Here is a 60,948-nt window from a genome sequence, read left to right as displayed (position 1 = left end):
ATAAATCCCACTAATAAACAAAAGGTTATTGTAAGAAATATGAAAATAGTTGCTGGTATTTGGAATATAATTGCAGAGGAGTTAATAAGATTTAATGGCTGAAATTAATTCAATATAATCTTCTTTCAACGGATGGCTAATCTACTACGGGCCTTACATTTTTTTGTTGTCGTTGTCGTGAGTGCAGATGACGTTATGAATCATGGAGGAGCCAAATTTCAATAGAGAGCTACTGGCTAATCTTGAAGCTTTTCAGTCCCTGACAAGATTTTATGGCAAAATCAGAAAGGATGCTTCTTTATTATTGCCTAGCCTGTCTTCTTCCAACTACTCTCTCTCTCTCCCCCTTATCTTTTGCTAAAACAGTCTTGTCCAGCAGTGTCAGTCTCATGTGCACTATCCTTAAAACACAACCTTCATCAACCATTAACATTTTATTCTAATCCACTCTCTTACTTCCATTGACTCTTCTCTGTCTTTCTTTACCACACTTTTTCAGTCTTCTTCCCATGCAATGCCCTTCTCTCTGTAGCTTAACACTGTACCAAACCCCACAAATGTCTTTCATTGTCCTGTAGATTTTAGCCTCTATATGGTTCAGTCATCAATTTAGAGTCTATTCGGAATGGGTTGGCCCAAGCTTTCATGGTTGGTTGTGCTTTGTTGGGTTCTTTCATTTCCGTGCTTTAGAGCTCTCGGTGATGATGCAGAGGCGTCTGTGAACTTCTTGAAGGCTCCTCATGCATTTTCACACTTGAACATAGCCACATTTGAGTTTCAAGTTCTGGTGGGTGGCCATGTGAACTCCTGCACAAACTGTAGCGTCAGTTGCAAGGTTAGTTCATCTCTCAAGTTACACTTGTTGCTGCTTTTGCTGTACTTTATTTTGGGGGCTTCCTGTTTTTCTTTTTTGATTAATAGTTTTCGGTGCTTCTTTATTCTCCTTTTTTTTTTCTTCATATAGTTGAATTATTATTATATGCATTTTATTCTGTCAAAAATGGGGAAGTTATTGATTTTCTGTGGTTAATCTGCTTTGGGGGTTTGCTGGTATGCTGTTGGGTCTTCACGAGTGCTGAGAAAGCACCATACCTGTAAATGCACTTCTTATGACAGAAAAACTAAGACCTTCTTATCAATCATTTGAAGAAAACTCATCCAGAGAAGGAATCTGAAGAAAATATTAGAAAATTTGTTCTTAATTTTTTTAAAATTTTCTGGTTTAATGGCACTGCTAGTTCATTCAATTGGCCATTTCCTTTTCCTTTTAGCTGGTTGCTCATTCCTTCTAACTGAATAACATGCGTGCAGCTGGATAGTGGCCCTGAATCTGATTGTGGTGCTAGTAAGATTTCGTACCAGGGCTTGCAGGATGGAAATCATACATTTGAGGTTTGCATCAATGGGTCTCAAAGAGTTGGCTGTGCTACCTATAACTGGACTGTTGGTTAAGAAACCTTCCTTCATTCTTTTTGAGTAAATATTGTGAAATTCTTTTATTTTCTTCGTAATTGTATAAATGTTTTGGCTGATATGCGCTCTGGGAAAGCTTAATCACAGCTCAAATTCACAAAACACAAATACTGAATGAGTTCTAGCTTATAAAAAAATGCTGTCTATAAAGAAGGCTAGGTTCATGAAGTTGCAAAACTGAAACTGAGTATGCAATTCCTTGTAAATTTACAGTTGGGATTTTAGCACTTGGAAACAATTATAGAGACTTTGAGTTTTTTTCTAATATCAGTTATACTTTGTGCAGATACCATCCCCCCAACAGCATATATAACTGCATCAAAATTATTTACGAATGCTTTGAATGTCTCTGTAAATATTTCTTTCACTGAACCCTGCACTGGAGGAGGTTTTGGATGTTCGTCTGTGAATGCGTGCAACGTGAGTAGCTTCAATGAAATATATTAAACTCCTTTTTTTCTTTCATGTGCGCACTCAATGTTATCGGTATATATTAGCTATTGTCATTTATAATTGTGAAACATTATGATAGAAACTACCTTCGATCTTTCCCACTGTTGAAAAATGGTTCTGTTTGATTCACATGGGTGTCTTGAATATAGATTCCAGAAAATCCCAAATAATATTGATTGTGAGTCATCTCTTTCAAAGGATTGCAATTTCTCCAGTGACTACTCTACAGCAAGAAATAAACAAACATAAGTAGATAAGCACTGTTGAAAATGCTGCGTGCTCATTTGTTGATGCGTTTACACTGAAGTTTCTTATGATTTTCAGACTTAACATGAGTATTTTGGTTCTCCTAGATCAATAGAATTTAAAATATCTCAGTATTGAGGCGGATTTGGTATATGATTGCATGGAATGGTTCAAAGGGATACATATAGCGACCCCAACTAGTTTGGAACTGAGACGTGGTTGTTGTTGCTTAGATCAATTGACAGTTAATGTTGGGGATTCCGGCTACCCCATGCGCGGACCGGGGGTGTACTGATAGTTGCTCAAAGGAGGCTAAAGCACACTGACACAATATTTAACGTGGTTCGGCAAAACCGCCTACATCCACGGGAGAGGTTCATTTTATTAGATATAGAGATACATGGAGGAGGAGGATTACATCCACTCTAACTCAACTCTCAGCTCACTTTGGTGCTCTTGCAGCTGCTGCAATGGCAGCAAGGCTGCTGCCATTGCAGCTCACTCTTTCTCTCTATTCTCACGTTCACTTCACTCTCTCAATCCTCTCACTTTGCTCTCAAATAATTGCCTCTTTTATAGGCAAACATGGTGAGCCCCTCCAGCACATTTGTCAACATGGAGGGGTCAACAAAGCCTTAAACCAAGCCACCATTAGTGGCACTAATGGAGCAACCACTTGTTTAGTGGTGGGGTATTGCCACAAATGGCAATATCCTAACAATCACCCCCTTTGCCATTTGTGTGGGCAATTGTCCTCTTGCTTCTTCAGCACAGGCTTGCATCTTGCAGCTCTTCCAAGCTTATCATTCTGAGAGCATCTTCAATATAACATCCCCCTTCGAGCGTATTAATCATGCTCGGTCCGGAATGATTTTTCAAGCCTTACACTAAGGCTTACAACACCCCCTCAAACGGAAATTTCTATTTCCAAGTGCGACAGTCATTATCTGAGTATCTCAATATGATCACGAGCTCACCACTCTTCCAAGAGTCTACTCATCCAGGAGTTGCGCCTGCCCTCTGCTCCACCCTAGGAACCACGCCTTACTTCTCCGTGAGTCTCTCGCTCTTAGTCGTAAGATTCCAGGTAGCTCTCCACCTTTAACCATGGGGGCAGCCCATTAAAGGTTGATCCATATCTGTCTTCATACTCTGAGTATTACAATGTCATTACCGAGCTCACCACCTTGACAAGAGTCAACTCGTTCTCGGAACCTGCGCATGCCCTTCTGCTTCTTCATAGCAGCCGCGTCTTAATGCTCCACAAGTCACACACTTATTGTCCAAGGCAAATGTCTTCTAGCTCATTGATCTTTAGCATGGGGGCAATATCCATGAAAGTCAATCCTGCATTTGTCTCCATACTCATCATAACCACTTCATTGGCTATCCATACACCTGTCCACTTGTATCTAGCCATCACATCGGCTTTGGGGCGTTCTGACCTGGGCTCATATCATGGCCCACACACCTTTTCCTCAGGTGTCTCCGCTCGTCGTCATGCGGCGGTCTGAATTGGGGCTCCTCTAATGGCCCTCACACCTTCTCTAAGGTGTCTTCGCCCGTTGTCATAGGGCGGTCTGAACTGGGGCTCCTCTCATAGCCCTCACACCTTCTCTACGGTGTCTTCGCCCGTTGTCATGGGGCGGTCTGATCTTGGGCTCATATCAAGGCCCTCACACCTTCTCTCTAAGGTGTCTTCACCTTTCATAGGTGGTCGCATCCTCCTTCAACTGAGATGCTTCAAAGTGGCTCCAAAAGTCTCTACCATCATGTGCACTTATGGGAGAGATTACTGCCACTGACTACATAGAAAGAGAAAGTTGCGGTATACTCCTCGCAATCCTCCACCTCAATTTCTATGTTTGGAGCTTCTGTGCCTTTCTGCTTGACAGCTCCACCTACACCAACTCTCTTTGGTGTCTTCGCCTTTCATCATAGGCGGTCGCCTTTTATCACAGGCATTTGCACCCCCTCAATTAGGTGCCTCTGCAACAGCTCTCTTTCCATCCTTGTATGCATTGGAAAGGTCTTCGCCTGTTGTCTTCATTAAGAGCATAAAAGACTTCCTGTTGTACAAACTTTAACAGTCTCTGCTCTGAGCTTCATCTGGGAACACTTCTTCTCCTTGCACCTGTTGTCTCATTACAGTACCTCGTTGGATCTTACGGGTACTCATGCACAATCTCCGTGTGCCCTCGTGCAATTTCTGTTCTCCAGATTTTTCCCTTATTCCTTGCTTATGTTTGACAGCAGCTCATCCTGTCACCACATCTATCTAAGTCAAAATAGGGTGCCAATCTTTATCTCCTTGCCGTATTTCTCTACCATTATCAGGGTCTTCATCAATTCTCCCCTCGAGAAATCACAGTCACCGAATCTAACTTCTTTGGAGAAATCACCACTTCATCAGATCATTGATCATACGGAACCCAACTGTTCCCTTGTGCCGTCATCCTGCTAGTCTTCAATCGTTTCATTACAAACTGCTATATATACGAAAATAGTACCGTATGGATAATCCTTCCACTAAGCAAGTTCCCAGGAAAGATTGGAGGGGTCACACTGGTCCCGCTTAAAACCCAACCTCCTAGACAGAACTTCTTAGGCCATATCTATCCATCGTACTGTCTTTCCGTATATACAACCATTTGCTAGCTTTGTTGCGACTTTCCTTTACAAGTGATCTGGAATATACTGGTTTAAAACATCATTTCTCAACATCTGGCGAGACTACCAGTGCTTAGATTCGTCAAGATTGGTCTTCATCAATTTCCACTCTCCACCTCAAATCGTCCACATGATCGGGTGTCCAGAGTGTCCCAATTTTGCCTTCCTTCAAAGCAATTAAAATTCTCCCCACTTAGCATTTTAGCACATATAATTGGGTAAACATGTGCACCTTCTTCTTCTTCATCATCATCGACCACCAGAATGACCTTTAGATGCCTCCTAATCGGGCAATCTTTTTTTTTAATTCACCACCACCACTTTTGGTCTCAAATCTCAATAATCGGACCGTACCATTGCATCCGGAACGATCAAATTAGCTGGAAACAAGTCTGAAATCGTCAAATCGCATTTCAGACGGCTAAGATTTGATCCAAACAATTCTGGCCTGATGAACGGCCCAGATTCAATCTCAGATCCGGTTGCACGTAGACTCCGCTGCACAGAATCTTATCCCTTGGCTCTTAGCTCGGCTCGGCTCCTTTTTGGCTCGGCTCGGCTCAGTTCGGCTTGAGTCTGGTGACGTGGCAGGTGGGTCCCACTTTGGTGACGTGGCTGTTGGCTAGACGCTGACTGGTCTATGACGTGGCTGCTGCATGGCATGCCTACTGTGCATGATGACTTCACCATTACATCAGGCTGATGTCATCATAGGCCATGCTACTGTACATGATGATGTCACAATTACATCATGCTAATGTCATCCCTCACATGTCTACTGTTCATGATGACGTCACTGTTACGTCATGCTGACGTCATCCTTATCCGGGTCAGCCACATGGGTCGGGTCAACTGGTATTCGGGTCGGGTCAACTCATCCGGGTGAAGAAGACGCGTGGGGCGCGTCTGCGCGCGTGGGCAGACGCCTTGCCGGAGAGTGATGGAGAGTGTGGCCATGTCCGACGTCCGATTTTGACGCCGTTTTAACCGTTGGCTTCGTCTCTTCCTCCTCTACACAGTGGTATGGTCAAAACACAATTTTAACAACTTTCATTTTTGAGCAAAAATCAAACACCCCTTTAAACCATCAGCTCTGATACCAATTGTTGGGGATTCCGGCTACCCCATGCGCGGACCGGGGGTGTACTGATAGTTGCTCAAAGGAGGCTAAAGCACACTGACACAATATTTAACGTGGTTCGGCAAAACCGCCTACATCCACGGGAGAGGTTCATTTTATTAGATATAGAGATACATGGAGGAGGAGGATTACATCCACTCTAACTCAACTCTCAGCTCACTTTGGTGCTCTTGCAGCTGCTGCAATGGCAGCAAGGCTGCTGCCATTGCAGCTCACTCTTTCTCTCTATTCTCACGTTCACTTCACTCTCTCAATCCTCTCACTTTGCTCTCAAATAATTGCCTCTTTTATAGGCAAACATGGTGAGCCCCTCCAGCACATTTGTCAACATGGAGGGGTCAACAAAGCCTTAAACCAAGCCACCATTAGTGGCACTAATGGAGCAACCACTTGTTTAGTGGTGGGGTATTGCCACAAATGGCAATATCCTAACAGTTAATAGTATTCCTAGGTCTATGAAGAAGAGTAAATAAGCTGTTACATACTTTTTGTTCATGTGAAGTATTGACTGAAATTAGTTCTTATAGATTTCTATGCATCAATATACAGCTGTTAGTCTATGGTGCTGGCCAAGTAATACCATCCTCACTCACTGTTCTGGAACCAAATCTGAAATATACTCTTCTGGTGGGTTTGTCTCCTAGTGTTCTGTATGGACGTGTGATACTGGTAATGGATAAGAACTTCTGCACTGACACTGCTGGAAACAGATTTACAAGAGCTGCTAATTCAAGTTTCTTTGTGCATGTTGGTGAGTTTTGTTTTTCATTCCCCAATTTTTTTTATAGAACCATTGTGTGCAGCACTTTTCATTGAAGACTTTTTTGTATTTATTACTTCGAGCTCAATAAGAAGCTTAACAAATATTAAACTGTTAAAATTTTGCGTGCCTTTTATATTGTGTTCTTGCCTTATAAGACTTTATTCATAGCTATATAGAAGCAAGTTGTTTCTGTATTTCTCATTTAAGAATTGAACTTACTGGAAGACTTTAATTAAGCATCATCTTGCAGCTTTCTGTTTGATTTTTTTTTCCTGTTTCTATCGAAGTTTTCTTATCTTGCCCTGTTCATTTGGTTTATTCTACAGATAGAAGAAGTGTGTTTGTTGACCTGAGGATTCACATTCCAGAGAAGCTACTTCAACTTAATAATGAAATCAGAACGGTCAAGGCAACTAATAATGATGATAACTTGAAGTTTTACATGTACTTTTCAGAACCTATTTTGAATTCATCTGCAGAAATTCTAAATTCTCTCAACACAAGTCAGGGAGTTCTTCTTCCTATAAGTGGAGAAAACCTTGGGAACCGAAAATTTGGCTTTCAGGTCAGTTTGTGTGTGCAGTTAAATTTTTTGTCTGGATGCCATGTCTCGGTCTTTGAACCATTTTTTGCTCTTATGTTTTGATGCTTACTGCATTTGTGCTGTCTTCTTTCAGGTTGCAAATTTATCCAGCATTGCAGTTGTTACAATTGGCCTTCTTTCAAATTCAATAATAAGCAGGCCAGGGACTTCAGTTTCTCCGATTGCCCCAGTTACTTTCCTTTACGGTACAATCTACCACAGTTATAAGAGGTTATAAAAAAGGAAAAAAAATGCTAAAACATTTAGGTTTCATACTCTCCCTTGTTGAAATTGAATACTTTCAGATTGATAAGTTTCTGTTCCCTTTACAAGTAATTGGGCTAAATATGTTCATATGAGATATTTGAGATATCATTATACTCTTCCGACATGGCTATTAATGCAAGTTTCAGATTCTCAAAGGCCAGCTGTGAGACTGAGTACATCTTCTAATACAAGGACGAAGGAACATAGCATTCCAATATCAATTAAGTTCGTGAAGCCAGTATTTGGTTTCAACTCCTCTTTTCTATCAATCTCAGGGGGTCATTTGCAGGGGTAAGCCAACTTTCACCCACTTGTATGTTACAATTACCTACTTACACGAAAGTGATCGCAGGTACACACCCTCACTCACACCACAAAAACAGTAAAATAGTTGAACAAAATCTGCTGAATAATTTTGCAAAACAATTTACTCTTTTGTTTTAATGCAATCCAGCTTTCATGAAATAAGTAGGAGCAAATACATTGCAGAGATAAAAGCAGATGGTGATATCTTATCTGTCAGCATTCCTCAAAATGTAATTGGAGATGTTGCTGGAAATAAAAATCTAGCATCTAATATTTTACAAGTGAGACATTGTAAGAAATTCATTTTTCTTCAACTATTCGTTCTGTGTTCTATTGATGTATAGTGTCTAAGTCTTGCAGGTGATTTCCTTGGGTCTTTTTGGATGTTTCACTGATATATGTTCTGAAATATATTTTCAGATTCTGTGCCCACGATATCTTCTGTAATCTCTGCTTTTGCAACTGCTTGTTTCCTGGCTACATCTCTTGCAGCTGGGCTGCTCACTTTGTCAACTGCAAGCCTTCTGTCTGCTGGGGCATTTTCAAGACCTTCTTCTTTGCTGACTGCTGAGCCTACAAGGAATATTTTTGTATGATACTACCCTACAGAAACGTTATCTCCTTCATGTGGTTATTTTCATGACATTTTACAATTTCTAACAGTTCTACATTTGGGCTGGAAAGGTTTTGTGCTGTTCTAAAATTTATTTTCTGCACTTCCTGATGATTAAAATCCAAACAGTCTGCACCTCAAATTCAAATGATCTTAAGATACTGTAGACGTGTTTCAATAAACTCCCAATTGTCTTTCATATGCACAAGAGTACAGTTCTTAATTCTAACTTGCAAGAGATGAATTGGTGTTGAAATTAGTGGAATGAAAATTATGAAGTGTAATCGTAAACTTTATATTTCCATCATCATGAAAATTAAGAGAAATTTATATCTTTGTTTTATACACAGAGAACTGCATGCCATATTCAGGTTTTTGCAATGTCTAGATGGTTGGCTGTTACGCTGCCAGTCGAATATTATGAGTTTGCAAGAAATTTACAGTGGAGTATTCCTTACTTCAGTCTCCCATGGGAAACTGGGGATATTCAACCAATCATGGTGAAATCAAATTCCTCTTCTGGTGCACATTCCTATATATCTAAAACTCACGATATATCCTTGAGCATGCAACTAAAAGGGAAGAGCGTGAACAAGTCTTCACCGGTGTATGGATTGCCGCTTTCTCCAATGGAGTACTTATCATTTTTTGAGGTCAGGAACCATTTTCCAGATACTTGTTTTCAACTTCAAATACTTCTTTTATATGACAGGTTCCATTATTCATCTGCAGAGCCAAAGTTTTAAACCCGAAGCAGAACATGTTTTGGATCCACAACATTCGAATGGGTGAGGTTTTGCTTCTTTTTCCCCCCATCAATATGCCCTTCAGCCTTTTCATGCCAGAGACATGATGAAAGTTCATGTTTAACAAAAAAGAATCCTAGAACATATCATATTAAATGCTAATTTATTCAATCATTTTGCATTGGTGCTACCAAAGTTTTTTGTTAATTATCTTGCATTATTGCAAAATGGTGTTCATTATCAAAACATTTATGTGATTGCTTGATGCTTTTGTTTTTCATTCTCTTGTAGGTGGAGGGATTTTGACAGAAGCATGTTCTGGTTAGCTGTAATTGGTGGCAGTATGATACTGCTCCATGCCATACTCTTATTTATTCTAAAATTGAGGAAGGGAAACACAGAAAAGCAGAGGGACTATGGGGCACTGACCCTCCCAAGATTTGAGATATTTCTTACTTTTCTTGCTTTGCCTTGTATTTGTGTGGCCTCTGCTGCTCTAGTTAGAGGTACCCTTCATTTTTATTTTTCTTCCTTTAATATATCACCTTGTCTATGCATTCCACTTGAAGCAATATAAGCTTCCAGCTCCGCTCTTGTTATCTTTCCAAGCAAATCGTTTATATCATGATCATGCACTTATGCAACCATTGCTTTTAAGCGGGGGAAATGTAAAAAACTTCTTTCACTCTCGCTTGTTTGAGGTGCTGAATAAGAAATAGTTTATCATTGGAGTTGCAGAATCTCAGCATTGAGCACCCAATGCCTTTTGCAATCCCTATATGATTAAAGCCCCCTCTTGTTCAACTATTACATAATACCTCAGCATGGAAACCCTTAAAGGGAACTTCTTAGATCTACTGAGGATTCTAAATGAATATTTGGAATCCCACAAATCTATCTCAACAGGTCAGAGTAGTTTTCTTCACAAATGTCGAAACTGAAACCCTTTGATGCTATTTTCTCAGCTCCGTCTCTGATTTTTTTCTTCTAGTGTCTTTCTCCGATAGACTATTCCTTAGACTATACATAACCACTGCTGCATATACTGCTATATACTAGTTACGTACAAGGTTGAGAATCCGTGTTGTAAACTTCCATTCATTGTTGGAGATGGTGTTGATCCATCACATCGATTGATATGTGTATCTGTCACAGCATCTAACTGTGTTACACTCTTGTCATACCTGTTAACTCGAAAGTATACAACTCGTTACATTTAATTGATGTTTATTTTTATGGTTCAAGGAGGAACAACATCAGGGATTATAGTTGGCATTTTGCTGCTTGGTGTGGTGGGGTTCATACTGCTGGCCTTGTTCCTGATTCTGTCTATTGGAATCACATTCGGAAAGCTACTTCAGTACAAGGAAGTCCATCAAGAAGGACAGATTTTTCACTGGTATCAAGATATTATCCGAGTAACTTTAGGTCCTGGTAAGAGAGGCCAGTGGACGTGGAATAATCAACCGAAGTCTGTTTATCTAGTCAGGTTAGGTGCTTTATTTGAAGATCTACGAGGCCCCCCTAAATACATGCTCTCGCAAATTGCTGGGGTTCCCCGCAACCAAGGGGATCGTATCATTGCCTCTGATGACGAAACAGAAGATGCAGAAGCACCATTTATTCAGAAGCTGTTTGGAGTTCTTAGAATATACTACACACTGCTTGAGTCAGTCAAGAGAGTTTCTTTGGGCATTCTGGCTGGTGTCTACTTAGATAGCTGGTCCTCTAAAACTCCAACAGTCGTCTTATTGTCCATCACTTGCTTTCAGCTCTTCTTCCTTGTCCTCAAGAAGCCTTTTATTAAGAAAAAGGTCCAACTGGTAGAGATCATCTCTATTTCCTGCCAAGTATGTATTTTTGCTACTTGTTTCATTCTCTTGGAGAAGGAATTATCAACTGGAGTAGAAACCAAGGTTGGAATCTTCATGATTGCACTGTTCTTAATCGGATTCCTCGCGCAAATGGCCAACGAATGGTATGCATTGTATAGACAGATAATGCGGCTGGATCCCTCCGAGAAGTATTTCTTGACAGGTCTGAAAACCGCATCAATTGGATTTCTCTTGCTTTTCATTTCAAAAGGACTGAGCCAAGACCTGGAAAGCAAATTACCAGCTAAACGAAGAAGCGATGGAGGAACTGGGGGAGAGGCTGGTTCTTCTGTTGACAGGAACAAAAGCTCAGGGAGCCCTGGCACGCCAGATAAACCATGGCAGAAACAACTAAGAGAATTAGCAAGGGCTAGCTTTACCAAAGAAAGAAGTGGATCACGGAATGATCCTTCGACCAGTCGAACTAAATGGAGTGGAATTTGGACAAACAAAAGGAGCGGGAGCTCATCTCAAAAGACCTCTCCGGATTCCAAGTCCAAAACAAAGTGGTTGTACGAAGATTTAGAAGAAATTTTTGCATCAAAATGAGATTAAAGCATCGATGTATCCTTGACACTAGCTTTTGAGAATCTTCACATGGGTGATTGTGTATACCCTTAAAATTTATTGAATGTAAAGCTTAGAACTTGCAAAATTGGATTCCTCAAATATATATATATATATATATATATATATATATATATATATATTTTTTAATGAAGTCATTCTCTGCAAATGGGTGGACTCTAACACATTGATCTTTACTGTTTCTTTACCCCCTTTTTTTCATGCTAGAGGAGAATTCTTTATTTGATTTAGGTTAAAGAATGAGTTTGAGCAGGCAAACATTCCTCGATTTCTCAAAACGTATACACGTTCTAGTTTTTATTTTTTTTTAATGTTTTATTCTTTTGCTTCTTTTTTTTTTGAACTTATTTTTGCTTCTTTTTTTTCTTGTTTTATTTTTAAAAATAAACTTAGTTCTATTTTTCTATCTTTTATTTTTGTTCTAATTTCATTCTTTATTTTTAAATTTTTTTTTTATTATATAATTGAAAAATAATTTTAAATTTTTTATTAGACTCATATGGGTTATGGTTTGGTGATTTAAGCCATTAAACATGAATCAATCTAATATATTATTATTTTAATGTATTTTAAAAATTATTACAAAAATAACCTTTTGATTGGGTTTTCACTGCACTTTAAAAAAAATTAAATTTTATATCCTAAACTTTATACATGTGCTAACACTTAATACTTTTTTTAAAAAATCATCTACTAGGTGGCCTAGTAATAAGAGTTTGAGACTAACAGGTTTGCTATCCATGTGGTCTCGGATTTGAACCATGTGGTTGCTAATATAATAGCTATTGGAGACTTGCATAGTTATTAACTTCAGAGCCTGTGGTATTAGTCGAGGTACATGTAAGCTGACCCGATACCCACATCAATAATAATAAAAAAGTCTAATTATTTATAAAATTATTATTATTTTTTATTTAATAACTAAAAAGCCCTTGTAATACTAACATTACAGATTGTTATCAAACTAACATTACAAATTAGCAAGAAATTAAAAAAGAACTAAAAGTTGGTAATCGGTATTTCATGCAAGCTTTTTATCAAACACTTTGTTTGCATAATCCGAACGCCCACACTTGTAATAATAGACTTGAATAATTCAGATGATTCTTCTTCTTCTCCAAGCCAAAAAACACAAAACCAGAATTAAGATCAACATCAACCACATTTGAAGTATCCTTCCTTGTCCTTTCAATCACGAAGGAGTTTTTTTGCACATTTTCGAGATGAGCAGCACCAGGGAAAACCTTTAATTGAGAAATCAAATAATTTAAGTAGTAAATTGATACAAGAAATAATTTGAATATAAAATTAATAAATACCCTAATAGTTTGGTGGTATACTGAATGCTTGCCTGTTCTTTTCGTAGTATTTAAATTTGTTTTTTAAGTATATATTCAAAATACTATTAAAGATTGAGTGTCTTTCTCTTGTTGGTGGATTTTGGATTCTTTTTTAGATTTAGGTCTCTTTTTGGTGATCTTCTCCTTTGGCTTCCATTGTGAAATCCATCTAGAGTTCTTGTTCTTCCATTAAAAAATCAAGGGGGGCGCGGGGTCGAAGAAAGGAAGTGGTATGATTTGTTAGCAAAAGCTAACAATTTTTAGTACTACACATTACAACATCATTCTAACATGATGTTCCATGTTAAAAAAGAGGTAATAGTCCAAGGAAGGGGACTAATTGATGCTGTTCTGGGTTGATGTGCAAAAGCTATCAATTTTTAGTACTACAGATCTTGGTTTTGTTTGGATGGTGAGGGAGATGAGGTTGTGGGTCTCAGATAAAGCTCGATGGTTGTCAATTAAGAGAGAAAGACGAAGGGCTTGTTGTCGTGAGGAGAGCTGGGCCAGAGGGGCTGGCGACTGCGTACAAGAGAGCGGGGAAGAAGATGGAAAATAATGGGGGGTTTGAGGTTTTCTGATATTTTTCTTTTTTTAATATGGTATTTAGTTTTGAAAAGAAATGGCTCTTTAATAGTTATTTTAAATATAATGATAACTTTGTAAATAAATGTATATTTTTGTTTATTTTTTATCCCATGATGCTAACTGTTTTTTTTTTTTATATATATTTCAGGTTGCGAAAATTCAGTTGTAAAGTAAAAAATAATGCTCAACTTTTTTTTTTGTTATTATATTATTAAATAAAAAATAATTTTAAAAAATAAAGTTATTAAACTTAATAAAATATATCGTAAATTTAGGTTGATTTAATATTTTAATATTAAAAAAAATATTGTTTTAATTTTTTAAAATTTAATTATGTTTTTTATTATTTATATTGTTTTTAGACCCATCAAAGTAACTAAGTTATATTAAAATAATTTTTATGAAATTAAATTTTAAATCAAAATTAAATAAAAAGTAAGGTTGAAAAAATCTAAAATTAATTAGCTGGATCAGTTTAATAATAATATATTTTTTAATAGCTGGATATTTTTTAGGTTAAAATTTTTCATTTAATTCAATCCGTAGCATTGCACAGGATAGAAAACTAGCAATCACTACATAACTGTAGAAAAGGCATAACATTTTGTTGCTTTTTTTTTTTTTTTTCATTTTCTTATCATTATTCTGAAACTGCTTTTTTATAGGGGTGATCATTTTTTATTCGGTTTGGTTTTTATCAAAAAAAATAACCAAACCAAAATTTTTGAAAAAAAAAACCGAAACCGAACCGAAACCGGGTCAAACCGACCGGTTTCGGTTCGGTTCGGTTTTTTAGGGCAAAAACCGGTTTGGCTCGGTTTTCTCGGTTTTGGCTCGGTTTTTTCCGGTTTGGCTCGGTTTTTTTGGTTTGGCTCGGTTTTTTTTCTGATTTTTTGTCGGTTTCGGTTCGGTTTTTTCGGTTTTTTGTTTATAAAACCAAAACCGAACCGAACCGGCCGGTTTTTTTAAAAATTTAATCGGTTTAATCGGTTTTTTTTTTCGGTTCGGTTTTTTCGGTTATTTTTTTTCTGGTTTTCTCGATTTAATCGGTTTTCTGGTTTTTTTTGTTTATCCCTACTTTCTTGATTGACTTTTTTATTTATTTTTTCTAAAGAGAGGATCAATACAAGCAAAAGCAAAAGCTTGGTTGATCTCTCTTACACCTATCTCTCTACGTGCTTTGTGCTTTGATTGTAAGATATTATTTGTTTTTTTTTTTTTTTTTTTGTTGAAAAATCATGATTTTAAAATGTTTTAATTTATTTTTAATTTTTAATATATTTTAAATTATTTTAATGTGATGATATAAAAAAAATTTAAAAATATATTTTAATATGTTTTAAAGTAAAAATTACTTTAAAAAATAATTTTTATTACATTATTAAACCGTCATTATATTTTTGAAAAACATTAATATTTTTTAATTATTTTTTTATATTTTTTAATTATTTTAATATATTAATATCAAAATTAAATTTTTTAAAATAAAAAATATTTTAATATATTTTAAAATAAAAATACAATTTAAAAACAACCAATATCAATATGAATATACAATACGGGCTCTGAATATGACGATAAGCAAAGGTGTAGTTAAGACGAGCTCAAGCCACCTGTGAGTTGTGTTTATCGCTTGCCAATTCCACCTGTTCTCTTCTCGGTTGCTTTTTGGCGTTTTCTCTTTGCTTTCTCCTATATAACAAAACCAGATCACCAATACAGAAAATGGGTTCGCTGTTAAGTTCTTCAATCAAGATGAGCAAGCAAGAACTTGATGCTGCGCTTAAAAAGGCCATGGAACTCGCCTCCTCTGCTCCTGTCGTTGTTTTCAGGTTTTATTACCCTCAAAATTTACAATTACAGGGTTCTTTGTTTATATTTCTTTATGATTAGTATCCCAATTAAGCTGTAATTTATAAGATACTGCTGTTATTATTGTTTCAGTTATGTATTTTTCTTTCTGGGTTTATTTGTTTTTGTATTATGATTTGGGAGATTAGATTCAAGTCTTGAGTTTTATTTTTCTTCACGCAGCAAAACCTACTGTGGCTATTGCAATAGGGTGAAGCAGCTGCTGACACAGGTAGGAGCAACTTACAAAGTCGTTGAGCTGGATGAGATAAGTAAGATTACTATACCTTTCTTGGTTGATCCTTTGTTCCAGTTGGTATTTGTGTTTTGATGAAATTGTTAGTTTTCATAACGATTTACAGCATATAAAAAAATAGTCTTTCAATGTTTTGAAGGTGATGGATCTCAACTTCAATCAGCACTAGCACAGTGGACTGGGCGAGGGACAGTGCCTAATGTGTTCATCGGAGGGAAAAACATTGGTGGTTGCGACAGTAAGCTCCGTCATCTTCTTTTTATTGCTTGCTTCTCTAACTTTCATGGCCCCTGTTGATATGACATACAAATTTATCAACGATTACATCTTTTTCAATGTACGTCCACTTTTGTTGCTGCAGCCGTTGTGGAGAAGCACCAACGCAACGAACTCTTGCCTCTTCTCCAAGATGCTGCTGCCACAGCTAAAAACTCTGCCCAGCTTTGATTATACATCGAAGACTTGATGAATCTTGTACTAAAAGTTGAAAAAATGTTTCCCGTATTACCAATGTACCTGAATTCCAATCGTGCACCAAACTAAACGAGGTGTTAACATCAATAATGTTGGTATTTTTATCTGTTGTGATGCTTTTTTTTCTTTCTTGCTATATTTTGATTTCTCCAGCTCCTGAGTTTGTAGTTCCTCTTGGCCCGAAACCTACCTTTTGGATGTGTGCTATGGATGGTAGCATTAAACAAAAACCTACCAGTCAAAGAAATTTCGATGAAAATTCATGAGAACTTTGTCATGCAGCCAGACAACCTTGCCATTAATGTTCAGAAACAACTTGCCAAAATAAATCCACACATTGACCAACAAATGGATTCAGTTATCTGACTAATTCAAGTCATACAGGAACTCTTTGACAATTTCCAAAAGAATAAAAAAACAAAAGCTATCATTTAAATTGATGGAGTATAATCTCAGCATGTTTGAATTTTCCTTGTGCTATAATACAACACATAGTAACAAGCCATCTAAAATTTGGCTGTGTAAAAACTTTTGCACGGAGGGGAATCACAAAGATATTTCTTTTGTTCACTGTAGAATTGCCAGTGGGGTGCCTGTATCAAGGTTTTTTTTTCTGATCTTCAAAATGTTTAAGCTTCGGTAAAAATTTCAGGCGACCTTAGCAACAGAATCTTCTTTCAATTTCTGTAGTTGTCAACCAGAGTAGATATGAGAATTGGCAAAAGTTAAATTCTAAAATTCCCACCAATTTAAAACCAAGTCCCACTTACATTAGAAGTCTCTATCCATAAATTAAGCGTGACAAGAGCTTTTCCTGATAATTGCGTCTCTCGAGCCAAAACCACTCCCTCTGCTAAACTATTTGTACGGCCACTGACAAAGAGTGCAGCTGCTGCATTTAGGATCTGAAAGATTATTCTTGCACTGGAACTCTGTTCACAAGTACTGGTTCTTTCTACGCACAGGCACATATGCAAAGAACTAAAGAACTGTCACTTGAAATAAAACGCTCTGTCAAAGAAACTCACAATGGCATCAGCAATGGCACCTTTCTCACCTGACAATACACGTCTTAAACTTTCTGCATTATAATCAGGGCCTCCGCCTCGCAAGTCATGTAATGTACAGCGTGGAATGCCAAAGTCCACTATCAAATGCACTTCATATCAGCGATTTAAGTAATCATAGACATCTGAGGAAACTCATTAATATAAAGTAACAAACACGCAGTCACTTTCCTGTAAAAGAGAAAGAACAAAATACAAGTGTGTGATGAGCTCACGTGGATCAAATGAAAATTTTGATATCTTTCGGGGTTGACTTCATACACTACTCCAGGTCCTGTATTCCGATCATTGTCAGAAGATGAGATCTAAACATGCAAATGTAGGATAACCAAAAGATAACAGCTAAAGAAAGCTAAATCCAGCTATATCTTCCTCTCTGGCATAATGGTACTTACTTTTAAGGAAGAAATCTTACCAAGGGGACTCATTTCATCCAAGCCCTCTGAATGAACAACCAATGCTCTCTTCATGCCAAAGCTTTGCAATGCTTTAGCCATTTTCAGCACCTACCCAAGAAACATAAATAATGCATATCAGAGATGAATTTTATGTGAGAATTTAAGCTACAGCCCAAGCAAGCCCCCATTCCACAATTAAGATATCTCATGTGTTCATATGGATATCAATGTAGCATGAGAGAGAGAGCATTGCAGTTAATAAAGCAACATTAAGATATCTCAAATTTTATGCTTGATGAGTTACAGTTGACATAGTAATCCAACATGACTGGCATCACAGAAACTTTCCGGAATTTAAGAAAAATAAAACATTACACTATTAAGAAAAGATGCAATGTTTTCATGCCGATCCTTTTCCTTTTCTTTTTCTTTTTTTTTTCCTTATAAATGAATAACAAAAGAACAAAATCATCTTAATGATGCTATATGGTCCATGACATCTCTAATGAATGAGGTGGTGCAAAAGATGGACATGGCATACAAGAAAGAACAAAGAGAGTGAAGAAACGGTTGAAGCAGGTCAGGAAGTGTGTTAGCAGAGAGATAACACAACAGTCTACTAATCCCACTACACGCATAGCTGATAATATTACATGGATTTGGAATGGTTAATTTTTCAGGAAAGAGCTGATTGTTACTTCTGGAGCCGAATGAAGCCCAAATGAAGAAAACTCTTCCAAAATTCCAGAGTTCAACAAACCAATTGTACACAAATGAGTTTCTTCGGAAAAGAGCATGGATTATGCCCTCAAGTGAGTTAGACCTAGAATTCAAATATCAAAAGGAAACGAGTCAACCCCATTAAAGCTTTGATGTACTAAAGAATACACCTTGGATCAACGGGCAACTTATAGGTTTTGGTAGCCCTACTACCAAGTAAATGCTGCCTGGTTAACAACTTTACCAACGATCAAGTGGGGAATGGAGGAAAGGAGCAGCACGATTATAAAAATATGGCAACCACAAGCTTGATAGAGCTCTGTACAAGTTATATTATTTTTATAGCATTTGACCAGTGTTCTTTAAAGGCCACTTTTATGCCCACAGCCACATCAAAGACACATGAAAAACCATACTGGTAGAAAACAAACAGGCTATACTAGAACCAACTGCAGCCATTAATGACTTCTATTCATGATGAACCTACCTCTGGGTCCAAGTCCATTACTACCCCAAGTTCTTCCAATACATCAGCACTTCCACATGCTGAAGAACTTGATCAATTCCCTTGCTGCAAAGCAAACAATAACATTTAGCACATTACATGCAACCAACCATATGACATAATCCTCAAATTTTACGCATTATTTTGAGGAAAATAAATTCTGACCTTGGCTACTTTAGCACCGCAAGCAGCAGCAAGTATTGATGCTCCTGTAAAAATGTGAACGGTGTTTGCACCATCACCGCCCGTTCCAACAATATCCACGACATGAGCTAACCCTTCCACCTTCTAGCATTCTTAAACATTGCCCTTGCCAATCCAACAATCTAATAGCATAACAACACAATAATTACTTTCATTTCATCACAACAGCAAATTGTGTCAGAAGTAGCACTTTCCACAGCAATAGTTACTGTGTCACATTAAATCCCTACCTTTTAAAGGAGAGACGCTTGGAATATACTTGCCTACTTGTAAAAGCAATAAATGCACTAAACTTAACTCTTCAAAAGTCTCTCCCTTGGCTCTCAGCAGTACCAAGAAAGCAATGATCACGGCCTCACTAGCATCATCGAGTAAATAATCTAATGATGCTTCAGCCTCAGATTCTGACAAATCCACCTTAATAATCAAGGATTCAATCAACTGCCAAAAAAAAAAGAATCACAAAAATAAATTAAAAATAACTAAACAAAAAGTATAACACCCATATATTTAAAAAAATGAATGCGAGAGACAGACCTCATTGAATGCAGGTATTGTAGAAGCTGATGTCCTAGAAATAGTAGACAGTAAAGCAGAGACCAGAGTCGTACCTTTTCTGCTTGTACCTCCACTTACATTTCTGATTATGTTTCTTTGCTTCAGGTAGCAACTCGGTCGAGTCCAGAAGCAGCAATTTTTGTCTTCAAAATCACGAATTGGCGATTTGGGTCGCTGAGATATCATAGAAAGAGAAGTTGCAGATAGACTGGCTGCCATTGTTGCCACTAAAAACCAAAATAACAAACACCCAATTCGTCAAGAACAATAAAAACAAGAGCTCAAGGCTTAAAATCGAGAAAAGGTAAGGTAAGGTCTTTGGATTGGAATTTGGGGTTTTACCGTGGTTTTATAAAGGGAAAGGTCGTTCTTTTCCCAAGATTAAGCTTTGACTTGTGTGGAGAGATTGAATGAACTCTTCTTACCTTAGACCAGGAGAAATTGTTGAATAAAAAAGACTCTTTCTTTTTCTTTTTTATTATTGCAATAAGCAGATTGACAAACACTTGAACTGAATGCAGCACAAAGGGAGAGCAGAGGTTTCAGGCTTGGACAAGAACCGGATGTTTTTTTTAAAAAAAAAATTTGGCATGAGAAGGGATTTGTTTGAATTGGATTGAAGTAGAGATATATTAGGTGGTTGTTTTCTGGGTTTGATGACTGAAATATTGGTGGCCGCCAAACTCCAAACAGCATTCAGTTTCACCACCAGCACAACACATCCTATATTAGGCAATACATTCAGTTTCAAACCTCATAGAAAGATATGAACAAGGAGATTAATTAAAAAAAAACATTTTTGGCTAAATTAATGCTCGCCAGTTAATTAAATTAGGAAACCAAGCACATCAAAGGTAAGGGATTGCGGTGTTTCCATTTTTTATTTAATTGTTTTATATTTTTATATTTTAATTTTAAAAATAATTTTTTAAAAATAAAAAATATTATTTTAATATATGCTGTGTAGTGTTGACATCTCATAAATAATCCTAAAGGTTTGTGGAGTAAAGTGCCTAAGGGGTTTATTTCCACAGAAATTTTTAAAGCAATTCTTGAATTCCTGATATAGCTACTGAGCATAATTTTTTGCAGCCCCACCTCCACCAGCAGCCTCGATCAACACACAGCAGCCCCGACAACCACCCCATGATCTCCTTTTTTTTCTTTTGTCGATAACACAACCGCCCCAACAATCACAGATCTTGACCTTGTGATATGCACAAATTGGGTTATTTCTTTGTATATGATAAAGTGTAAGAGAAAAAGCTTTCAAAGAACGAGTTGTGCCTATTGCTTTTTATTTTACATGCAACTTTCTCTCGGGTTTGAACGAGCTAACATAAAGAAAACAGAGAAAGGAAATCCAGATTTAGCTGAAAGGAATAGTAGTGTGATTAAAAAAAACAGTTATTTTTCATATATATTATACATGATAGTAGTTTAATTTTTTTATCCGAAATAAAAATTTGCTTTAATCTAAGATATAAACTATAATTTAAAAAAATAAAGATAAAATAAAAAAATGACTAAAATCAGTATAATTTTCCAATATATGTTTATTATATGTTGGTGTGTGTATATCCATATCATATAAGTGTAAACATCCAAATGTGAATCACCAACGATTTACTATAAAACTATTAATTTCGAGCTGAATATTTTTGTATAGTTTTTCATATATTATTTGAATGAATATTTTCATGTAATCCCATGAAATTATTATAGGTTACTTCACCATATAATTTATCACACAATTTAATAAATATAATTCAAGTAATTTTATTGGATAATTTACACGGCAAATAAAGTTCCACCCTCTAAACCAGTAAAACTCATCTATTATTATTTCACAATAATCTTTCCCTAATCATGATGCTATGAATAGTTGTGCCACCCCACCCTTTCTCTGGCTTTTCTCATTGGAAAAATAAAAATAATCTATATAACTACTTTATATATATATATATATATATATATATATATATATATATATATATATAAAGTCAAGGACCAGTGAGGGGGTGGGACCAAAGAAGAAAACATAAATCATCTTTTTTTTCTTCACATAAAATCTTTTATTTGGAGTGATTATTTTTCATTCAGTTTAATTTTTATCATAAAAAAATAACCAGGTTGGTTTTAAAAAAAAACAAAATTGATTCAAACTAACAGGTTTTGATTCGATTACTTTAGAACAAAAACTAATTTACATCGGTAATTTTTGTTTGGCTTAGTTTTTTTTTATTTTTTCAGTTCGGGTTTGGTTCGGTTTTTTTTGTTTGGGTTCGGTTCGGTTCGGTTTTTTGATTTCAGGCTTATAAAACCAAACCGATTGGTTTTTTAAAAATTTTAATCGGTTTTTTTTACGGTTCGGCTTTTTCAGTTATTTTTTTCTAGTTTTCTCGGTTTAATCGGTTTTTCAATTTTTTTCCCACCCTTACTTACATCTTAACAAAAATAAAAAATCAAATTAATTAAAGCTTTGAGTTTTTGTTTAACAGATAACCCTAACCACAAAAATACAAGAGCAGTCCGATACCAGAAAAAACAAAAAAAAAAACCCAGATATTCGATGAGGTTTTTATAGAATTCATCGTAATGCATGTTAGCTAGGGGAAAATAGGAAATTGGATCATCAATCATGTTTCATGCTTTGCAGGTCCTTCTCTCTTCTTTCTTTTTCCCAGCCACTCATTAGAAGCACACAAGGTACAGGTTCAAGAATTACACATTAATCCATGCTAATAAATCTAAATTTTCTTTGAATAAAAAAAAAGTAAAATAAAATCTAGCATTCATGACAACGGCAAAGAAAAAAACCTCCAAAATGAAAGTACTGTTGGCAATGTAAGCACATAGACTTCTAGATTAATGCTTACATTTCCCTCTTTACAGCAAAACCAAAAAAAAATGAAGTGTTGGTAATGCAAAGATCAACCAATATTTGATAATAACATGGATATTTGAAAAATGAGCTAGCTAGCTCCATCTCTCTCCTTCTCTCAATGCATTCATATATAGTGATCACGTCATTTACAAACACTTCAGATATTGGTGTGGGATCGCACGTCCCTTCAACTGTGATTGTCAGTCATCATATCCATGCTAATATACTGAAAGAAATTGCTGCAGATGATTAAGAAACAACAGTAAAGTAAGTAAATTGGCATATACTCTCCTCAAAGAAAATGCATCATGGTCATTAATTCTTGTATGTTTTCTTGGGCCATGGAATGCTTTCGAATTGAATAAGAGATTAGGAGTGTTCTTAAACACCATTGTGCTGATGATGAAGAAATCAAATAAGCTTGCGGTACCCTTCACCAAATCGTCAATTGTCATGGCATGGATATTATACGGGAACTCATGGGAACTTTTCCTTGTTCTTGAGGTGAGCTAGTGGACAATAGACTCCTGGTTTGAGCTGTAGTCAAGAATTATTAATTCTGGGCAGTAAGCCACATGCCCAGTTAAGCAAATAGGCTTAAGAATGCATGAACTTCACTTTTTTTTCCTATGATTGAGAGAAATACTAGCTACCGCTCTATAGTAGTACTCTATACCAATACTCGAATATCTTTTCTGTTTTTCATCATTAATTTGGGGTGGAGGTAGGGACGAACGAGGCTTATGCTGGGAAGAGTAAGAACTTACTGGCATTTTTACTCTATATCAATAATTGAATATCTTTTCTATACTCGAGACTCGTGCTTAAAGCACAAGGACTCAGAAGTCAGAACCAGTGGCGGATAATAGTAAAATCTTTTAGGATGGCCGAGAGAGCCAAGTCTCATTCGCACAAAGAGATTCAAAAAGAACTTGAGGGGCTAGATATACATGAAACTCTAAAGAAGTATGGGGTGGCCAACTCCCCATGTAGGCTCGCCAGTGTCAAAACACTGAGTAGGTGAAAAAAGACATTAATAATGGAGTTGAAACGGGTACCTGTTAGTACTGTCACCAACCCGTGCCCTCTTCTTCTATCTGTTGCCGAGGTAACTGCACGTTTAAATGTCCATTACTTGCTTAGACAGAGAGTGCAGCATCACAAAGATAAAATGGTATCATCAACCATGAAATGCAAGCGATGAGTTCTAAAGATGGTGATGGAGGGGGGAAAGTGCCGATGAGGCGCATTAGAGGTTCCCATGTAGGGAGGACGTACGGGTAAAATGGTACCAGCTTGTACGCATAGCTTGAACTGAATGCTAAAGGAAAACTTGCAGAGTTATGTCCTTACCTGAGTCACAATTTGACGTGGAATTCATGTCTCCACACATGCACAGCTGCCTAATCCCATTAGAGCCATACCCGCATGTTCCACCAGTTGCCTCGCAGGCTCTACAGAACTCGTTCCCTTGAACAGAATATTTCACTCGGATCCCAAAAGACCATTCACTAGGCCCATCAACCCTTAATGGTGCAAGGCTATAAGCACTACTATAACCTTCACAATCAAGTTTACTGAGATTTATAGCCCTAATAGCCTCAAATGCCACCGCACAACATTCTGGGGGACCTGACCCGAACATCGAGCCCATTTGTCCACGGCCCGCTAGACTCCATGCTGGGCACCCATAGTACTCTTCGCAGCCCATACCCGAAACGTTTCGACAAGGCAGGTGCTTCCCGGGGAATCCTTGGAACAGTGATGATTGAGCGGAGCAACCTATTAGCATGAACACGTTATCAGCGGTCGGGTTGAAGTATGGAGACCGCCATTGCTCGACTGCGAAACCATTACCCTTGCCACCTAGCACAAGGGTGTCACAGGTTGACAAGTGAGGCTCGTGGATTGTGACAGATTGGTATGCATAGTCTATTTCTAGCACTCGGTATGATCCTGAGCTTATATGAAACATCAGTACATCATTCATGCAAAATAAGAGGTCCCTGAAACCTGGATGGCCACAGCCATATTGGAGTGCAAAAGGGTAATCAATAGTTATGTTACCGCAATAAGATCGGCAAGGGTTATTGACATGCACATTACTGGCAAAACTCAGAGGGACTAAAGATGAAAGAATTGAAAGGATGATTAAGAAGAGCGTGCTCATGTTTGTGATCGGTGATATTTCAAGAAGGGAAAGGTGGAGACGTGACAAAGAGAACAGAGGGTTAGTGTCTTGTGGGGGGGAGGAGGAGGATAGTGAAGGAGATCAAGTAATGATACTTCGCTTGGATAGCTGAGGAAATGTCTGGTGTTGTGGGGGTGATCTTGGTGGGTTGCTTTATTCACATGTAGTGTCCAGGAATCTTATGTGATGTATTGTTTAAGGGTTATTTGTTATCTTTTTGAAGGAATTGGTTCCAAGGCCCCGGCTGCCTTTTTCATGGTCTGCTAGCTTTAGTTTGCTTTATGGACTGCGGAGTGAATAAATACTGTCTGGACCGAATGATTTTGCTGGGTTTGCTTTATGATCATGTAGACATTGATATCAAGCTTGTCTATGACTATAATGGTGGGACTAGAAATGATTTATTTGCATGACATAAGGCATGGCAGGGTTTTTTCGGTTATGCTGATGATTCCTGGGAATCTGTAGTTTGTGATTTTATGTGAGTGAGGGTGATCTACGATACGATTTGACTTGGTCATCAATCTTTTCGCTCAATAAAATCACACATTGCACTTTAATAATATAAAGGGTAATAAAGATTTCCATTACTCTATTAGTATTAGTATTCTATCTTGCATATCAAGATATTCTATTCAAATAAATTCAAGATTCGAACTCATTATATCAATCAAATAAAAAATTACCAAATTAAATGCACACATATCTCATAACTAGAATTCATATTCAACAATAATTATGCTTTTATATATATATATATTAAGAAGCATGATCTATTTCATACTAATAATTTAAATATTTATACTATTTTTTATGTATATGAAATATTAATTCACTAACCTGATTTAAAAGTGAAAAGAACATAAAAGCATATATTAAAAGAAATCTTACTGATGTTCTACAGGTAAAATATCAGGATTATCTAAATACAAAATAATATACTTAACTTAGAATGTAACTCATAACCTTATACGTTTAGGAACCAAAAAGTAATTACAAAAGCGAAACAGATCTACTGAATCGATTCCAAACATAACCTAAATTGATCGAACCTAAAAGAATTGATTATACCCTACTGCATAATCAACCGATCTACCAGTTCAACCCAATTGGTAGACTGAAATCCACACCCAACTAGTCTACTGATTCAACCCAACCAGTCTACCGAAATCCAACAGACAACCGGTCTACTGGTTCAATCCAACCGGTTGATTGGGAATTCCAGACCAATTTCATCTAAAATGGCATATCCAAAACGTAATTATAAAAGCAAAACGGATCTACTTGATCGATTCCAAACATAGCCCAAACTAAACAAACCTAAAAGAAATGATTATACACATTTAAACTTCGATCTTAATTCATCCAACAGCCAACCTGTTCAACCCAATCAGCCTATCAAAATACAACAGCCAACCAATCTATCGGCTCAACCCAACTAGTCGACCGGTTGGTTAGAAATTCCTAACTAGTTTCACCTAAAACGACATATCTAAATTTCAACCCAAAACCTCAAAAAACCCAAATATAATCAACTTATAACAATTCAACCACTCACACTATAACTAATTTGTCCACCACAAAATAACAAATTCATCAATTAATCTCTAAAAATACAACTTCAAAACCTAAACCTTAACAAATCCAAAATCAAAGCTAAAAACTACAATCATACGCATTTAAACTTAAACCTTACCTTTAACACTTAAATCTCTCTTTCTTCCTTTCATATTTATTAATTCTCTTGTGCAATTACCTCATGTCACTCATTCATTTATACCTCAAATCTAATCCTTTAAAGGTATTGTTGCCATTTCCTATTAATTTTCTTTTTTATTTTCAAAACATCACACCAATATTTAGAACATGCATTAGAATTCTATATATGTCAATCATAGTGTCTTATTCGACTATTTTAATCTGGTTTTTACATACAGTAAGCTATAGCAGCGTTCTCGCTAGCAGACCAATTGGTCCAGCAAGCTGCAAAAACATCCATGTTGATTAGAAATTGTTTTGACTTCAAAAATAACAAGTAAAATCATGGGTGTTTGAGCAATCTACAGGACAGGAGCAGTTTTTACGGCTGAGAATTTTCTCACCTTGCTTCCTGACAATGCTGTTGCGTCTGTATGAATAAATTGTTCTGTATTCTCCATTCATTCTATTGAGCAACGCTTATCATGTATTCTCCATCAAACTTACCAACGACAATTTCGAAATTGTTCTGGCGATGCCAGATGAAACTCTTCCTACTTGGGCAAGGAGTGCTTGGGTTTATTGATGGCACTAAGTCGTGTTCCCCCATGCTGCTTCCAGGATCAAGCGGTGGATAAGCACAAGAAAAACTAGCATGCCATGCTTGGATTCAACAAGATCAACTTATCATGAGTACATTGATCTCCTCCCTTCCAATGATGTGTTGCCGTTGATCATAGACTGCAATCCCTTCCAATCCGCCTATGAACTCTAATGGCAATTGAGCAGCAACTCTTTGGAGATTACAACAATTGTTAATCATGAGGACGAATTTGCCTCTATGTTAATTGAAGGTAACTCATTGTTGGGGCAGTTAGGTTCCTCCTGCTTCCACTTCAGAACCTCTTTCGCATATATAAGAGCTTAATCAACATTGTCAGGCTCCAAATCAGTAGCTAGTGTAGCATACAACTTCCTGTGAGTACGAGAATTGAACAATCTCTTCAACTTTACTGCAATAAAGGATTGGTGCTCTGCCGCTGTTGGCATGCCAAATGGTGGCAAAACAAAACCTGTAGTGTGGAAAGAGCATTGCTGCAGGTACCCCTTTCAATCTGAGAAGGTTGTGCTTGAACAATAGTAGTTAGGTTCTGAGTATTTTATTGAAGCTGAACCATTGTATGTGCATCCACATTACCTATATTCCCTTAATAACTTTGATCTTAATTCATCTCTTGAAGATTTTATTTGGTCTTTGCCCTTACGATAGATCATAACCATATGTTGCAGGGCCTAAGACTGTCTGCCTCTTCCATGCTTCTTGCTTCTGCAGTTGATTTTATTGTTGTAGGAGGGCGATATTTCCATGTATGCTTTGACCCTGTCTATCAAATGCTCATTTTCATTGGTAGGTGAAAAAACCAGTGCTCTCAAAGGCCTTATCTAGCTGATTGCTGCATATGGCTTTCACCACCATGAAAGAAAGACCAGGTGATAATTTTAAGGCATCCAGTAGAAAGTTGCTGATTTCTTAGTGTTTTCTCTCATCTCATCTAGTTTTTGCCTGGATGGTCTATCTTTCCTTTCTCATTAACCATTAATTTGATGATCACAGCTGCATCAAAGGATGGCAGAGAAGGATGAGACAACACAACACTATTGAAAGTTTAGGGCAGCCATATGGAGAGGAGAAAAAAGAGAGGAGCGCCATCTTACAGCATTTTGAAATGTCCACTCATTTCATCCTCTTAACATGCATTAAAGGAGCAGCGAAGGAAAAACCATGTCAGAAGAACAGGAAAGGTTTGGGAATACAACACCAAAGAAGCTCGGTGGGAAATGGGAAGTTGGCAAATATGGGCTATGATCAACATTTAGCACATTATTTTTTTTCATTTTATTCTTTCATGGGCTACTTCTAATCAAAAGTTAAAAGCAGGGATGAATGATGTAGAAACACTTTCTTAGGTTAACAAACTGGGGCAAAGAGGTCTACTGAAACAACGTGCGTGAACAAGACTGATACGTTCATTCTTATTGTGACCAAGTTATCAGAATTCAACTCTGTATTCTTGACTCTTCAAGGCACCTTACCCGCTTGTTATTTTCATATTGTTGCTTCTGTATTTCTCTAGTTGCTCTTGAAGCCAGGTAGAGTTCCTCGGGAAGATATAAGAGAGTTGAAACAAAGATGACTAAATAGAATTCCGAGAAATATTCACTGGTATCAAGAAACTTGCTTGGTGCCTTCATAAAAAAATTAGAATCTCCAGCTTTGATGATGCATTTATATCAGCAGAATCCAAGGATAGTTCAGAAGTAAAATAAAAATGAAGTCAATCTAATTTCCTAAGCAATTGAAAAAACAAAATAAAAAAGATCTCGAAAAAGAGACCTCCAAACATCTCTCATATATACATAGTGATTGAGCATTACTTTATTTTAAAGGGTGGCCACAAGATCAGGGAACTAGGCACACGGCAAAAGCTTTCCTGTAAATCTACATGGGAAATGAGAAATCTAGAAACCTTCAGATTTTTTTTTTCAAGTTTCCTTCAAGCCTCTCAATTGTAGCCCCAACACCACTTTTTGCTTCTCCCCTCTCCCCCGAGCTTCCTTCATTTGCTTTCTCTACAAGCTTCAAATGAATCCACCCTGTTGCAAAATGCAATGTTTGCATTAGAAACTTCCTTCTTCTCAATGAATTTTATTTGTCATTTTCTAGTTTCATTTTAACCCCAAGTTATCATTTCAGAGCATCAATGCTGCCTGCTCAAATAATGTTGCAATTACATAAAGAGGCCAAAGATTACAAGAACATTCTACAGAATTTTGGGATGGTTTTTTCTTCCATTGCAATTTCTTACGAGGAAAGGAAGTTGTAAAGATTCCATATCAAGTAAAACACATATCAGCAGTCATTTAAATTGAATTCATTTTATTTAACAAAAACCACATAGCAAGGGAAAATTTAAATACTTGAGATGTGATCGATTACCAAGAGGAAAACAGAATGCTGCTCCCATAAATAATCCAAGCAGCACATTCCTTGCACGCCACCGAAGAGAGCCAGGCACTAACATAGAAAGGTTACACAAAAGCATTAGTGTTAATACTCGTGGCTCCTAATTCAAACTCCATAAGGAGCTGAAATTGAAAAACACAAATTCTTTTCCCTGTACAGAACCATTAGGAAATTTAAATCAATTTAGTGAACTAATCCCACGAAAAGAAAAGGTAGGGCAAAACAATTCTCATGCATGAGATATGAATTATTACTAATTAAACCAAATGTTGCAGCAGTGGCAGATCCAGCTCCGACAACATTAAAAATACCATGCACCCCCAGTTTCTCAGCCAGTAGATTTTGTAATCCATAGAATTCAGCGGTGAACATTCCAAGTCGTACTCCGCCAACTATGGAACCGCGAGTCACTCGGATAAACCTTTTCTCCATAGCATCTCTCATTAATCTATGCTGTTCACGCTTATCTGGAGTGCTCCCAAGCTTTAACATCACTTCTGCATCCTTGCTCTGCCGAAATGACAAAAGTCCTGAGTTTCAGTACATGTGGTATATGTGAAAGATATGAAGACAACTAGAGAAAAGCTAATATATGGGGGGCAAAAAAACATCGACCTCTACAAATCCAAAAAAATCATAGAAGAAGAAGAAACATCAATAGGACACATTAAGAACAAACAGAATTATACAAGATAAAAAAAAAAAGGAAAAAAAAGAAGGCATTATGCTAGTGCAAAGGCAGCCAATTTTTACAATCAGAGGCAAAAGGTCTTTTTTCGATTAGTAGATGGTACAGAAGATCAAAATTATGGTACATCAGCATACATAATTTCAATATACAATATGCCAGTTACTTCATAAATATCCTCATGTCAAGTAAAATGCTATGAAAGAGGTTCCCATATGCCACGTACCCAGAGCATTGTAATCTCAAAAACATACTATAAGAAAATAGCTTTGAGCGAACCAAAATTATGGAAGACTGAGATTCAAAATATCTACATACAAAATATCATTTACTTCACATATATCACCATATCAAGTAAAATCCTATAAGAACACGCAAAGATTATGAGTATTATCACTTATAAGGCTATAAACCAACGCTTATGCATTACACTGGACGAAACTATCATCCATCCTCTTCAATTTCTGCTTAGAACGGAAACAGTGAATTCCTACCTCTTCCCTTCTCCCATACAGAAGCATATGTTGCTGATGGAACCCAATTGAACCCTTAAGTCTTAACATACCAAGGTAAAATTTCAAAGTCACAAACTCAAGATGATTTTTAATAAGCACACATGAAAATTCCAATACCCATTTTCTTTTTTATTTCACAGCTAATTCCTTTTAGAGCAAGAAAAGGCAATGAAAAAATGTGACAAATCTTAAAGAGAACAAACCACAGATGCAGCAGCCTCCTTGCTACCTCCATACAACATGCCTGCAAATACTCCAACCACAGTCGCCGTACCCCAGTTAACAGTTCCAGCCATTTTTGGAGCATACTGCTTTCCATAAAAATAAAAATCTCAAAATATCAGATTAACCACTAGATATAAATAATATATTCAAAACATTCATAGGTCTGAAGCTCTCTTCCAATAAAATTTTACCAAGAAAATTGAGAAGATGAATTAACCAGCTAGGGTTTCTAGGATATGAATTAACATCACATTTTCTTTAAAGGAATACACTTAACTTATACTCGAAAACAATTGACGATCTGAGATGTAGTATTCGATGAAAGAGAGGATTTTCAAAGAAAGAGATCTTACAGTGGAGACTGTTTCTTCAGTGCCTCCCATAAATAAAAATCTTCTTATTTATATTACTATTTTTTTTTCCTTGAGTTTCTTGGCAACCAAACAGAAGGTGATACTGATAAACAAATAAATAAATCAAAGCGTTATGGAAGGACCGCCGTAGGAGCAGCTCTCTCTCAGGCGGTAAAGTGAAGGGGATCGAGTTCAATTCTAAATGACCGTACTACCCTTACACCTTCCTACTTACAAATTCACTAATCCCATGGCCCGCGCCACGTGGTGTGCTTGAAAAAATGTTATCATTAAAAAAAAATATTAAGAGACCACAAGCCTATTTAAAAAAAAAATTAAAAATCAGGTCAAAAATTTAACTAGTCAAATAAATTTATTTACCTAACAATATTAAAAATGCCCAACTAAAATAATAATAATAATAATAAATTTATTTTTAATAAGTTAAAGAAATGAAGATTAAACCTCATTTATTTATCCATACTTTTTTTTTGTTATTCTAATGAAAAAACAATATTTTATCGAGCATTATTTTTTAAAATAAAAATCTTATCATTATTTGAAAAGCAAATTTCATTAAAAAATTGAAAAATCATGTCATGATATTTAAAAAGAATAATTAATCCAAGGAAATTATGCAAAACTTTATAATAAAAAATAACAAAATATAAATCTTATTTTCATTAAGTATTTATAATCACATATTAAAAAATAATTTGCTTCACGCATAATAATTTACAAAATGGTTGTTAATGTTACCATAAAAAAAACTACATAGAATAATATTTTATTCACACATAATACATAGAAAATCTTTGCTTTTCAGGAATAATAATTACCTCATTAATATTAATTATGATTCTCATGAGTTCCTCCTTGTTAGGTTTAAAATTCAGATCGAACTTGGATTGCTAAGATTGCTTAATACGTTTATAAATGAGCAAAGTTAAAAATTCTCTTTATTTTTTATATTATTATATACTAATAATTAATTGGGATATAAAATAGAATATAATAAAAGATAAATAAATAAATAAATATAAAACTTGTTTCTTCCCTATCATTATGAGTTTCATGATATATGTTTATCCATTTTGAGGGAGAATTATGATCTTTGTAATCTCAATTACATTCTATAATCATTCATTTCTTTTAATTTTCATGAATTAAATACCTTCAAAATTAAAATTTTAATTAGTATCCTTCATGTTTTTTTTTATATATATATATATAAGGGTGATGTTTGACCTACAACAACGAGCGGCAAAGAAACTACTATTATTTAGAACTGTGCATTGAATCAAAAAGTAATAAAGAGTTTTCATATTTGATAAAAAAACTTATTGAATATAATTTATTTTTTTTAGAAAACAAGCACGTTTAAGTGAAAATGCTTTAAGCTTGGCAGTATGTCAAGCCCTAATATGCTAGGTCTAACATTAACCAGATTTAGACGCGATTGGTTTTTATAGAATGCAAAGCCTTAAGCTTGCTGGGTTTAGCGCTAGGTAGATCCAGGCTTGATTCGGCTTGGCAGTGTATCGAATACTAGCAAAAAAATTTATATAAACATGATATATTTCACTCATAAAAAGTTTTTTGGGGCATCATCACACATATATAGTTGGACTTGCAATCGTATTCCTAAACTACTTTTATTTTTAGAACATCATCACATAGAAATTGTAAACATAGTATAAACATGGTTTTTTTCCGTGTGTGCGCTCGTGGGCACAATACACACACAATATAATGTTCTTGATATATATAAATAAAACATTTTGAAAAACAACTTGTAGATAATTTTTAAAATACACAGATTATCTAGCGGGGCAGTTTTTACTTTTGCTGATCAGCATGCTCCAAAATTCCCAGTGTGGCTGGATTGTGCATAGGAAAGTTGATAGGAGGCGCCGAGGAGGCAGTTGAATCTGTTGTAAGTGGATGTCTCCATTGCTGAAGTGCTTCTGAGTTTTTTGCACATCACTGTTTTCTTGCTATCACGTGAATAAATTTGTGTGAAACTGGTGGAATGCATGCGTGGATTAAGAACCATCTGGAGTTTGAGATTTACCTCTTTTACACAAATACTGTCTTGACTCTTGATTGGTTAAATAGGGTTCAATCAACTGACAACAGAAATCGAAGTCCGAAAGCTTTTGTCATGCCCCTGGTTCCCTGATCTTGTCGCAGCACTTACAAATAAAATAATGCTCAATTCAGCCCTTCCTTGTGAAAGCATCATGTTTGTTAAAAAAAATAATGCACAAACATAACTGGAGATTCTACTCCAAAATCATCTTTTATGCAAGGCAACTATGATTTTTTTTATTTTTTATTTTTTATTTTTCATATAATCACATCAAAATCATAAAAGAAAACAACAAAAAAACACTAAATTTAATATTTTTTCCAAAATAAACACATTTTTAAAAAACACCTAACCTAAGCATTAAAAGTGTAACAATTGTGATAAGCATTAAAAGTGATGAGCATTAAAAGTAATACCGATTATTTTTCAAAAGTGTTTTTTAATCAAAAATATATTAAAATAATTTTTGTTATTTTTAAAAAATTACTTGAAAATATAAAAAAAAAATTAATTTTTTTCAAAATATTTTGAAACAAAAAATATGGATATAAGACTCAAGCATGGATAGCTGCATTCTGATAAATTGCCCAAAAGGAGCATTTAGTCTTGTTAGGCATATTCTTCTAGGGAATGCCTTTCATCATTCGTCCTTGCTTTTAACTCCTGATTCATATTACATTGCATGATTGAACCAGCCCAATTAAAGAATAAAATGACAAATTAATGTGTCAAACGTTGATCAGCGGTTTAATGAAACACAGAACAAAATTTCACCTCTATTTCTAAAGTAAAGGTATAGCTTATAGTTGCAAACTTCCCACCAAGTTTCTTTCAAGCTAGATCCCAAATCTTTCTAGTTCTTCTGGCATAGCTAGTGCACCGCTTGTTAAAACCATTACAATGTTGTAAGATAGCGCTCTTCTCCTGTTTCTCCTCTCTGTATGGCTGTCCTAAACTGGAAACCATAGCTTGAAAAGGTTCAGGGAGTTCCTTATGCACGGATATAATCAGGAACCAAGTTATGATTCTTCCTTGCCTGCAATTTAATCAAAATTTGACGTTAAGGACCATAAATTGGGTTCATTTCAACTTCCAGAAATAATGACACCAGCCAGTTCAGATGAACATTCACCATCATCGTGGTTTAGTGTTGTGTTCTCTTGTGCCTTCTTTGGCATCCTTTTCACTGATTCGGCTGTGATCACCAAACTAATGGTTAATAAGAAAGGAAAGATCGAACATTCAAGCAAAACCTAGATGAGATGGAGAAAATGAAGAATTAAGCAGCTTTCTACTGGATGCTTTAAGCTACTAATTGGTAGTTCTTTTCATGGTGTTAAAAACCAAAAGCAGCAACAGGCCTTATGCGAGATTAATAAACCTTCTTATCAGATCTCACCCTTAAATTTTCTTTTCTTGTTAGCCCTCCTCCTCTTCCTCTCGGCCTTTGTAAGTTCTGCTTCTTCCTTGATATTACCTTTGCCCGAAAAAATTTCCTCAGGAGCCAGCATTGCTGCATCTGAAACTGCCATTGGTGCAATCTATCCATGGAAGAGAATGTGCATTAGCAAGTAGAGTCACAAAATTCAGACTGGAGAGAATATGGAGGTATCTTTTTACCTCCTCCATAGCAAGAGCAGGGACATTTGCTTGGATAGACATGTCCTCTATGACCTATCAATCACACAAGAGATCAATTTTTTTTAAAAAATCAAAAGGTGGCCAAAAGAAAGGAAAAAAATCCACCATTTAAGGATTAAGAAGCATACAGGTTTAGGAGCAAAGTGGAAATGAGAAAGAGCATCCAACTTCAAGCACAGTTTTTTGAACAGGACACTTGCCTAAGAAAAAAGAAAAGATAACAAGGTTACACAAATCAAAGATGCATATGTAATAAAAACAGATGGACACAGAAAACATACTAAAATGTCATGTGCTGGAGTCCAGTTGAAGATATGAAAATATGCAATGAAGAAACAACAAAGGAGAAATAATAACAATGATTACACTACTGTTAACATCTACCTCCTTCTTCTGTTCATCCGAGAAAGATAATGGAGCAGCTGCTGGATTTGTCTTTTGAACATATTCTTCCTGTAAATAATCATATAGGAATTTGGATTAAATATGCAAGAGCTCAGCAACAGAAGAAAACAATCAAGCTCAGAAGCAATTACAAACAGTATAGTATCCAGAACAAAATTGGAAACTTGACAGAGCATGCTAGTTAAGATAGACAAACCTCATAAACATCGGCAAGACCCTTCTTGCTCTTATTCTCATCCTGCAGATTTTATGAAAAATACAGCTTCCAGAATTAATATTATATCATAACAAGGAACAGTGGGAACCACACTGTACTATGTTACCGGCAATATTGCTTACCAACTCTTTCAGTTCTCTTGGTGCTTTAGAGTGTAAACTGGGAGCCTTCCGAATGTCATCAAACCGCCCCTAAAATCATCATGGCAAGATTGTTTCTTGAGTGCACCCACACAGATAACAATGTCTAACATAGCATAGTGATCAAACAAGCATTGTCCAATGCAAAATGAGAAGCAGCAACATCTTAACTAGGGAACTAGCATCATGGATTCAACAATAAGAAACAAGAAGGTCAAAAGATAAACAAAATTTTCCCAAGATGGCAGAAAACTCCATGAAGCTATTGATATTGTCAGGTACATAGACAATTTCTTTCTGAAAGCCTGACCAAGGATTTAGGAAACTTTTTCTGCATGTATAGCAATTTGGAAAAGTCAAAATCATAGAAGGAAAGTTGGTCTGCCAATAATACCATCCAAGCTTCTGCCAACTTTAAGAACGTGAGTATTTGGACAACTGTTCACTATTTATCTAAAAGGCCCAAAAATTCAAGACAGACATTGTTCAAACTATCTGAAGAACTGTACCATGGCTTTGAATAAAGAAATATACATATTTCCAAGCACAATTTATTCACCAACATCTCTCAACAAAAACAACCAAATATAAAGCAGTGTTCTCATAGTAAGAGAAGACTTGCATATGAAACAAACAAAGATAACTGTTGTCACTCCAACACAAGGTTGGGATCGTGCGCATGTGAGTGCGTGGATCTGAGGTGCATCAGCTTGTCACATGGCCATCATATCGATATAGTTGAGTTTACCTTGAAGCAACTGAGAAAAAGATTCTACTCGGTTTCCAAATACAAAATAAAAGAAGAATGGCAGGACATGGGAATCATAAATCATAATCAATTTGTTACAAGAAATCAACACATAACAAGAAAATTAGGATTAAACATCAGAAATAAAGTAAAACAGTGATGTGTTAACAAGACAGCTAGATAAGTCAGAAATCCATTCAAATTTGAAGTTTACCTCAATGATCCTACTCTTAATCATATCTTCAAGTGTTGCAGTAACCTCCTCAGTGATTACAGGGGCGGGCCTCATATTGTGTTCAAAGTCTAAATCAACTTCTAACGCACTATTCTTGGGTCTGCTTGCAGCAGTTACCTGTTGCAATGTCCATATCATGTGACATCAAAACCACAACTTGACATGGATTGGATTGGCTTCATATCCAGAAAAACATAAAAAATTAAAAATAGGAATGCATAGAGCTATAAAAGCGATTTTCGGAATTAAACATTAAAGAAAGGCCAAAGTTACCTCTCCTTGCATGGTCCAAGTTTTGGGCTCCAAATTTGATTTCTCCATCTGTTCTATCTCAGATTGAAGCTTCTGAAGTTGTTTTTCATGGGTAGAAAGTCTACCTTTTCTCTGCAGAATGCAAATAAGAACAACTTAGTTAAATTTTCACATGCATTCACTTCTTAAAATATAAATTATAATACCATGAGAAAGGCAGCAGAAACTTTGCTGAATGCGTGCAGACATAACAAAAACATCATACTACCTCATTCAATGCTTCATCATCAAGTTCATCATCTGAGCTTGAGTCTTCTTTTGTTTTCTTTTTTAAGATTTTTCTCTTTTTACCACCAAAGAAGTCTTCGTATCTGAATGTCAGAGATCCACAAGAGAAACCAGGAATCAGTGATTCAATGTTAAAAATAAATATATTAAACTTTTAAGGATGGTGGAAAGGACAGATGCTGGTGGCACCATTACAAGCAGTATGAACATGGAGAATTACTGACAGTAGTGAACTAAAAAGCACAAAAGAAGATGATATACAAATCATCATGACCATTAAAGTGACAGTTTCATCAGAACAGGGCAAATGGTTGCCTTGCTAAGTTTCTGTGAGATTTTTCTTGAACAAATAAATAGATGAAAAGAAGTGCTTTAACCATCACTTTGTAACTTCAGTTATGATTCTATAACCAATAACTCATCTAGAACAAAAAAAGACAAAAAAATAAAAACCTGGCACGCTTGCTTGCATCCTCATCTTCATCATCGCCATTACCAAAAACTCCAAGCTGTATGATTAGATGTCCAATGAGTACAAAAACATAAACCATAGAGAAAATAAAAAAAGGAAGAGTTGAAAATGCAAAAAAGAAAAATCTATGCTAACCCAACTAAAAAACACATCTACAATATGCAGAATCCCAGATTGATACTTGATGTAGACTAATTAAAAGCTGTAATTGATTATAATTTTCCAATATTACCTCCATTACAACAAACAGTAAAACCAGCCATATTTCACACTTCCCAAATTCAGAATTATATCTATGAATTCCCAAACCAAACAAATAACCATAATCACACACAAAAAAAAATGCCAATGCATCTACAAATCTAATTTAACAGTCTAAGTATATATCACCTCATCATCTTCCTTGTCCTCATCATCTTCATCCTCATCCTCCTCCTCCTCCCCTTCATCATCATCATCTTCCTCGTCCTCTTCATCCTCCTCCTCGTCGCTTAAATTCTTTTTCTTATTATTCTTCCTTGTATCCAATCCATATTCCTTGGCATCCTCCTCCTCCAAAAAATCCTCCAATTCCTTTATCTTCAAAAACTTATCCTCGATCACTCCCTTTTCTCCCTCCTCTTCTCCACTCTCTTCCTCCTCACCTCCGTCCGCATCATCATCACTGTCATCTTCATCATCAATTTCATACATATCCTCATCATCACTATTATCAAACTCATCAACTTTTTTCACCTCCTTGTCTTCTACGCCCTTTTTTTTCCCTTGTAAAACTTTGTCACCATTTACTTTAATTTCCTCTGGATTCTTCTGAAAGTGCAAAACTTGACGGCGTAAACTGGACAACAAGGGCTGTGATTGTAAGTCAATTTGCTGCCAAATCTGCTCAGCATCACACCCATCAATTAGAAGTTGATCAAAGGGGGATTTAGGGACATGGGGATTTATTGACGAGAAGAGATGTTTACAAGCTGTGCGTGCTGTTTGAGACAGAGAGGACGATGGTGCTAGCCATAGTGGTGGGTCAATGGATTTTAGGCGGTTTAAGGCTTCCATGCCTGCTGCTTCTGCTTCGACTGGTTTTGCCATGGCGCAATGTTATCGGTTCCTGTGTCTGGGTGTGTTTTGTGGGATTTAGGGTTTTGGAGGCCGGGTTATGAGCGCCAACAAGAGCAAATTGAGTCAAAAAACTAGACTCGGCCTTTTTTTTTATCTTTTTAAATGCAGGTACTGTTTTTGTTTGTTTTTTTTAAAGTATTTTTTAAAAATAAATATTTAAAAAAAATTATTTTTTAATAACAACACATTAAAATAATAATAAAATATAAAAAATAATTTAAAAAAAATAAATAATTTTGATTTCTTTTAAAAAAACACAGTACCCATTTAAAAACAAACACAACCCAGATGTAAAAATATATGTGAAGGTGTAAACATTTCTAAATATATATATATATATGAGTAGGTTTTTGGTTCAATATCTAATAAGCTAAACTAATGTAATAACATAAATATAAAAATCACATATAAACTAAAACAAGATGATGAAAAGAAAAGAAAAACTCGGTCCAAGCCCATTCAGGTTAGTACGTCAAATATGTGACTTGTCCATGACATCATGATAACTTTATTAAAAATAAATTGAATAAAATCATCAAGCTCGATTATCAAATAATTCAATATCAAAGGAAGAAACTGAAAAAAAATATATTTTGATATAAATAAACAATTAAAAAATACATGTGTCAAACCAGGTTAACCTTTTAACTTTGTGATTATGAATATAAGATCGAGATAATTTGATAGAAAGGAAATTAAAAAAAGTATAAAAATCAATTTCCAATCAATAAATGATGAAATCAAAATAAATAAAAAATCAATTTTAAAAAATAAAATGTTGAAAGATTTTATTTGACAACGAAGAAAAAAAAATAAATTAGAACGTGATAACTTTATAAAAAATTAAAAAAATTTTGAAACATAATCTTTAGAGAACAAAATAATGAAGGGAAAAATTAAAGGAAAAAATAAAATCCAAAAATTGTTAAAAAAACTCAACCCGAGTCCAACCGAGTCAACATGCAAATTTAACGACCTGGTTATGGTACCAAGATAATCTTGTCAAAAACAAATTGAATTTAATTATCAAATAACTCAATGTTAAAAGATGAGATATCCTATAACATTTTCAAAACTAGCGGAAAATCCAATATAAAGCAAAAAAATAAAAATAAAAAATAAATTACAATCTTCAATTAAATAGATGCTAAAGGATGAGAATGAAAAAAAATATTAGCTTAAAAAAAAAAAAACAAGCAAACCTAGACAAACCTCCTAAATCTTGACTAATTTTCCAAACTCATAACCCATGAAAATCTCATACTTGAGCTCAAACAAAAAGCTCAATTCCAAATTAATTTAAAGTTGAAAGATGAAATTAAAAAAAAATTAAGGTTTTCAAATTAAAAAAAGATTAAGTTTGACATGAAAAAAAAAAACAAAGGATGATGAAAAAAAATCATTTGATTTTAAAAATTACTTGAAACAAAACAAATATCGATCAAAAGAATAAGGATCAAATCTAATATAAAAAAATCAAAGGAAGAGGAAATTGAAAAAAAAAACTCAATTTTATAAATTATTTAATATAAAACAAACAGTAATAGAAAAATGAGGGACCAAATTTAAAGAAGTAACAATTGAAGTGAAGCTTTAAAATTTTGAAGGTCAGACATGAAAATTGAGGATTAAAGGAAAAAAAAAACAAAAAGTCACTAGCACCAAACTGGAGATCCATTGGCCACATGTGTTATTGCATCATGGAGAATCCACTAAGATGATTCAAACACCACTATTGCGTGTGGTGTTTGGTTATCGTATAGTGCTGCACAAATTGCTTTAAAAGTACGAGGACAGTTCACGTGTTGAAGTGTGCGTCATCCACTATTATAAAATAATATTTTTATTTGTTAAATTACTAAATAGTCTTTAAGTAAATATAATTATAACAAAATATATATATAATTAAAAGATAAAAATACTTATGGACGCAAGCTTAAGAATTTTTTGATTGTAAAGATAATTAAGTAATTTTAATATGCTAAAAATTAAAAAGATAAAAAAAAAAACACCTTTTATGTGAGTTTATTATTTTTCTTTAAAAAGTAATTAAATAATTTTATTATAAAAAAAATATAGAAAAGATCATATTATCTTTAGTAACCTTAATAATTTTATTATAAATAAAATATAGAAAAGATCATATTATCTTTAGTAACAAGGTTGGTATTTTTTTTTTTAGAATGATAAAATTGCTCTCTCACTATTTCAATTCATAACGAACAGGGTCAATGCTCAGAAAAATGCTGATGGCTTTTTTTTTTTTTTTTTAATAAGAAGTCATTAAAACTTCAAATTAACCCGTAAACTATTAGACAATTCTCAATTGCATTCTTTCAAAAAAGTTTTTTACATATTCTTAAAATTTCAATTATTTCTCAATTGGGTGCTTTTGTCATGTTTGTTAAAAAATTTCAGTTGGGTTAGAGCATCCACTCTTCCCAGCTAAATCAAATCCTTAGCTATAGTAGCTAGTGAGTTTTTTTTTTTTTTCATGGCATCCATGCTCTCTAGCTCTGTGAACATTGCTCGCTACATATAGCGAGCATTTCAAATTTTTACTCCTGGTAGGGGAAAAAAGAAAGCAGCACACGGGGAAAGGTTGTTTTTCATCTTTAACACTAAAATTCAAGGAGGCACACACTTTTTTTCTTTTCTCCAGCCAAAAGCATAAAATCTAATGGCAAGCACAGGGCCTGAACATGAGCTTAGAGAAGACGAGGAAGTCTTTGTTTTTGTGGGCTTTGTTGAATTTGAAGTGAAGAAGATGGTAGAAAACAATTTCAATCTATGGCACAAAAATGTTTTCTTCTATGCTGCAGAGGAGGTTCGAGAATCTTTTGATGTGTATGTTTTCATTTCATTATTTACATTCTATATGTTGTTTGGTTCAACAATCTGGTTGCTGAGTTTGTTTGATTTCTCCACTTTATGGGTTTTGGTTATGATTTGGGTATGACTATAAATTGTTTTTTGATTTGGGTTTTGCACGCTGCACACTGAATTGTTAAGATTGACAATTATGCTGATTTCTCTCTCTACATGCGCAGTCGCATGAGAAATTTGCCAATTATTGATCCTGATTTATCTCCCTACTCCCCTGGTTAGCATGCATATATTCACTCTCTTTGATGTTACTGTAGATAATTGGTTTAGTAACTTAAATTCTGAATCTTAAACCACTATGAGATCTAGTTATTAAAGTTGTGGTTTGGAGTTTTTGAGTCCCTAAATTCTTATACTCGGTGTCATATCATATCTCATATAACTAATAGAGCTTTGTGGGTTTTGTTGTCCGACAGTAGAGAAGTTGGGGAGGGGACCTTGTTATGATAAAGATGGAGTAAATAAAGGACCTTGAACTCCTGAAGAAGACCAACTCTTGGTTTAGTACATTCAAAAACCTGGTCTTGGTTGCTGGCGTAGCCTCCCTAAGAACACAGGTTTCTTGTCTTTTCTTTTTCTTTTTTTTTAATGGTATGTTATACTTTAAAGTTTCAAAATTTATTGGACTTGAGTCAAAATTTAAAGAAATGAACATGTGTAGTGGCTTTGGCGTGGATTTTGAAAGGCAAATTGCCCTTCTTGATGGCAGGTGCACTGTTGGAAGGGGTAGTGAACGCAATAACAACACCATTTGAGGGAAAAGGTGTTATTAGAAAACCAAAAATTGATAGGGAAATCGAATGCATTGAAGGCCGAATATAACCTTTTACTAATATGTTGAGGTTGGTTTTTCACTTTTTCCCCCATAAATTTAAAACTGTAAGGGCTTAGTGATGTTGTTGAAACTTCATTGCGACACTAACTGAGCTTAAGCTTTTTTGTTAGGGCATGCAGATAGTTAAGCTGCATATTACTTGCTAATGTTTTTAATGATTGCAAGATGTGATAAATAGAACTGGTCTGGCTTAGCTCGCTGATTTCTATTCAGAACTTTAAAGAAATGTAAAATCACATTTTACTTGCTAATTGGCCAGGTGTTGATATCTACTCACTGGCCACTCTTCTACTGTCCGGGCACTTGCTTCTGATGCTGAAGGAAACAGAATGATTACCTGTAGGTATGTAAAACTTTTTTTCCTTCATTTTGATGATCATTGATTGGAGAGCTTTTGTTCGTTAAGTAATCTAAGGAAAAAACTAAGTCGTGTTGCTCGTGGAAGAGAATTGAATTGGTGTTTTTGGATTGATTTTGCAGAGATGATCTTGCACTAAAAATATGGGAAACAGATGTTGAAAGGATGTGTAATCGGGTGATGAGCTTGCGTCTTGGTGAGAAACATGTTCTTTATGTATATTGGATATTCTGCTCCTCATTTTATTACAGCAGATTGAAATGTTCCATGGACGAGAACAGTACTACCTTAGAGGATAATGTAAGTAATTCTCATCTTAGTTAATGATCAATTGCAGGATGCCTGTGTTAGAAAGCTTTCAGATATCAGTAGGCTAGAGAATGCTGGATAGATACACTTGAATACTCATCTTACATATAATTTGAATAACAAAAAATAAAAAGAATATTCAATCCGATAACTTTTTTTATATAGCTAAGCTAAAATGTCTTTTTAGCTATTTTAACTAAAATCTAGAGAGCATGGGTGGGATGTTTTTGGAGTATGTTTCTGAGTGTGATTATGGTGTTTTTCAAAGTGTTTTTTATTCGGAAATATATTAATATAATATTTTTTTATTTTTAAAAATTATTTTTGATATTAACACATCAAAATGCTAGAAAACAATAAATTTAAAACAAATAAAAAAATTAATTTTTTTAAAATACTTTTAAAATGTAAAAATAAAAATAAACATGTTCACACTAATTATATGAATAATTTTTGCTGCCTAGTGAATACTAGTCAATTGACCAAGCTTTGCAACGTGTCAACTGACCAACGCTCCGTTTCTTGTCATCTAGAGTGCAAGGAATCCATGGATCCCCACTGGATTTAACTTCTTTCGTGGAAGCTATTGATTAATCTATCTAAATAAAATCTCACGATGGTAATATTCCTTCTTTGCTTTATTATGTGCAGGGGTTAGCAAAAAAATCAAGCAAGAGAGAAAACAAACAAAAACAAATAATTCAATAAACCAATTGAGAAAACCTGGAAAAAAAAATCAATTCGATTAGGTTTTTGTTTTAAAAGTTTAAAATTGATCAAACTAAACCGAACCGGTTTGGTTTGAATTTTAAACCAAATCCAAGTATAAAAGATACAATTTTTTTGAAACCCTCAATTTTAAATTCTTACCGCACCCACCTTTATTTTCCTTTATAAGTCTGTTTAGGAACACGGTTCAAACCGCGTTCCCTCAAAATTTAATTTCTTTTGTTTGTTTAAATTTTTTTATATTTTTAAATTGTTTTGATGTGCTGATGTCAAAAATAATTTTTTAAAAATAAAAAAACATTATTTTAATACATTTCTAAATAAAAAACACTTTAAATTACAATCACTATCACCTTCTCAAACATTAGATATTCTCTCAATCTCGGGGTCCTAATTTCCAAAACCATGAACAATCATTAATTTTGTATGTTGATCATCTGAGCTTTGTTTTTGTCTCTTTCTTTTTTGGGGTTGAATTTATAATGCAAGATGATTTTTTTTTTAATTTAGGAGGGGGGAGTAGTTATTTCTTTATGACTTTTCATAGTGCTTGTTATCCTTTTCTCTAGACTACTTTGATACGTGATTAAATTGTTTGGTTGGTTGGTTATGTTTGATTCATAACTTAAGAAAAATAAGATTTTTGGTTTGTTTTAGGCTACTTATTTTTGGGAAATCATTTTCCAAACTTTCATGTGTTTGTTTACCATTAGAAAAATTGGTCAACGGAAAACACTTTCTAGTCAAAGAAAAATTTAACTTGGTTTCCAGGAAAGTGTTTTCCTTTTATTTTGGGTGGAAAACACTTTCCAGAAGTTGTGAAAAAATTAGAAATGTCATATTATTTGTTGATTATATTAAATTTGGTCCTCAAACTTTTGATTGTTATATATATTTTGTATTGAATATTTGTTTTTCAATTTCATCCCTTAGAATTTAATTTTTATATTAATTTTTGTCCTTATTTTTATAATTGTTATTTGCTTTTCCCTTATCATTTTTTAATTGAAATTTTTTATCTATCAAATTTGGTCCTTATTCTTTTGATTGTTACTTATTTTATTTGAAATAATTTATGAAATGTTAATTATTATTATTTTAATTTCTTCATCTTTCAATTTTTTTATTTTTTAGATTTGATCTCTATTATTTTTATTATTATTTATTTTATTTGAGATAATTTATGAAATTATATTTTTTTTCAATTTCATTCCCATTTAACTTTTTAATTTGTAAGATTTGTTCCTCATTATTTTAATAAACTTGAAAAAAAAATTAATAAGTTATTTTCCAGGTCATTTTTCATGACATAACCAAACACTGGAAAGTGTTTTCCAACTTATTTTTCATTACACTACCAAACATCAAAAAATAATTCATTTTCCCAGAATTTACTTTCCAAAGAAATTCACTTTCCAGCAAACAAACAGGGCCTTAGTTTTTAACCTAAAATCGATCTGCTTTCGTGCTTAGCAATACAAAAAAGGCATTTGTTAATATTATAAAAAATATATATAATAATCTTATATGAAAACAAATTTAAATTTAATCGTTATTTAATGGAATAATATTCTAAATATAATCATAACTATTCTATTTTAAAGAATTTTAATCATTTTTTGAAAAAAATAAAGAGGATCTTCTAAGAAGAGTCCATGTACTTGGCTTTGATGAGTTAAGGGTGTATTTGAGAACACGGTTCAAACCGTGTTTTTTAAAAATTTAAAATTTTTTTGTTAATTTTTTTAATATTTTTAAATTGTTTTGATGTATTGATGTCAAAAATGATTTTTTAAAAATAAAAAAATATTTTTTGATGTATTTTTGAGCGAAAAATACTTTGAATCATAACTGCTACCACATTTTCAAATACACCCTAACTCCTAGCTTAAAAAGGAGAAAGTGAAACGCATATGGGCTTGCAAGGCCAAGCTAGTATGTTTGGCCTTCTTTTATTTTTATTATTCTTTATGTTAAATTAGGCAAGATGAGATTAGGCGGACCAAGTATTGTTTGCCTAATTTTTTTTAAAAAAAATTGATGACGTGTCATTCGCTAATCTAGATTTTAGCCACCAAAAAATTAATGACCGACTTTTAAGATCCAAAAAACTAATTTTCAACTCTTTTTGCACTTGAAAACACATAAAAAAAAAACACCCTAAAACCTCAAAAAACTCATTTGAAACCTTAAATAGCCCTTTAATCCATTAAAAAAAAAAAACCTTAACCCAAATCTAACAAATTTTTAAAACTCAGTCTATTTATTATGGCAAGATGAAGGGTCAAAAAATCTAAATGATATTTCTTTTGTCAAATGGAACTTATTGACACTAAAATTATATATTTTGCTGTCGAAAAGTGGCAAACCAATGATTTTCCCTCTCTTTTCCCATTTTCCAATGATTTCTATCTCTTCTCTCAAACTAAAAAGACTACAAAATGAACAAAATAAGGTTTTGGATTTGAATTGAAATTCCAAAAAAATAAAATGATGAAAATTTTTAAAAAAAAACACAAAATTCTTGAGACCAAAATTACAAGGCATGCCACATGAACAGTATAAAAGAAAATAGAAAGAAAGTTGCCTTTTATTTTAGTGTCATATTTGGTCCTTGGAATTTCAATTATTTTTAAAAATAAAATTGAATTCTATTATACCAAATATAACATCAATTTAGTGTCAATATTTTTTAGACCGCAAGAACCCCATAACAAGTTAATTGAAACAAATTATCAGCTTCAAATCCCATTTAACACAATGTGTAAGGATAAAATTGGGAAAAAAAATCAGTGATCAAAACATATAATGCTTTCGCAATGAAAAAAAAAAAGAGAAGAAACAATGTTTCCTTTATTGGTACATAGTGTTTTCGAGACATTTTCTTTTGCAATTTCACTCTTAATCAATAAAATGTGAACATTAAAAAAAAACTAAGTAGTGTTGTATTTTTACTACTGGAAATGCATAATTCACTCTCTCACAAATTATCGTGGATTAGAATAGTGCATTTTGTCTAAATCTTTAATTTGGTCCTTCAACTTTTTGTTTTGCACAATTGAGTTTTTTAGTCCAAATTAACACTCAATTGCATATTATTTTTGAAGAGAGAATTGGGTTGAAAGATAGAGGATCAAACTAAAAAGGGAGCGTAAAATAGATGATGACTTTAAATTTCATACGAAAAGTTTATTTTGGTTCCCTATCTTTTTTATTTTATAAGTAATCGGTCCTTTTAGTTGTCAAAAATTTAGTTTTGGTACCAAAGTCCATTTCCCTAATTTTCAGTCCTATTTTATGAGAGGAAAAAGTGAGGACCGTTGGATTCTATTGTAGAGAGAGAGTTATCATTAACGATAGTTCCGACAACAAAAATGGTACAGATCAGTGTCAATGAGTTTCGTTTCACGAGGTGAGTTTCATCTAGGTGCTTTTTTCCATCTCCTTGCCCGATAAGGTGGATTTTTCTGCATGAATGTTTTTTGGTGCATGTTGATTTTGGTTTTTTGATCATTTTTGGGTTTTATTGAGGCTATAAATAGGTTTATAAATGTGTTTAGGGTAAAAAGTAGGTTGAAAATAGTTTTTTGGGCAAAAAAATCGAGGCCTTGTTTTTCCAGTCACCACTGGTCATTGGATTCTACAGAAAAAAGATGATGTGTCCTCTACTAATTTTTTTTAAACAAAAAATAGGCAGACAATCGCATTTTAAAAAATTAAAAAAAATTTAAAGACAAGCCCAGGCTTGCGAGCTGAGCTTGAATGCATGATTTTTTTAATGCCTAGGCACATTAGACCACTAGACCCACACTAATGGGCTCCTTTTAGTCTTTTTTTTATGTTGCATTTTTATACTTGGGTTAAAAAATTGATAAAAAAATTATTGAACACAATTAAATCCATGAGTGGGGTCACATGTCTAATGGGTTAATCCGTAACATACAAACTATTATTTATTTTTTGTTTTTTTGGTTTAATGCTTTTTTTCCCCTTAACTTTTTTTAAAATATAATTTTACCCTTTGTTATCGATGATTTATTTTTGTATTTAAATCAAATCTAAAAGAATGCAATTTCACCATTTGTTACCAATAATCTATTTTTTCTATATTGACCCCAAGTGTTTATCATGTTTTTTTAAAACAACTTTTTAAAAGATATTTTATATAAAAAATTATCATGTATTTTATTGTCATATAATTAAATGAAAAATAATTTATGAGATAAAAAATTTATTGAATCTGATAACATGCATTACTTGCGTCACGAGTTTACTTTGTTGACTTAAGTTTATTTTTTTTAATTAAATGGTATTTTTATCGATTTAATCATTCAATATTGAGTTAATTCGGGATTGAAATTTTTAATATATTTTTTTTTCAAAATTATCCCTGTGAATTTCGCATGTCAACCCAGGTTAACTTGGATCAAATGTTTTCCTATTTAGATAAAAATCACGTTCAATTTATGATTAAAATTTATTTTTTAGAAGACATGTTACCAATGCCTAAACAAATTATTTTTTGCACTTAATTTTTTTTCTCAAACTAATGGCATAGCACTGGTCAATGAGCTAATTGTAAAATATACTAAAACTGCTCAGCCTTTCACTGTAGCAATTCACAGTGAAACGCTGAGCAATCTCTTTTATCTTTTTATCTTTTTTGTTTTTTGAGCTGTTTTTTCTTTGTTTTTTAAGTTTTTTTTTCATTTTTTCGTTTTTTATGCCCTTTTTTTTTTGCTTCTTTCTTTGTTTTTTTTTAAATAATTTTCTTTGTTTAATTTAGTTTGTTAATGTTAAAATTTTTTATTTAGTTATCTGCCTTTCATGACACTGATCGCGGATTTAACATGTTAACTTGGTTTCACGAGTTAGCCCAAAAAATTTTTGTTTTTTTTTTCTTTTTAATTAATTTTTTTTGTTTACTTTAGTTTGTTAATGTTAAATTTCTTTCTATTTAGTTATCAGACTTTCATGACACATATCCCAAGTTTCACGAGTTAACCTAGTTTCACGGGTTAACCCAGTTAATTCTGGGTTAACCTGTCCATTTTTTTTGTTTTTTTTCTTTTGTTAATGTCAAATTTTTTTTATTTAGTTATCAGACTTTCATGACACGGATCCCGGGTTAACCTAGTTTGACGAGTTAACCAAGAGTTTTTTTTTGCTTTTTTTTTAATTAATTTTTTTTGTTTACTTTAGTTTGTTAATGTTAAATTTCTTTCTATTTAGTTATCAAACTTTCATGATATATATCTCAGGTTTGACGGGTTAACCCAATTAATTCTAGGTTAACCCGTCCATTTTTTTTGTTTTTTTTCTTTTTTTAATGTTAAATTTTTTTATTTAGCTATCAGACTTTCATGACACGGATCCCGGGTTTAACAGGTTAACCTGGTTTGACAAGGTAACCTGGAGTTTTTTTTTTTTTTGCTTTTTTTTCTTTTTAATTAACTTTTTTCGTTTAGTTTAGTTTGTTAATGTTAAATTTCTTTTTATTTAGTTATCAGATTTTCATGACACATATCCCGGGTTTGACGGGTTAATATGGTTTGACGGGTTAACCGAGTTAATTATAGGTTAACCCGTTAATTTTTTTTTCTATTTAGTTATCAAACTTTCATGACGTGAATCCCAGATTTGATGGGTTAACCAAGTTTTCAGGATTAACCCAGTTAATTCAGATTTTTTTCCTTTTCTTCATTAGTTTTTTTTTCTTCATGTTGGTTTTTTTTTTAATTAATCTATTTAATTATCACACTTTTATGACACGACCTTGCAGTCAGACCCACATCCAAGACTCTTGGCTCTGGTGTTGCAGCCAGACTCACTTAAACTTGAGTCATGTAAGTTTAATATTATTATTAATATTATAAATATTACTCTTTGGTCAAGCGTTGCAGTTAGACTCAAGGCTTTTGGGTATATCTTTGCAGAAAGACCTAACACTCTTAGATCTTAGCCTTTTTTATATTTTTTATGCAAGAAAAAAAATTAACCCGTGGGTATGCCTTTGTTTTTTTCCTTTTCTTTTCCTTTTTAAGCCTTTTACTGTGGACTGCACAGTGCAGTCCATAGTAAAAAAGTTGATGCCTTTAGTTTTGTTTTTGTTTTTTTCTTTGTTTCTTTGTTTTTTAATTATTATTTTTTAATTTCCTTTCTTAATATTAAATTTTTTTTATTTAATTATCAGACTTTTATGACACGAATCTCAGATTTGACGGGTTAACTCAGTTGATTCAGATTTTCTTTCTTTTTCTTCATTAGTTTTTTTTCTTCCCGTGAGTTTTTTTCTCTTTGCTTTTTCCTTTTTAATTAATATATTTTTTTAATTTAGTTCATTAATATTATTATTTTTTTCTATTTAGTTATCACACTTTCATAATAAGGATCTCAGGTTTAATGGGTTAACCTAATTTGACAAGTTAACCTAGTTGATTCAGATTTTTTTTTAATTAATTTTTTTCTTCCAATTTCATCTTTTAATATTGTATGCAGTCCACAGTAAAAAATTTGATGCCTTTAGTTTTTTTTTCTTTTCTTTTTATGCCTTTCACTGTGGCCTGCACATTGTAGTCCACGATGAAAAGGTTGATGTCTTCTTTTTTTTCTTTTCAATTAATTTTTTTAATTTATTTTGTTGATATTAAATTTTTTTCTATTTAGTTATCAGACTTTCATGACATGGATCTCAGGTTTGACAGGTTAAAATAGTTAATTTAGATTTTGTTTTCCTTTTTCTTCATTAGTTTTTTCTTCTTATAGGTTTTTTCTTCCTTTTCTTTTTAATTAATATTTTTTTGTTTAACTTAGTTCATTAATATTAATTTTTTTTCTATTTAGTTATCGACTGATGCCTTTAGTTTTTTTTTTGGTTTTCTTGCTGTTTTTATGCCTTTGACTCTGGACTACACAGTGCAATCCACAGTGAAAAAACTAATGCTTTTTGTTTGTTTTTGTTTTTTTTTACTTTTTATTAATTTTTTTGTTTTAATTTGGTTTTTTTATGTTAATTTTTTTTCTATTTAGTTATAAGACTTTCATGACACAGATCTCATGTTTGACGGGTTAGCCCAGTTAATTCAGATTTTTTTTTTCATTAGTTTTTTCTCCGTATAGGTTTTTTCTTCTTTGTTTTTCTCTTTTTAATTAATTTTTTTTAATTTAGTTTGTTGATATTAAAATTCTTTCTATTTAGTTATCAGACTTTCATGACACGGATCTCAGGTTTGACGAGTTACCTAGTTAATTTAGATTTCTTTTTCTTTTTCTTCATTAGTTTTTTCTTGCTATATGTTTTTTTTTCTTTTAACCCAGTTAGTTTTTTTTTCTTTTTTTCCTTTTTTATGCATTTGACCGCGGACTGCAGAGTGCAGTCCACAGTGAAAAGGCCGATGGCTTTTGTATTTTTCTGTTTTTTTTCTTTTTAAATAATTTTTTTCGTTTATTTTAGTTTGTTAATGTTAATTTTTTTTTTCTATTTAGTTATCAAACTTTCATAACACGGATTCCTGGATTAACCTGGTTTGAAGGGTTAACCCGGTTAATTCAGATTTTTTTTCTTTTTCTTCATTTTGTTTTTTTTCCCTACGTTTTTTATCTTAATCTATTTAATTATCACACTTTTATGATACGATATTGCAGCTAAACCTACATCAAAGGCAATATTGGGTATGGTATTGCAGCCAAACCCATTTAAACTTGGGTCATGCAAGTTTAATATTATTATTAATATTATAAATATTACTTTTGGATCAAGCGTTGCAGCCAAACCCAAAATTCTTAGGTATAGCTTTACAGAAAGACCTAATATTTTTAAATCTTAACTTTTTTTTAATATTTTTTATGCAGAAAACAATTGACCCGCGACATCGCGCGGGTCATCTAACTAGTTAACAACAACTAAAATGGGTGGTGCTTTTACTATGCACCACCTCACACAAACACTATTCATTACAGTGGTGTTTTTTCTTTTTCTTTTCTATTTTACCTTTATGTTTTTTAATATATGCTTTTTACCCTAATTGTATCTAGTAACATTTTGTTTAATAAATATTGAATTTTATAATTTGTTGTCATTTATTTTTGATGTGGTTAACTCGGTCTTATGATTCTTGTCTTGAGTTTGGTAAATTAATCTAGTTGATTTAATTTTTTTTTAATTGATTTTTTTTTTTTCTTTTTCAACATTAGATTGATTAAGAATTAAGTTTTATGATTTGTTTCAGTTTTATTTCCAAGTGATTATCTCAATCTCATAATCTAGGTTATAGGTTTTGCGGCTTAACCTAGATAGACTCGAGTCATTTTATAATGTCCTTTTTTATATTGATTTTTTTTCAATTTTATCATTCTATTATGGGTTTATTGAGCCTCATAATTTATTTTGATTTATTTTTTATAGGGTTATCCTAGTATCATAATCCGGGTTCAGATTTGACAAGTTAATTGGAGTTGACTTGAATTGTTTTTTTACTTTATCTTTTTGATTTTTTTAAAATTTTATTCTTCAATAATAGATTAAATGAGAATTAAATTTTATAATTTGTTTTAATTTGTTTTATATAAGGTTATTATGATTTTTAGATCATTTTGATACGTTGATATTAAAAATAATTTTTTTAAAATAAAAAAATATATTATTTTAATATATTAAAAAAACACTTTAAAAAATAACAACTAACAAACACCCATAATATTAAATATTATTTTTAAAAATAAAAAAATATTATTTTAATATATTTTTAAATAAAAAATATTTTAAAAAATAATTATTTAAACACTCGTGTATATCCTCAAACTAAATTAAAATAATAAAATTCAATCCACCTCATTCAATCCACCCGTCAAATCAAAATCTCATTCAATCCACCCGTCAAATCAAAATCTCATTCAAAATAAGGTAATAAAATCCAATCCACCTCATCTAATCAAAATTAAAATAAACACTTCCAAAGTCTCCCTCTCCCTCCCTCTCTCTCTCTCTCTGTACAAAGCCGAAAGTCCCTCTGCTCTCAAATCTCTCAGCGACTCCACCCTCCATTCATTCATTCACTCCCTCCTCTCTCTCTCTCTGTTTTGTCGCTCTTTTATCAGGTCAGCTACGATCACTCTCTCACTTTTTATACCAATTCCAATCCCACACGTTCCTTCCATTTCTCTTTCTCAACTCTTCAACATCAAAGCTCAAAACCCTTACGGTTATACCAACAACAACAATAATCAGATGATTCATAATGGAGAAGGGACCCACGACACCATCCCGAGGCCCACCTCTTCTGATCCGTTCGGTTCTATCAAACCGGACGGTGGTGATGCATCGCCTGCATCAGCATCACAGCATTCCTCATGTGGAGAATCGGAGTTCGAGCGGTACTGTAGCGCCACCTCAGTTATGGGCACACCTAGTATTTGTAGTGGTTCGTTTGGTCCTTCTTTTAATGATTGTATAAAGTCTGATGTTGAGTCCTTAAAAAGTTTGGATAATTTTAGCCTGGGGCCGAAAAGTTTCCATTTTGGGTTTGATGATAATAGGAACTTAGAGGATCAAAAGCTTTCAAATTCGGTTATTGATTGTTTAGATAGCAGTTTTGAAGAAAATGGGATTGATGGGTTGGAAATTCGTGGTAGTGAAATGGACAGTAAGCGGGAGAGTGTTCGTTTGGGAATTGAGAATGGAGAGAATGATGGTTGTTCAAGTGGGTTGGATGTGGAGGTGGGTTTGGGGTTTGATGGAGGGGAAGTGGAGAGAGGGGAAGATGGGGGTTCGTCTAGATATGGCTATTCGGAAGATGATGATTCGATGTATGGGTGTGGTTCGGATGATGAGAATAGGAAGAATTTGAATTTTCGGAAGACTGTGTTGCTTGGTGAGGAAGGGAAAGTTGGTGATGCGAACCCGTTGATTATGAGTTCATCTGTGGCTTTTGGGTCGGAGGATTGGGATGATTTTGAGCTAGAAACAAGGGGAGGCATTGGAGCTTCTTTTACCTTGGATAAATTTCAGCAGCCGGAGCAGGGTCAGGAGACTGATGGAAACTTTTTTAGTTCTACTTCTGTGGCTTTGACTGTGGCACCAGTTGTTGGTGAAACAGAAATAGGGAAAGGTTTGATGGAGGAACATGCTGGCATCAGAGACAGTGCAGCTGATGGTTCAGGAGAGAAGCTCAATTCTGTTACTAAGGTCCCTTTTGGTGTACAGAATTCTGTCGTGGACCAAGTGGAAGATGTGAGAGACATTCCTGTAGCCAGTTGTCAGGTGCAAGGTGGTCATGAATTAGCCAAAGATGATAAAGGTACCTCGATCGTGCCAGTTGGTTTTCCAGGCTATTGTGAACCACAGGAAGAAGATGTTATAAATATTTCTTTTAACTGCAATCAAGTCCAAGGTGCTAATGATACAACAGAGCTTTATAAAAATTGTCCTGTCAGTAGTGTCTTTGAGGTGGAGCAGGAACCTCTGGTAGAAAAATCTCCCATAGGGTTAGGAATGGATTTTACAGATCATCATGTGGATGATCTGAATCCATCTGTGAAATCCGGGGAAGTTGTTTGCACTGATGACAACGTAACTTTGGAAAATGAAGAGGCTGGGAATTTAAAAGTAGAGGCAGACCCCTTTTCTGATACAACCAATCAACTTTGTTCCCGCACAGCTGAATATTCAGAAAATGCAAGTGCAGAATTCATTGTGGACCAAAAACTAAATTCAACTCAGTCAATGCTTGAAAATAACATGAAGAAAGCATCAGAAAATGCTCCTGGTTCTGTGATTCCTTACAAAGACCATCCTGCGGTGGTTAAGGTTTGTCTCCAAAGGTTACTTAGTGATTATTTTCTTCACGGGTTCGCATCCTTATTGCTGGTTTACTGACGTTTCTTCAACAACTCTCCTAAGTTTATAAACTATAAAATCGATTTGTAGATGTTTATTAGATGTTTTGTTGTGGATGCTTGGTAATCATATATAGCACACAGAAAATAATCTTTCAAGGATGGAAATGGGAAGCACAGATGCTTTTGACAAATTGACTTTCATTATCTGCATGGCAATGTATCAAGTAACATGTTTTACATGTTCGTTCTTCTATCAAAACTCAGTTCCAGAATCTGGCTTGTATGTATTTAGGAATACGGCTATGTTTTAAGTATCTATATATGCTTTACTGCTGATGTTGTCAAACTTTCTACCAGTGTTTGCATGTGAGTATGTGTACTGAGCTCCATTGGAAAATCGAACTCCCTGCCAAACCTGTGAGCTCTAGAATGGCCCATACTCTCATAAAGCATCAAGTTGCAATTTATAATTGGTGTTTCTTTTACATTTTGAGTAAATAGCATCATGTTGGCAATTTAGAATCTTTGTAGTTTTCATCATGTTAGTATGTGTCTGGAAGAGTTTTAAGCAACACAGAAACCATCTGTTGCAAGAGTATATTTTTCAATATCTATGTTTTCCACTGGTTAACTGCCTCTTTTTTACTGTTGCACATTTCTCTCCATCGTGGCTCTCAAGTTGCTTGTTAAGATGCTTATATTCCTATCTGTTTCCTGAATTTTCTTGGCAGGCAGAGAATTTTGAGCTCATTGAATTTTACGATGAGATTGTTAATGAAATGGAAGAAATTTTACTTGATTCTGTTGAGTCTCCAGGGGCCAGGTTTCCTCGGGGTAATCACATGTTTCAGTCACAGCTATTAGTGTCAACTGCTTCTACTTCTGGTACTGATGAGGCTTATATGCTAATTACACAGCCACAGAGAATTGATAGGGTTGAAGTAGTAGGTGCAAAGCAGAAGAAGGGAGATGTCTCACTTAGCGAAAGGTTGGTTGGAGTGAAGGAATATACTGCATATATAATAAGGGTATGGAGTGGCAAAAACCAGTGGGAGGTTGAACGCAGGTATCGTGATTTCTATACACTCTATCGTAGGCTGAAATCATTATTTGCTGACCAGGGCTGGACTCTTCCTTCTCCATGGTCCTCTGTGGAAAAGGAATCTAGAAAAATATTCGGGAATGCATCTCCAGATGTTGTTTCTGAGAGAAGTGTTCTTATTCAGGAGTGTTTACATTCAACTATCCATTCTGGGTTCTTTTCCAGTCCCCCAAGTGCACTGGTTTGGTTCTTGTTTCCTCGAGATTCATTTCCTAGTTCCCCAGCGGCAAGAACACTAGTTCCTCAGTCTGTATTTTCTAACAGAGGGGAAGATGCAGGAAATATTTCCACTTTAGGGAAGACAATATCACTTATTGTTGAAATTCGGCCATTCAAATCTACTAAACAGATGCTAGAAGCACAACATTATACTTGTGCCGGATGCCACAACCATTTTGATGATGGGATGACATTAATGCGGGACTTTGTACAGACACTTGGGTGGGGAAAGCCTCGACTTTGCGAGTACACTGGTCAGTTATTTTGTTCCTCATGCCATACAAATGAGACTGCAGTTTTGCCAGCAAGAGTTCTACATTATTGGGATTTTATTCAATACCCAGTTTCTCAGTTGGCCAAGTCATACCTGGATTCCATCCATGAACAGGTAATTTGAAAAGTTGTCCTTCTGTTGTCATTTGCACAATCTCTGCATAACTAGGTGCTTCTAGATTGGATGAAATTGTTAAATTCGAGGGATAGAGAAATGGTTGACCCAAATCCATGAAAGTATGTTTGCCAAGCACATCCTGTACTTGCTTACATAAATGTAATGGGCAAAAAGTCGATAGTAACTGATGATAGAAGGTCCAACTGTCTAGCATTTCCCTGGTTGTATTTGGTAAGATTTAAGATGCTTGTAAAAATGAGTATAGATGTGCACTCCATTCCAGGGTATCTGTTACATGCCTATATACTGGGAGATTCAATCTAATTTGTGGTTCTTGTTAAAATTCTTCATTTAGATAATAAACACTCATGTTTATTGATGGTTTACAACTTAAAAAGTGTTTTAGATTTCATATTAAGCTTTCTATTCAATGCAAAGTTCTTGTCTAAGTTGCAAGATGCCCTTAATGAATTTTCTTTTGCAGCCCATGCTTTGTGTAAGTGCGGTCAATCCTTTCCTATTCTCCAAGGTCCCAGCCTTGCACCATATCATGGATGTCAGGAAAAAAATTGGAACTATGCTTTCATATGTTCGATGTCCATTCTGCAGGACCATCAATGAAGGACTCGGTTCTCGAAGATATCTTCTTGAAGGCAATGATTTTTTTGCCCTTAGAGACCTCATAGATCTCTCAAAAGGGGCTTTTGCAGGTTAACATCTAGTCATAACTTCTATTTTAGTATTTTGGTGAGAAGATATTTCATCGAAGCTATGCTTTGTTGAATCCATTTATGTCTCTGCCCTTGTTTACACGTGCAGAAGTCTCCAATACTACTATATATCTATGTTGATTTCTTTGCAAGCAGCTAGGCTGGATTTGAACATTTCTTTGTAATTGGCTGGTCTAGTTTTGTTTTTTCTTTTCCTAACTTTTGACATGCCCTTCCATTGAATGTTCCTTTCTCTCTGGGTGTGAAGTTTTATTTTTTTATTCCACTGTTTGATATCATCAATTTCTGTAACATTACGGGGCAGTTTTTGCTTGTGTTTCTCTGGTGCATTAACTGACTCTTAACCATACAGGAATCTCACTCTTGTAATTTTTTCAGTCAAATAGGCCTCAACTATTGTTTCTCATGTGAAATAAAATAGTAATCATGTGCCATTGATTATGCTCATATGGCTTTGAGTCTGTTGCTAGGCCAACGACTGCAATTTGCTTAATATAATTTTTTTAAATACTTAGTCTCCTTTTATCACTTTTATACTTCTTTATCGAACCCTACATTTTCCTTTTGTCAGTGTAAGTGACATGCCTTAAGGATCTGTACATAGATATAGATATCTGAGCTCTGTGTAATTGTGCAACCCTGTTTTTTATTCTTAAACTCGTCTCTATTTCTATTGCAGCACTACCAGTGATGGTGGAAACTGTTTCAAGGAAAATCCTGGAGCATATAACAGAGCAATGCCTCATATGCTGTGATGTGGGAGTCCCCTGCAGTGCCCGTCAAGCTTGTAATGATCCATCCTCACTCATTTTTCCTTTTCAGGTAGGCATTAGCATGGAATAGCTTTATTTAACGTTAGCATGATGAATGTTTTATGGAAAAAATTTAAGATTTCCAGGTAGTGATGTATATCATAATCTAGTGAATAGCCCTTCAGCTCAAGCACCAGAAAGTTGTCTCCTATATGGTCCTTGTAGCTGATAACTGAAAAGTTATCACAGATACGTTCTGACAGTTGAAAACAACTTAAACAGGAAGGCGAAATTGAAAGGTGTGCTTCTTGCGAATCAGTATTCCACAAGCCCTGCTTCAGCAAGCTTACAAATTGCTTTTGTGGGGCACACCTCAGGACAGACGAGGTCATGGAGTCAACCAGTAGCTTGAGCCGTAAGGCCAGTGGTCTCATTCTGGGAAGGAGATCGGGCTCTGCTATGGGTCTAGGATTGTTCTCCGAATTATTTTCGAAGGCAAATCCGGAAAAAGTGAAGGATCACAAGGATAATGATGCTTTTATTTTAATGGGTTCTTTGCCAAGCAATTTTCTTTAATCACATGTGTTTGTAGTGTACCTTGTGTATATTGTCTTTATTGTAAAGCGGCCTGGCACCTCGAGGTGTTGGCTGAACTAGCGGAAGTGGCCTATGTTGTTGTATCAAAATTTTTGAGGTTGGATGTGGATTTTGTTTCTTGTTGATTCATTCTTTGTAAATATAACACGATTCATATGATTGATTATTAACCCACTTATGGAATCGAAATAATGATTTCTGTTTACTTTTTTCCTTTTTTTCTTTGGACCTTGCTTTAATGCAGCAGCACCAACACCCTCTCTCTCTACAAACCAGTAACGAGAGAAACTATAAATAATAGGGAACAAACACAGAAAAGTGAGCAGTTTTTAAAAATGCTAGACTCTTGTAATAAAAAACTGGAAAATACCAAGTCTAGTCATGAAATCGAACTAGGTGAGTTGAAGGCTCTCATTGCTGGTTTTTCCTACCAGCAAACATCAATCCTATAGGTTGCAACAAACAGCTGGTGAGACTAGTGCTGACAGAGATAAATTCACAGCCAAGGATGATTATGCTGCTAAAACATGCGAAACTTGTGAAGAAGGGGAGCTACATCACAGGACTCATAGACCTAAACGTGATTTTCCCTACTTTATGGTGAAGATGTGCACAAGGTTATATAAATGCGATAAGTATTTTGATATGGAAAAGATAATATTTTGATACGGAAAAGATAGATGATGAAGAGAAACTCAAGTTGGCTTTATTCCAGAGCGTTTGGAAACACGGGCCAACCCGTGTTTTTAAAAAATTCAATTTTTTTTGTTAAAATTTAATATTTTTTAATATTTTGGATCGTTTTGATGCGTTGATCTCAAATATAATTTTTAAAAAATAAAAAAAATATCATTTTGATGCATTTCGGAATGAAAAACATTTTGAAAAGGAACCGCAACCCCACTCTCAAACAGGCCCTGACATTGCTCTATATTGGCATCAAAACTATACAAGAAGTTTGAAAGGTCTAAAGGTAAGTTGGAATGAGTATGTTGAAGCTTTGTGTGCTAATTTTGGGGGACAAAATGATCCATTAGAGGATTTTAGGCAAATTGACAGCATAAAAACATACATTTAAGATTTCAATATACTGTGGAACAAGACAAAAATCAGTAAAAGACAAGCTATGGTGTTTTTCATAAGAGGTTTGGAGGTAGAAATAAAGAATCCGGTCAAGATGTTTGAACCCAAAACTGTAAAGCAGGCTTACAACCTTGTTTTTCTACAAGATAATACTTTTGCCTACAGAAGACCACACATCAACAACACTAATACTCTACCCATGACATTACTCAAATTGCTCAAGTCAAAACCCATGCACTATAAACATATCCTAGAAATACATTTCCTTTAAACACCAACAACTCAAAACCACCTTAAAATAGTCTACTTCCTACATCAATGTACAATTCAACCCTAAAACCTACCAAATCATAAAGAACTTGAGAACTCGAGGAAAAAAGAGCTAAATGACTATGCTTCTAGTATAATGAGAGGCTTGTACCAGGTCATAAATGCAAGAACAAAAGGTTGCATTCACTATGCATTATGGAAGATAAAGAGGATAATAAAAAAGTAGGTGGTGAAGGAAATAAAATTGAGTATGGATCAATCTATCCTCGTATATATTTTAATGCATTAAAGGGTACACTAGATTTCTATTCATTGAGAGTGACTGATAAGGTTGATAAACACTCTGTTTATATTGGTAGATTCTAGCAGTACTCAAAATTTTATCAACATAAAATCAACTATCAAGCTTCAATGCAATATAACTCTAATTAAAGCTCTAATAGTGGAAACAACCAATGGTAGAACTATGACTTGTATAACCATATGTCGAGGCTATTAATTTCATAATTGATGTGTTCATTATGGATTTAAATAACTATAACATGGTATTGGGCATTCGGTGGTTGGCTACCTTATTAGACAATATTGTGTCTAATTATAAGAAACTATAGATGTTTTTGAAATGGCAAGGTTAAGATGTACTGTTGAGAGGTATTGAATTTACTAAGTTACAAACCATTGAATTGACACAACTTAACAACTTGTTGGAAAGTTCCTTATAATTGGTAGAAATAAGCTTATGCAGCCTGGGGATAATGAAGGACAATGATAGCTCTATATGGTCTATATTAACTTCATTATCAAGTAATGTGGAAGGAAATTTGACTTTAAAAGGAGTTATTAGAGAGTAACTCAGACCCTATCAGAACCATAGTTTTAAGACCCGGCCCGGTCCAAGGCCCGGGTTCCGGGTTTTGACCGGGTCACCGGTTTGACCGGGTCAGCCAGGTCACACCGAGTTTTTTCTTCCCCTGT

The 60,948-nt window shown here is 34.4% G+C and overlaps 7 protein-coding genes, 1 long non-coding RNA gene and 1 pseudogene across 12 annotated transcripts; 4 read left to right on the top strand and 5 right to left on the bottom strand.

Annotated features, from left to right (window-relative positions):
* Positions 1-243: 243 nt before the first annotated feature.
* LOC7453775 (uncharacterized) lies at positions 244-11,790 on the top strand. Of its 4 annotated transcripts, XM_024587000.2 has the most exons (13): positions 244-835; positions 1,312-1,447; positions 1,760-1,893; positions 6,533-6,734; positions 7,073-7,311; positions 7,424-7,535; positions 7,743-7,887; positions 8,051-8,193; positions 8,323-8,492; positions 8,866-9,168; positions 9,248-9,303; positions 9,553-9,767; positions 10,507-11,790. In XM_024587000.2, the coding sequence occupies exons 1-13, from the start codon at positions 626-628 to the stop codon at positions 11,682-11,684; spliced, it is 3,243 nt and encodes a 1,080-aa protein (XP_024442768.2). In that variant the 5' UTR covers positions 244-625; the 3' UTR covers positions 11,685-11,790. The 4 variants fall into 4 exon arrangements, with proteins under 4 accessions (XP_024442768.2, XP_024442770.2, XP_024442772.2 ...); XM_024587002.2 differs by lacking the exon at positions 244-835 and having other exon boundaries at positions 1,310-1,443; positions 6,628-6,734; XM_024587004.2 differs by lacking the exon at positions 244-835 and having other exon boundaries at positions 1,434-1,447; positions 6,628-6,734.
* A 3,425-nt stretch (positions 11,791-15,215) lies between these two features.
* On the top strand, positions 15,216-16,338 carry LOC7457752 (glutaredoxin-C1). The gene is made up of 4 exons (XM_002322136.3): positions 15,216-15,483; positions 15,686-15,774; positions 15,898-15,996; positions 16,120-16,338. Exons 1-4 carry the CDS (start codon positions 15,377-15,379, stop codon positions 16,203-16,205), a joined length of 381 nt encoding a protein of 126 aa, XP_002322172.1. The 5' UTR covers positions 15,216-15,376; the 3' UTR covers positions 16,206-16,338.
* Positions 15,683-21,023, bottom strand: LOC18105841 (anthranilate phosphoribosyltransferase, chloroplastic-like; annotated as a pseudogene).
* On the bottom strand, positions 18,977-19,903 carry LOC127903932 (anthranilate phosphoribosyltransferase, chloroplastic-like). Its single transcript, XM_052447678.1, has 4 exons — positions 19,664-19,903; positions 19,394-19,567; positions 19,088-19,207; positions 18,977-18,988 (listed from the first exon to the last, which is right to left on the bottom strand). Exons 1-4 carry the CDS (start codon positions 19,901-19,903, stop codon positions 18,977-18,979), a joined length of 546 nt encoding a protein of 181 aa, XP_052303638.1.
* A 1,427-nt stretch (positions 21,024-22,450) lies between the features above and the next one.
* On the bottom strand, positions 22,451-24,949 carry LOC7457750 (uncharacterized). Its single transcript, XM_002321575.4, has 3 exons — positions 23,925-24,949; positions 23,630-23,683; positions 22,451-22,810 (listed from the first exon to the last, which is right to left on the bottom strand). The coding sequence occupies exons 1-3, from the start codon at positions 24,739-24,741 to the stop codon at positions 22,779-22,781; spliced, it is 903 nt and encodes a 300-aa protein (XP_002321611.1). The 5' UTR covers positions 24,742-24,949; the 3' UTR covers positions 22,451-22,778.
* A 3,763-nt stretch (positions 24,950-28,712) lies between these two features.
* LOC7457749 (uncharacterized) lies at positions 28,713-31,512 on the bottom strand. Of its 2 annotated transcripts, none has more exons than XM_024586238.2 (5): positions 31,267-31,512; positions 30,892-30,999; positions 29,740-29,995; positions 29,459-29,536; positions 28,713-29,115 (listed from the first exon to the last, which is right to left on the bottom strand). In XM_024586238.2, exons 1-5 carry the CDS (start codon positions 31,294-31,296, stop codon positions 28,991-28,993), a joined length of 597 nt encoding a protein of 198 aa, XP_024442006.1. In that variant the 5' UTR covers positions 31,297-31,512; the 3' UTR covers positions 28,713-28,990. The 2 variants fall into 2 exon arrangements, with proteins under 2 accessions (XP_024442006.1, XP_002321610.1); XM_002321574.4 differs by having other exon boundaries at positions 30,892-30,996; positions 31,267-31,509.
* A 2,388-nt stretch (positions 31,513-33,900) lies between these two features.
* Positions 33,901-38,949, bottom strand: LOC7453774 (M phase phosphoprotein 10). The gene is made up of 13 exons (XM_002321881.4): positions 38,147-38,949; positions 37,738-37,793; positions 37,265-37,367; positions 37,018-37,128; positions 36,724-36,861; positions 35,744-35,812; positions 35,601-35,642; positions 35,384-35,452; positions 35,128-35,199; positions 34,979-35,032; positions 34,758-34,899; positions 34,491-34,553; positions 33,901-34,394 (listed from the first exon to the last, which is right to left on the bottom strand). Exons 1-13 carry the CDS (start codon positions 38,843-38,845, stop codon positions 34,378-34,380), a joined length of 1,635 nt encoding a protein of 544 aa, XP_002321917.2. The 5' UTR covers positions 38,846-38,949; the 3' UTR covers positions 33,901-34,377.
* Positions 38,950-41,197: 2,248 nt separating this feature from the next.
* LOC127904364 (uncharacterized) lies at positions 41,198-43,399 on the top strand. The gene is made up of 5 exons (XR_008057467.1): positions 41,198-41,722; positions 42,178-42,318; positions 42,471-42,603; positions 42,856-42,939; positions 43,077-43,399. It is a non-coding gene; the product is annotated as an uncharacterized LOC127904364 (long non-coding RNA).
* Positions 43,400-52,926: 9,527 nt separating this feature from the next.
* On the top strand, positions 52,927-58,825 carry LOC7457748 (uncharacterized). The gene is made up of 5 exons (XM_052447503.1): positions 52,927-54,796; positions 55,560-56,537; positions 57,025-57,250; positions 57,951-58,093; positions 58,306-58,825. The coding sequence occupies exons 1-5, from the start codon at positions 53,219-53,221 to the stop codon at positions 58,597-58,599; spliced, it is 3,219 nt and encodes a 1,072-aa protein (XP_052303463.1). The 5' UTR covers positions 52,927-53,218; the 3' UTR covers positions 58,600-58,825.
* Positions 58,826-60,948: the final 2,123 nt, after the last annotated feature.

Source organism: Populus trichocarpa, chromosome 15, assembly GCF_000002775.5.
Source record: "Populus trichocarpa isolate Nisqually-1 chromosome 15, P.trichocarpa_v4.1, whole genome shotgun sequence".
NCBI classification, from domain to species: Eukaryota; Viridiplantae; Streptophyta; class Magnoliopsida; order Malpighiales; family Salicaceae; genus Populus; species Populus trichocarpa.
The sequence above is the reverse complement of the archived record's forward strand: the minus strand, read 5'-3'. Positions and strand labels throughout refer to the sequence as shown.

Bases quoted from the DNA above. Each gene is read 5' to 3' on its own strand.
- LOC7457750 (XM_002321575.4), bottom strand. From the start codon at position 24,741: ATGAGCACGCTCTTCTTAATCATCCTTTCAATTCTTTCATCTTTAGTC. The intron at 23,684-23,924 runs GTAAGGACATAA...TTAAACGTGCAG, and splicing joins CACGTCAAATTGTGACTCAG to TTACCTCGGCAACAGATAGA. The intron at 22,811-23,629 runs GTACCCGTTTCA...AATCATCTGCAG, and splicing joins GTTGGTGACAGTACTAACAG to CAATTTCTTTCAGTATATTA.
- LOC7453775 (XM_024587000.2), top strand. From the start codon at position 626: ATGGGTTGGCCCAAGCTTTCATGGTTGGTTGTGCTTTGTTGGGTTCTT. The intron at 836-1,311 runs GTTAGTTCATCT...ACATGCGTGCAG, and splicing joins ACTGTAGCGTCAGTTGCAAG to CTGGATAGTGGCCCTGAATC. The intron at 6,735-7,072 runs GTGAGTTTTGTT...TTTATTCTACAG, and splicing joins AAGTTTCTTTGTGCATGTTG to ATAGAAGAAGTGTGTTTGTT.
- LOC7457752 (XM_002322136.3), top strand. From the start codon at position 15,377: ATGGGTTCGCTGTTAAGTTCTTCAATCAAGATGAGCAAGCAAGAACTT. The intron at 15,775-15,897 runs GTAAGATTACTA...AATGTTTTGAAG, and splicing joins CGTTGAGCTGGATGAGATAA to GTGATGGATCTCAACTTCAA. The intron at 15,997-16,119 runs GTAAGCTCCGTC...TTGTTGCTGCAG, and splicing joins AAACATTGGTGGTTGCGACA to CCGTTGTGGAGAAGCACCAA.
- LOC7453774 (XM_002321881.4), bottom strand. From the start codon at position 38,845: ATGGCAAAACCAGTCGAAGCAGAAGCAGCAGGCATGGAAGCCTTAAAC. The intron at 37,794-38,146 runs GTGATATATACT...CTAATCATACAG, and splicing joins AGGACAAGGAAGATGATGAG to CTTGGAGTTTTTGGTAATGG. The intron at 34,554-34,757 runs GTGAGATCTGAT...TGGTGATCACAG, and splicing joins CAAGAAAAGAAAATTTAAGG to CCGAATCAGTGAAAAGGATG.
- LOC127903932 (XM_052447678.1), bottom strand. From the start codon at position 19,903: ATGGCAGCCAGTCTATCTGCAACTTCTCTTTCTATGATATCTCAGCGA. The intron at 19,568-19,663 runs GTCTGTCTCTCG...TTTTTTTGGCAG, and splicing joins CAATACCTGCATTCAATGAG to TTGATTGAATCCTTGATTAT. The intron at 19,208-19,393 runs GTAGGCAAGTAT...GAATGCTAGAAG, and splicing joins TGCATTTATTGCTTTTACAA to GTGGAAGGGTTAGCTCATGT.
- LOC7457748 (XM_052447503.1), top strand. From the start codon at position 53,219: ATGATTCATAATGGAGAAGGGACCCACGACACCATCCCGAGGCCCACC. The intron at 56,538-57,024 runs GTAATTTGAAAA...TTTCTTTTGCAG, and splicing joins TGGATTCCATCCATGAACAG to CCCATGCTTTGTGTAAGTGC. The intron at 57,251-57,950 runs GTTAACATCTAG...TTTCTATTGCAG, and splicing joins CTCAAAAGGGGCTTTTGCAG to CACTACCAGTGATGGTGGAA.
- LOC7457749 (XM_024586238.2), bottom strand. From the start codon at position 31,296: ATGGGAGGCACTGAAGAAACAGTCTCCACT. The intron at 31,000-31,266 runs GTAAGATCTCTT...TTTTATGGAAAG, and splicing joins CTGAAGAAACAGTCTCCACT to CAGTATGCTCCAAAAATGGC. The intron at 29,537-29,739 runs GTAATAATTCAT...TTTCTATGTTAG, and splicing joins TGCAACATTTGGTTTAATTA to TGCCTGGCTCTCTTCGGTGG.